Source organism: Salmo salar, chromosome ssa19 (genome assembly GCF_905237065.1).
Source record: "Salmo salar chromosome ssa19, Ssal_v3.1, whole genome shotgun sequence".
Taxonomy (NCBI): Eukaryota; Metazoa; Chordata; class Actinopteri; order Salmoniformes; family Salmonidae; genus Salmo; species Salmo salar.
In genome coordinates, this window is record NC_059460.1 from 13,854,527 (window position 1) to 13,926,231 (window position 71,705).

At 43.5% G+C, this 71,705-nt stretch overlaps 3 protein-coding genes and 1 long non-coding RNA gene across 10 annotated transcripts in view; 2 read left to right on the forward strand and 2 right to left on the reverse strand.

Annotated features, from left to right (window-relative positions):
- Positions 1 to 2,274: 2,274 nt before the first annotated feature.
- LOC106578491 (calponin-3) lies at positions 2,275 to 18,507 on the reverse strand. 2 transcript variants are annotated; one of them, XM_014157349.2, is made up of 7 exons: positions 18,235 to 18,507; positions 5,942 to 6,063; positions 5,463 to 5,529; positions 4,851 to 4,988; positions 4,516 to 4,632; positions 4,012 to 4,158; positions 2,275 to 3,647 (listed from the first exon to the last, which is right to left on the reverse strand). In XM_014157349.2, exons 1-7 carry the CDS (start codon positions 18,289 to 18,291, stop codon positions 3,276 to 3,278), a joined length of 1,020 nt encoding a protein of 339 aa, XP_014012824.1. In that variant the 5' UTR covers positions 18,292 to 18,507; the 3' UTR covers positions 2,275 to 3,275. The 2 variants fall into 2 exon arrangements, with proteins under 2 accessions (XP_014012824.1, XP_045558067.1); XM_045702111.1 differs by having other exon boundaries at positions 18,216 to 18,493.
- Positions 18,508 to 25,028: 6,521 nt separating this feature from the next.
- LOC106578493 (uncharacterized) lies at positions 25,029 to 39,600 on the reverse strand. Its single transcript, XR_001322465.2, has 3 exons — positions 38,788 to 39,600; positions 35,653 to 35,769; positions 25,029 to 26,317 (listed from the first exon to the last, which is right to left on the reverse strand). It is a non-coding gene; the product is annotated as an uncharacterized lncRNA (long non-coding RNA).
- On the forward strand, positions 37,350 to 56,445 carry LOC106570700 (TLC domain-containing protein 4-B). 4 transcript variants are annotated; one of them, XM_045702113.1, is made up of 7 exons: positions 37,350 to 37,618; positions 50,239 to 50,408; positions 51,310 to 51,399; positions 51,517 to 51,575; positions 51,802 to 51,896; positions 55,357 to 55,430; positions 56,120 to 56,445. In XM_045702113.1, the coding sequence occupies exons 2-7, from the start codon at positions 50,254 to 50,256 to the stop codon at positions 56,433 to 56,435; spliced, it is 789 nt and encodes a 262-aa protein (XP_045558069.1). In that variant the 5' UTR covers positions 37,350 to 37,618; positions 50,239 to 50,253; the 3' UTR covers positions 56,436 to 56,445. The 4 variants fall into 4 exon arrangements, with proteins under 4 accessions (XP_045558069.1, XP_045558072.1, XP_045558068.1 ...); XM_045702116.1 differs by having other exon boundaries at positions 37,380 to 37,614; XM_045702112.1 differs by lacking the exon at positions 37,350 to 37,618 and adding an exon at positions 39,682 to 39,976.
- Positions 56,446 to 68,839: 12,394 nt separating this feature from the next.
- The window catches only part of hccsb (holocytochrome c synthase b), a 6,869-nt gene continuing 4,003 nt past the window's right edge, over positions 68,840 to 71,705 (forward strand). Inside the window, exons 1-3 of one of the 3 annotated variants that reach the window (XM_014157357.2) lie at positions 68,840 to 69,146; positions 69,548 to 69,719; positions 70,209 to 70,390. In XM_014157357.2, the coding sequence (XP_014012832.1) occupies positions 69,581 to 69,719; positions 70,209 to 70,390 (321 nt within the window). In that variant the 5' untranslated portion in view covers positions 68,840 to 69,146; positions 69,548 to 69,580. Of the gene's footprint in view, positions 69,147 to 69,166; positions 69,322 to 69,547; positions 69,720 to 70,205; positions 70,391 to 71,705 lie in introns of those variants that run through there. The other 2 variants (XM_014157354.2, XM_014157356.2) reach the window with 2 other exon arrangements.

Below are 71,705 nucleotides of genomic sequence, written 5' to 3' on the forward strand. Positions count from 1 at the left end.
TGATAACCTGAGATGAAGCTAAAAGCCGTTTCAAACCACAGACCCTCCGTCTGAAGCCTGGTCCTCTCATAGATGTGTTGACTGGTTGGAAGATCTCTGGGCATTGAGAAACGATGAGGCTTCAATGTCAGCCACAATGCTAGATTCCCTCAGCTGCAATGTGAATACACACCACTGTACCTTCTCTGTTACCTATTAAAATCATTGGTAAACTTTCTCAAGTTACTGTAACTGACCAAAAGACACCGCAAATATGGAAATTAACCAAGACCGAATAGTAGTCTCTTAAACAGTAACAGTCCGTGGGTAATGGTTACCACACATCGTTTATCAAAGACCTTCAATACACAGGCTTCCTGACATGTTTTTGGCCCTGAGCTCTGTGTGTGTGTGTGTGTGTGTGTGTGTGTGTGTGTGTGTGTGTGTGTGTGTGTGTGTGTGTGTGTGTGTGTGTGTGTGTGTGTGTGTGTGTGTGTGTGTGTGTGTGTGTGTGTGTGTGTGTGTGTGTGTGTGTGTGTGTGTGTGTGTGTGTGTGGCGGGGTATCAACACGGTTTGTGTTTGCCTCCCGCCATGCTGCAGGACTGGTCGTTTCGAGTTCTGCCTTGCCTTTAAAGGCCTTCCTACTGCGGTTGCTGCGGTAACCACCTTATTTGGACTGCATTCTCTAAAATTGAGTCTTGCGTTTTCATCCTGGATTCCAAAGCTCACACACAAAGCACTGATTATTCCCAAGCAGCGAACTGACTGCGGCTAAAAAAAAGGAGACAGCTCTTGAATGAATGCCATAGTTTTCTCATGAAGCCCATTGGTTGAGTTGGCATGTCAGTACTTGGTGTTACGAAGCCCAGTATGGACACAGTCTGTTCGATTAGCTCATCACATGGCTGGACACACGAGAGGTCAACTACCAATAACTATGGCGCTGTTGACGCAGTGTATAAGTAGGCATGATTCATAAACTGTGATAGTGTGAATTTGACTATGGAAAGCAAACAAGTGGATTTCAAGAATTATAAGACCTTGAGCGATGTACTTAATATATAATTGTGGACTCACAAAAGGAGAAACACTTTGTACATGCATTCCCACTAAAAGTTAATGGTGTGGTGTGTAACACAATATGTTAGGTCTGCCTTTACAAAGCCAGTAAACCATATGCTGCAGCTCTTAACATTCCTTCCAGATTGAGGCCTTGAGTGAATTACCATACATCGCCTTTTTGCAGACCATGTCCAACACTAACGCTCCACACACACACACACACACCATGTCCAACACACAAACAGCCACCCTCAGAACTGACTCACTCAACCATCCCTTTCCCAGAACACAGGAATGCTAGTTCTCAAAACACACTCATCACATTGCTTTCAGTTCAGCCTTTCTTCTGCTTATTCCATTCAGGAGTGGGACAAAAAGAGAGAGCAGCAAAGCTTAGCTTAATTAAATTCTACTCTGTCTGATGTTTCCAAATATGTCTGTGGATGCTGGCTGAGCTGCTAGTCCTCTGTCATGGTTGTTTATCGGGTTGGATCTCTGGCCAAGCCATTGGAACAGTTAATCAAGCTCTACTTTACTGTCACAATTGAAAAACAATTCCTGAGAAGCAGCATAAATGCATGTATTTATTTTGGCCACACAAACAGACTGCAGTTAACATTTCAATGATTCATTTTCAACAGTATATGACTAAAAATGGTCAGTAATTGATGTATGGAGGGGCACATCAGTAATGGCAGTAATGGCATCCTATTCCCTACATAGTGCAATACTTTTGACCAGAACACTACGGGCCCAGACAAATCCTATGACTTTATTTTGCAGACTTCTTTTTTCGTTCCACTTTTGAGACAACCGCTCTGAGTGGAAAAGCAGTTTACAACAGTCTGTAGAAAACTGTGGACATCAATTCAGGCAGAGGGCTGCTTCCAAAAGCCGTCTCAGAGACATCCACTGTGGCTAAAGCCTCATAACAGAATATTTAGAGTTATTTTAGGTCTATATGAATAGTTTTAATATACAGCCAAGGCTCACTGACGTTCCAATTCGTCGTCATAAAATGTACAAGACTAGCGTGCCCTCCTAATGAAATCAAAAGTCCTGCAAACCAGTTAGTATTAAAGGGCAAATGCCAATCAGAATCACAATGTGGAAAAATTCTTCCTGCTTCAGGCATGTCATTTAATTCTGGTTAAATTACATTACCAATTTATATAGAGGAAATTTGATAAAAGATTGGAAGACAGTGCAAATAAAGTTGACAATGGACTATGAAAGCTTGGAGAACCAAGGAATAGGCTTTATTTGGAACATACATTTTTGCTTTATTTTCTTTTTATATAATTACATAACAGAGGACAGGCTGCGTCTGAAATACAACCCTATATAGTGCACTACTTTAGACCAGAGCCCTGGCTAAAAGTAGTGCACTATATAGGGAATAGGGTGCCTTTTCAGACACCACACTAGTTTATAATGAGAGACATGGCAATAAATACAGTGGGAATGGAGGGTGGCTATAAGAACATGAGACATGGCATGGCACAATAAGACTAGCCCTAGTGTATGCATCTGGTCTAATGGAATAGCCATTAGAAATTACTCTGCGCGATTTTAGGAAAAGAAATGGTGCAGTGACTTGTATTGAAACCTACCAAATGAGATGGACACTGGTTACTCTGAGGCTCACTCAATTGTATTGATATAAAAAAGGTAATAATTGGTCCTTTTAGGTTGGCAGAAAGCAAAGCAGTCGGTGAATTAATTCCTTTAAAAAGGATGATATGATCAGTAAAAGAAGTCTATGGGATAAAAAAAAGTGGAATGGTTGCAAATGCTACAAAGTTGGCTAAATTAATCTTTACTTCAGTGTCCCATACTTCATAATGTAATAGTATAAAAATATAGCATCTCCAACACTGTATCTCAGCACTTTATGCTTTAACTACAACAGCATGAACACTACTGCTCAAATGGAAGGAGAGTTGGGGAGGAGGTGGAGAAGGAACGCGCTCAAGACAATATTTATCTCTTATGCTTCAATAAAAAAAAATGTCAAAGATTAGCGAGGATAGCAAAAGACTTGCTCTGTTTGTCATCGATAAAATACACTGGTTTAATACTGCTCCGTCTAGCGGTCGTTGTGGTGTTAAGGTGGTGCCGGATTAACCTGGTCCCAGATCTGTTTGTGCGGTCTTGCCAACTCCTATGGTCTTTGGCAAGACAGCACAAACTAATCTGGGACCAGGCTAGTGCCGGATGGCCCCGGACAGCCCTAATAGTCGATTCCCTGGTCGATGTTGTTGTAGTGGGCCACGTCGCTGTAGTTGTCCTCTTCCTGATAAGCCACTGGGTACTCCTCCCCCTCTCCCTCCTGGAGGAATTCCTCTGCCTGATAGTCACTGTCGCTGATCTCAGAGCAGTTGGTGCCCGTGCCTTGGCTCCCGTTGGTATGTATGACTGGCTCGGTGGGTGAGCCGCAGTACTTGGGGTCGTACACCTGGCGTCCCAGGCCGTACGCACTCATGCCTTTCTGGGACGCCACCTTGTTGGTGCCCATCTGCAGGGAGATGGTGGAGTTGTCCACTGGATGCACCTGCTTATTGTCGAAGATGTCCCGACGCGTTCCCGGGCAGGACATACCGGCCTGGGGGGGGGAAGAGGAGAGGGAGAGAGGGCCAGGGAGGGGGTACACTTTAGGAGCTTTCCAGGAAAACAGTTATTGACTTGGATTGTCTTCAAGACAAACATACATATCATGTATCATCAACCATGTGATTATGACGATGTGCAATGAAAAGCCATGTGAAGTCTCCATCATATTGTACACTAGATCCCATTGCTCTCTGTTACATTCCCTTGGCTCTCTTGAAAGTAGCACTTGCTAGCTAGTTCCTTCCATTACATAGGTTGCATCGAGGTTTCAACAGGGGAAGTGGAGCCCTGTAAATGCATCAGTGTTCGTTCTACCCATAGACATTCACAGTGTTAATATACATAATTGATTATACCTGGCTGGCTCCTTTGTTGGTACCCATCTGCAGACTGATGGTGGTCTGGTCATAAGGCTTGTCTGTCTGGGACCTTGGGTCGTAAAGATGTCTTCTGGTCCCATATGCTGTCATACCAGCCTGGCTCGCACACTTGTTGGTCCCCATCTAAAATACACAGGAACATAGCTGAATAGACGTATTACACTTACATTTTAGTCATTTAGCACTTAGCACACACTCTTATCCAGGGCGACTTCACCTAGTTCGTTTGGGGATTAGAACCAGGTTACTGGCCCAATGCTCTTAACCGCTAGGCTACCTGCCGCCCCACATCTATTACCAGCGATTGAAGAATCAGATAAATAAGCTACATACAAAATCGTTAATTAAATCAGGATGATTTCCATTGGCGAGATATTGAAAAGGTATAATAATGAACACATTTTTTATTTTTTATTATATAGTCACATCCAGTAACAGAGCCCAACAACCTGTGGCTGTTTAAGCATCATCATGTCTTACCTGCAGTCCGATGACACATTGTCCAGCCTTGATCTTATCGTCATCAAAATGGCGTGTCTGTTTGTCTGCGTATTTCACACCAATGTCACACGATGTGTGCATGCCTTTGGTCTTTGCCTGTGGAAGAAGATAAGAATGTGGAAATATATTGATGCTACAAGTCCCTTGGAGAGAAGGAACCCTATCAGAATGTCTTGGTAACACTTTACAGTAGGTGTCAAAGTCTTTCTCCCAGGAGACACTAACTGTACCATAACATGTCTTGTATGTTTTAAAACATCTAAATAATATTCATAATTAAGGAAGTCTTTCTCCCCCCTGGGTATCACACTTACTATGCTAGCAAGGGAGAGCAATGTGCTCTGGACTTGGGTCATGTTGCCGTTCTCAAACAGGTCGTTGGCCTCGAAGATGTCATTGGGCTTCATGCCGTAGGCCAGGATGGCTTTGATGAAGTTGCCAAGGTTCTCCAGCTGGGGGAACATAACACAGGTTACAGATAGAAATAGATTGAATAGAGCTGGCACGATTCCCTATTATTGCTGACAAGACAATAGTATATTTTCTACATGCTACATTTCTATCAGAATGTTCTGTGACATTACATCCTCCTGATGGGCATAGCAGCGATTGGGGGGGGCTTTAGTATGAACATCAGGAAGTAATAACTCCATAAAGAAGGGTGTGTGTGTGTGTGTGTGTGTGTGTGTGTGTGTGTGTGTGTGTGTGTGTGTGTGAAAGAGCCAGAGTGAGGAGAGAGAGCTGAAGGCTTAATGAAGGAGTCCACTTATTCTCCATGCACGACATATGGCTTACAGGTCTTAAAACGGTATTAATGAGCTGAACAGCCACTCTTTTGTCTTTGTGCTTTTTTTTTTTAAGTGTTCATATTATTACGGGAGATTGTGTACTCTAAACTCCATACATTGAGGTTTAGGTTAGCCTACCTTGTGCCAGTTCAGTTGTGAGTGGTTAATTTTCTTTATCGAGCCAGGTTGCAGTTTGTTTATCAACCTAAGAAAGAGAGAAGGTCAGTCTATGAAATCAAATCTGATTGATCGCGTACATATTTTGCAGATGTTATTGCGGGTGTAGCGAAATGTTTATGCATCTTACACACACATTCAGTTTAAAGTGTTCAAGTTCAATGTAAAAAAAATATAGATATAATTCTTGGAGGAAATATGCTGAGGACAATATCTGCAGTATTCAACTGTAATATAAAACAGACAAAATGCAAATCACCACATCAATCTTTGGATAGTGACTGGAGTGTGATTGATTACTCATATGTAAAATCCTAATCAGTCTCCACTCGGCAAACATTAGCTTTAGATCACAGCATAGTGTGGAGGGCGCACACACACACACACACACCAATGTCAACTCTCTGTCACCGACAGCTCTGCAGTAAACAGACACTTACTCTCCCAGGATGACTCCATCCTTTAGGCCCTTCTGGAAGTTCTCGCCAATGGCCATCGCCGTCACCTCCTCGATCCAGAACCGAAGCTCCTCCTCCTTTTGCATGTCATATTTGCCTGCGATCTGAGAAGGTGAAAGCACAGTGGCTTAGTAAAAGTTATCTCAGAACCTAGACAAACATCTTCTATGTTCAAGTCTGTATCACTGATCAAGCTACAGGTTTGCATGGCGTGTTTCATAATGTCCTTTGACAATGTAATAAAAACCAAAAAGTTTTCCCCATCGAGAAGATTGTAAGAAGTTGTTAGCAAGCTGGGCTTTTACAGGTGTGCCCCAAATGGCACACAATTCCCTATTTAGTGCACTACTTTTGACTAGAGCCCTGGTGAAAAGTAGTGCACTATAAAAAGAATAGGGTGTCATTTCAGCAGAGTAAGTACTGAGCTGTGGGGTAAATCAACAGGCTGTGACTGGGGGGAGGGGGGGGGCTTAAAGCTCAAATGTTGACCTTCTGTCTGGAATAGCATAAAAGCCCAGACGTTTGGCTTTAAAATGTTGTGCCAACCAGACGTTTATTATTTTTATTTATTTAATGAGGCAAGTCAGTTAACCTCTACGGGATCGGTGTCCCCCCACACGGAATGGTTGAGCTAATGTAGGCTAATGTGATTAGCATGAGGTTGTAAATAACAAGAACATTTCCCAGGACAGACATATCTGATATGGGCTGAAAGCTTAGATTAACAAGAATTTAACTGCACTCTCCAATTTACAGTAGCTACTACAGTGCAAGAATACCATTACATTGTTTGAGGAGCGTGTACAGTTATGAAATTGAACATTTATTAATAAACCAAATTAGGCACATTTGGGCAGTCTTGATACAACATTTTGAACAGAAACGCAATGGTTCATTTTATCAGTCTCTGCACACTGCTGCCATCTAGTGGCCAAAATCGAAATTGCGCCTAACCTGGACTAGTACATTGTGACCTTTCGCTTGCATTTCAAAGATGAAAAAAACATGCACTTTTTTGTTCCTTTGTATTATCTTTTACCAGATCAAATGTGTTATGATCTCCTACATTCATTTCACATTTCCACAAACGTCAAAGTGTTTCCTTTCAAATGGTATCATGCATATCCTTGCTTCAGGTCCTGAGCTACAGGCAGTTAGATTTGGGTATGTTATTTTAGGCGAAAATTGAAAAAAAAAAAAAAAAGTTCCGATCCTTAAGGAGGTTTTAAGAACAAATTCTTATTTACAATGACGGCCTAACCCAGAAAACGCTGGGCCAATTGTGAGCCGCCCTATGGGACTCCCAATCACAGCCGGTTGTGAGACAGCCTGGAATTGAACTAGGGTCTGTAGTGACACCGCGAGCACTGAGATGCAGTGCCTTAGACCGCTGCGCCACTCAGGAGCAAAGTGATTTAGCTAAGTGATTCATGTAATATAGATTGTTGTTAGAACCTTATTGGGTCCAAACAAACAGTAAGGACATCAACCCTTCTAGTGAGTCCCAACGTTACGTCAGAAATGCTTTCAGATTCCCACGTCGGCTTCAAAGCCAGTGTGAGAAAAAAATATATACACAAATTCACCTGTTGTTCATAAGGGAGCCCATGATGCAACCCCGGTTTTCTGAGAACTAAAAGAGAATATATTTTTGAGACTGAAAGACACCAGCCCAAATGAAGTCACTTAAGGCCCTTAGTGTGGTCCGATGTAGTTTTTTCTAGAGCACATTAATCCTGGTCTATTGCCAGGAAAATAAATGACAATAATCTATTTATTGTGGTCTTGTATGTTAGGGACAGTCCGTTCTCCCAGGGTCAGCGCACTAAAATGCTGGGTAGCTAATGTGCACCAGGACACATCTCAGAGAGGAAGTGATGCTATGGGCATCATGGCATGGACAGTAGCCATCAGAGGAAGTGTGTGTGTGTGTGTGTGTGTGAATGTGAAGCCAATTACAATGGCATGCTCCTCTTCTTCTCCCACTGCTTCCTCTCCAATACACACACAAACACAACATGAGAAGTCAAGGGCTTGGAAACCTCCCCCGCTGGCTCTCTGGAGCATTTACCATGCTCAAGGTTTCAATTGCCAAACGCACACTACAGAACACATGCGGAAGCCAAAAGTCATTAAATGTAAACAGATTCACTGGATCTGCTAAAAATGGTAGGCCTACATTGAATGTGTTGTAATCTACTGTAAATGACTAAGTACTGTACTGTCAGTTACCCACAATTGAATTGAACAATGCCATGGAACTTTTCCAGGTCCTTTCTACAAATGTCAAACAACAGAGTATATTTAACTGTGCTTTGCAGCTACAGTCACCCATTAGTTCATATTCCATTGTAAACAAAAACATTGGCCTATGTCCTATAAACATGGGCTTTTCACAAGTGCATCTCACAGTTCACACGGAGTCAGTTAAACAAACAAACTCATCTCTATAATCTAGTCAAAGAGGAAGACCACAGGAGACAAAGCATCTTGCCTCCATTCCACTCCTCTCCCTTTCATTATAGTCCATTCTTTGGTTCACCTTTACTCTACAACTGTAGCTTATTCGCAGTGTGCTGATATTAGCTCTTTAGCACCACATGTTAATGCTGGGCTTCAAGAGGGATGCTATATGTAGGCTATGTAGCAATGTAAACCAGGCATATTGAAAGCTAATAAAGCCAATGGGGTTATGACAGCCTTTTAGCACTACTATGTGAGACGAAAGCTTGAAACCCATAAACTTGTAGCCAACTTCTTCCCCCCTATTCGGCAGAGAAAGGCTTGTTTTCGTTTAACTGCAGTTAATCACCACCCCCCCCCCCACACACACACTAAATCCTGTCAGCTGGAATGTGAAGGCCGTCACCAGAAAGACATGCCCTCTCTGAAGCGGTGTACGTGTGTGTGTGTGTGTGTGAGAGAGAGAGAGAGAGAGAGAGAAACGAGGCCCTGTTCTCACATAATAACAGTCAAAGGCAAATCTTCAAACATCCCTCCATCTTGTAAAAGGGCCAAAGTGGTGTTCTAGTTGCAAGACATGACTCAATGAGAGGACTGGGATGGAGTGGAAGGGTTATAGAGGAACTTGTCCATCCCTTCTGAACAGCTTGACAGCACACTGTCATTTACAAAAATTCATCAGAGGCTTTTTGTGCCACTGACTGACAGCAGCTGGAAGCCAAACCATCACCCGAGAACACACAGAGCCCTCAGAGAGAAATCAGGGAGGATTAGAGAGGAGAGATTTCTCTTTCTTCACTTCTCTCCCAGCACAGCAGTACTTCTCTAGGAACACTGCCAACTCCCCCCAGTTCTCTTATGTCTTGGAGTCGATAAAAGGAAAGCTTCTGAGAAGAAATCTGGAAAGCTACATGGGCTAAACCCCACTGGAATTGAACCCCAGACAAGCCCGTCTTCCACAATCCAACACTGTAGCCCAAAGCATTTCCTGATGACGTTGCAGAACCTAGAAAACATCTGGACGGAGAAGAAAGTTTAAAGGGACAAAATGCCCCAGAAGTCCAACACGATCAATTCAATTTTGGCTAAGATACACCACTGTTTCGAGGCAATTGTTGTTTAAATCAATAACGTGTATCATCCAGTCTGGTATTGTTTCTCTTTGAAACAATTTCTAGTCAAAGGGAATTATATAGTCATGAAGTTCCTTACAAATCAAGTTATCGGTCCCATTTATACAATATCTTATAGAATTGAGGGCATCTCTAACAGGGAACTGGACAGATTCTATGACCAGAATGACCCCCACTTGATTAATTATTTGTTCAATCACACACATGACCAAGTATTGAACAAACAGTCCAGCTGGTATTCATTCATATTTAACCACTATCCGTTAGCTCTGAAAACTCTCAGTAGACCACATAATGTGAAGTGATTGGCCGTGCAATAAAATGTGTAGTGAACTAGAAATGTTTACATATGGTTTGGAGCCTTAATAAAACCAATCACTGCACTAGGCCAAATCCTAACTTGAGCCTTAATAAAACCAAACTTGAGACGTGGAAAGAGCCTCTGATGTTAATTAAGCAAGAAACCAACAATAACAAAAAGTCCAACAGAGTCAACAATCGTCCATTAAGTCTTTCACATGTTGTTACAGACAATAGTGTTATCACAAACAAAATAGGTGCACTAGCTAACATTAGCCTTCATCAAAGTTGAACATGTCAAGGTTGGTGAAACACCCAGTATCGATCTTGGGGATGTGAAAGTTTAAAAAAAGCTGAACAATGGTTTCAGGAAAAGGGCTCAGTTTCTGTTCACCCCAAAACAGCATCTCAGGGGTTAACGAGACAAAACAAAGAATTTAGGAATCAGTCTCACTGTGAAAAGAAAATCCAGCCTGAACCATTGCAGGGAGGGAATTGTCTCCTGTCAGCAAATAGCAGGGGAACACTCCATCCCCCAACACTTGTCCCTGCAGCGCTCCCCCCACATTGGTAGTAATGGTATTGTGTTTTACTATTAAAAAAGGACGGGGGGGGGGTAAGACAACCCCACAATAACCAGTCCTCCACCACATATCTGGGTCATGTTCATTTGGCACCAAAGCATAGAAAACAGACAAACATGGAGGGACTACCTGGACTTTTGAGAAGGACTACCTAGACAAATTTTTCATGTACTGTTTCAAAGTGTTTTTCTATGTTGTGCCCTACAGAACATGATTATGGTGTATTAAGACCACCACCAGCCAGACTGCCCTGTTCTCCTAATTCCTCTCCCTAGCCAGGGAAGCCTGAGTTGGGCCTCATTCAGCCAACACCTGGCTCCTATCCAGGGCTCCCTGCCTGCTCCAGGGCCACTAGAGAAAACACACATTGAGGTAGAGGAGAGCAGAGGAGCTGGACAGAGCTTGCATTGTTGTGTGTCTTGTGGTTCCAAGACTGCACGTCTGCAATCTCTTTCCTGCCAAAGATTCAGCAGAGATATATAACCAAATTCTCTGTTTGCTTAAGGAACCAACAACTCGCCCACCCAAAGACTTCAATGGAGGGGAAAAACAAACAAGGCAGATTCAGACCTACATGAATGGCGAGGCTTTGCAGCCCCACTATCTACGATCAACTATTTTAGCAAGCATGTATTAGTGAGTAATCAGATAAATGTGATCTCCTATCAGACCCGGCTGGAGAAAATATCATATTTACTACTGAAACCCTTTGGGTGAGAAACAAACGGAACATTATGATGTTTTTTTCTGTATGGAAATCTTTACTTCTGAAACCGTCGGGCTGAAATGAAAACAAACTCAACATGAAATTCTCAGGAGGGCTATAGGCTACTTGGTGGCAACCCAATGTCTTCTGACCTCATTAACACGACTCCCTCTTTCACACAGCACCGGATTCAGCTAAAGCTCTACCCTAACAAGAGCAGTCAAACTCTAAGTTCACGACCCTCCAACTGCTGTAGGGAAGATATAACAGATGTGAGTTCATGTGCTCCCAGGCTCCAGAGGGAATTCCTGCTCTATTTTACAAACACTTGAGAAGTCCCAGCCAAAAAAAACACCAGTTAGTCAGTCAGTCAAACATTTGGTCAACACTTCAACCTGAGTGGCGGTGACCCCTTGGAAAGCACTGCTGGCTTGTTTGATTACAAATAACTAACATGGTGGTTTGACTTTCTAAACAATATGGGCTGAAGAAAGTAACTTTGGAACACACGGACTGTTCCAAACATTCAGCTTTAGCTTTTTCTTTTTGTCTAAAATAATTCAAGCGAGAAAGGACAACCTGTATCCTTAATTTAAAGTGCGTGTGTGTGTAGTTGAATGACAGTTGCTGCTCATCTTTCGACATTAGCAAGCATTTACATTGGAAACTAAGCTGCTTTCCATTTCCCCCCTTTCAGAATGCACTGAATATTTATCACAATTAACCCTCAAATAAAGCATGCGTGTTGACAGCCACCCTGGAAAATATCAGAAAGCACACACGCATTAGAAGAACGAGAGCGAACATCATTTTAATATTTTCCCGGCTGAGCCAGTGTTTGGCTGTACTAGTATCGCCCATCTGATCCTGTCAAGGTTCAAGAGATTACCTCACCTGAAAGCTTTTCATACCACCACAATGTGAATGAAAGTACAAACATAAACAGGGGCACTTAAGCAGTAGGTACAGCTAGGAGACATGACGCAGTAGCCTAAAACTGTAGCCTGTCTTGAACCACTTTATGGATCAGATGGACCACAACAGAGAGACAACAGAAACTGTGCTAATTAAGGAATGAGGTGGTCTGGTCTCATTAAGGCATGAGAAACAGATGGTTTGAGGCACAGGATTTTAACTCTGCTTGGAACCACAGCTTAATGAACTTACACTCGTAATAGCCCATCTTCAGGCAGAGAGAGACCTCTCAAAATGACAAAAATCATAGTCCAATAGGAGAGCGAGAGAGACACTAAAGCTCAGTGAATTAGAGATCTTTCAGATTGGGTTGTTTGTTGCCAGTTTCCAGGTTCCAGTTTCTCACGTTCAGGAAGTGTGGCAATGTGAGACTAGGGGATGTTGGTAATAGAGAGGGATCATTGAGGAATTCTAAGCATCTCTGACATGTGACTTCCAAAGAAGCCCGTACAATACGGGTGATTGCATGTATAGTTTTCTCCAGTTTCTGCAGTCTGTATTTAATCAGAGCTTGATAAATTTACAATCTGCTGGAGTGTTTGACAAATTCCTGACTTACTGTGCCAAAAGTTGACATAGAAATCTGTTACTTGAAAGCCAGCCAGTGCAAGGCTATGTATAAATGGACTGTGTAGGCTACACTAACACCACTGTGTATGTTTGTTGATGATCTCATCGTTCTGCAACACACTTAAATACAGTAGCCTAGATTCCACTGTGTTGTTCACAAGTTTTTGTGCTGCTGGTCAATTTCTCCTCAAGGTTTGTTTAAAAATATCCATTATCATCCCTCTCTAACTGGATTTTCACATCATTGGCCAACAATAGGCTATGACAGCCTGCTTATCTTTTATCAGGAGAGAGAGAAACCTTGGCTGGCTTCTGGCACCACTGCTATCAATTCAAACCGAGACAGGGCAGATAGAAACTGTACACGAGACACAGTTTCACATAAACATTACACACGGGCCTGAGTAGGCTATGCTCCTTCGGCCTTGACTGTCCTGTTTCCGATGGATAGGCTGATGGACGATGTCATGATTCAGTCATTTCCTACAGAGGGACAACTTCGGTAGCCTAGGCCAATGTGTTATAAACCAGTGGGACATCAAATCAAATTTATTGGTCACATACACATGGTTAGCAGATGTTAATGCAAGTGTAGCGAAATGCTTGTGCTTCTAGTTCCGACAGTGCAGTAATATTTAACAAGAAATCTAACAAATTCACAACGACTACCTTATACACACACACAAATGTAAAGGGATGAATAAGAATATGCACATATAAATATATGGATGAGCGATGGTCGTGCGGCATAGGCAAGATGCAGTCGATGGTATAGAATACAGTATATACATATGAGATGAATAATGTAGGATATGTAGACATTAAAGTGGCATTATTTAAAGTGACTAGTGATACATTTTAATAAAGATATTAAAGTGGCCAGAGATTTGAGTCTGTATGTTGGCAGCAGCCACTCTATGTTAGTGATGGCTGTTTAACAGTCTGATGGCCTTGAGATAGAATTTGTTTTTCAGTCTCTCGGTCCCCGCTTTCATGCACCTGTACTGACCTCGCCTTCTGGATGATAGCGGGGTGAACAGGCAGTGGCTCGGGTGGTTGTTATCCTTGATGATCTTTTTGGCCTTCCTGTGACATCGGGTGCTGTAGGTGTCCTGGAGGGCAGGTAGTTTGCCCCCGGTGATGTGTTGTGCAGACCGAACCACCCTCTGGAGAACCTTGAGGTTGAGGGCGGAGCAGTTGCCGTACCAGGCGGTGATACAGCCCGACAGGATGCTCTCGATTGTGCATCTGTAAAAGTTTGTGTTTTAGGTTATAAGTCAAACTTCAGTCTCGAGGTTGAAGAGGCGCTGTTGCGCCCTCTTCACCACGCTGTCTGTGTGGATGGACCATTTCAGTTTGTCCGTGATGTGTACGCCGAGGAACATAAAACTTTCCACCTTCTCCACTACTGTTCCGTCGATGTGGATGGGGGGGATGCTCCCTCTGCTGTTTCCTGAAGTCCACGATCATCTCCTTTGTTTTGTTGATGTTGAGTGAGATTTTCCTGACACCACACTCCGAGGGCCCTCACCTCCTCCCTGTAGGCCATCTCGTCATTGTTGGAAATCAAGCCTACCACTGTAGTGTCGTCTGCAAACTTGATGATTGAGTTGGAGGCGTGCATGGCCACACAGTCATGGGTGAACAGGGAGTACAGGAGAGGGCTGAGAACACACCCTTGTGGGACCCCAGTGTTGAGAATCAGCGGGGTGGAGATGTTGTTTCCTACAATCACCACCTGGGGGTGGCCCGCCAGAAAGTCCAGGACTGGACCCAGTTGCACAGGGCGGGGTCGAGACCCAGTTTGGAGGGTACTATGGTGTTAAATGCTGAGCTGTAGTCAATGAACAGCATTCTTACATAGGTATTCCTCTTGTCCAGATGGGATAGGGCAGTGTGCAGTGTGATGGTGATTGTGTTATCTGTGGACCTATTGGGGCGGTAATCAAATTGGAGTTGGTCTAGGGTATCAGGTAGGGTGGAGGTGATATGATCCTTGACTAGTCTCTCAAAGCACTTCATGATGACAGAAGTGAGTGCTACAGGGAAATCATCATTTAGTTCAGTTACCTTAGCTTTCTTGGGAACAGGAACAATGGTGGCCATCTTGAAGCATGTGGGCACAGCAGACTGGGATAGGGATTGATTGAATATGTCCATAAAACACACCAGCCAGCTAGTCTGCACATGCTCTGAAGATGCGGCTAGGGATGCCGTCTGGGCCGGCAGCCTTGCGAGGGTAAACACGTTTAAATGTTTTACTCACGTTGGACATGGTGAAGGAAAGCCCACAGGCTTTGGTAGCGGGCAATGTCAGTGGCACTGCATTGTCCTCAAAGCGAGCAAAGAAGTTGTTCAATTTGTCTGGGAGCAAGACGTTGATGTCTGCGACAGGGCTGGTTTTCTTTTTGTAAACCGTGATTGACTGTAGACCCTGCCACAGATGTCTTTGAGCCGTTGAATTGACTCTACTTTGTCTCTATACTGACACTTTGCTTGTTTGATTGTCTTGCGGAGGGAATAGCTACAATGTTTGTTTTCGGTCATGTTTCCAGTCGCTTCGCCATGATTAAAAGTGGTGGTTTGTGCGTTCAGTTTTGCGCGAATGCTGCCATCAAGCCACGGTTTCTGATTAAGGAAGGTTTTAATAGTCAGTGGGTACAACATCACCGATGCACTTGCTAATAAACACGCTCACCAAGTCAGCGTATATGTCAATGTTGTTGCCTGAGGCTATCCGGAACATATCCCAGTCCACGTGATTCCGATTGGTCAGACCAGCGTTGGATAGACCTGAGCACGGACGTTTCCTGTTTTAGTTTCTATCTATAAGCTGGGAAAAACAAAATGGAGTCATGGTCAGATTTGCCGAAGGGAGGGCGGGCTTTGTATGCATTATGGAAGTTAGAGTTGCAATGGTCCAGAATGCTACCAGCTCGTGTCGCGCATTCGATATGCTGATCGGATTTAGGAAGCCTTGTTCTCAGATTAGCTTTATAAAAATCCACAGCTACAATAAATGCAGCCTCAGGATATATGGTTTCCAGTTTACATAGAGTTCAGTGAAGTTCTTTCAGGGCCTGTTGAGGTATCTGCTTGGGGGGGGGGATATACACGGCTGTGAATATAGTCGAAGAGAATTCTCTTGGTAGATAATGCGGTCAGTATTTGATTGTAATGAATTCTAGGTCAGGTGAACAAATGGACTTGAGTTCCTGTATGTTGTTATGATTACACCATGAGTCGTTAATCATAAGGCATACACCCCCGCCCTTCTTCTTACCAGAGAGATCTTTGTTTCGGTCAGCGCGATGTGTGAAGAAACTGGGTGGCTGTACCGACTCTGACAACATATTCCGAGTAAGCCATGTTTCCATGAAACAGAAAATTTTACAATCTCTGATGTCTCTCTGGAAGGCAACTGGTGCCCTAATTTCGTCCACCTTGTTGTCTAATGCAGTGTCATCAACTGGGCGATCATGATCGACTGGTCGATCTTCAAGGCATTCCTAGTTGAGCAAACATTACTGTAGAAAAGCCAATGATAAAGACTTGCGCTCCTTTTTGTTTGAGCTGTTGGAGATAGGTGCACTTGATTCAGAAGCCCCGTGCACCGGGTAGTCAGTGCTCCCATTTTGAATCATTTAAATGTCTGAAAAGACAAACTCCGCCTACCAGGCAGACCGGGAGATATGTGGCCAATCGGATACCTGAAATCACTGTGCCTACAGTTTTCACAACCCCAGCCAAAACAAAACTTGATACTAGCTCGGCTCCCGAGTGGGGCAGCGGTCTAAGGCACTGCATCACAGTGTTGCGGTGTCACTATGACCTGGGGTTTGATCCCAGGCTGTGTCACAACTGGCCGTGACCGGGAGTCCCATAGGGCGGCACACAATTGGCAAAGGTCTGGGTTAGTGGAGGGTTTGGCCGGGAGGGGACTTTACTTGGCTCATCGCATTCTAGCAACTCTTTGTGGCAGGCCGAGCACCTGCAAGCTGACCTCGGTTGTCAGTTGAACAGTGTTTCCTCTGACACATTGGTGCAGCTGGCTTCCGGGTTAAGTGAGTGGTTTTTAAGAAGCGCAGCTTGGCGGGTCATGTTTCGGAGGATGCATGACACGATCTTGTCTCATCGCAGTAGCTGCGATGAGACAAGATCGTACTTGGATAACATGAAATTGGGGAGAAAAGGGGGGCAAAATTACACCATTGTTCTTTTTAAAATATCAAATAATTTGATGCTTTGCCTACGTAAGATTCATAACTTGTAATACATTGACCAAAGAGAGTGTCAAAGAATACAGCAGAGATTCAGTTTTTATGAGTGAGTTCATGTCTAAGTGATTTGAGGAAGTGACTTGCTGTTTGGGGCAAGTTTCTCAAAAATGTGAAATCACAAAAAAAGGTGTCTTTTACATCAAAAATTTAGATTTGGTGGTTACATTTCTCTCATTTATATGGGCTGCCATTTGGCTGAAACACAATTTCAGGATTGCGGCTTTAAACCAGGGCCCGACCCCGGTAATTCACCTCTCATTGCATTTGTTGTTCAAGTTACACTAAATAACCTGTTATAACATCTCTGACTGACTGAGACAGCTGTACAGTTACAGTGTAGCCCCCATTGCCACATTTAAATGTGGGGGCATAGCCTACCCATTGGCCCTATGCTGCAGACTCTAATGATGTCAGTTATCAGTGAGCTGGCTCATTTGGCTCAGGTCAGTTAAAACAGCAGTTTATTTGGCTCCTAAAATGGCTATTCGTTCAGTAATAACCAATCTCTAATGTAAAACCTACAAAGTTGCCTAGCATTATGTCAGATCTTGACATGGGAGTTCAAATAGCCTACAGCTTTACCGGACGAAATTATTAGGTGGCCTGAAGAAAAAAACGAGAAAAAAAAACAAAGCACTGCATAAATGTGTGGACCAGAAAAAGTCTCTAACCTTACTATTGTTCCTGCAGTGAGAAATTACAATATTCAGAGAATGTTTTTATAACTTTTCTGCAATTAATCGTTATCTGGAGATAAAAAAAGCAGTAGTAATAATATGGGAGCCAAATATATGGCTCTTTCACAGACGCGATTCGGTTCCTGACGTTAACTGTTTAAAAAATACATTAAAAAAAAAAAAACATTCGAACGAACCATCACTAGCGAACTCCTCCCTGTCCCACTGCTACAAACAATACATTGGGCTTAGTTGGCTTGCACTCATGCTACTTCCAGTGATTGTTTTTACTTAAGTGTTGTTTTCAAAAATAGTTGGTAAACTTTTAATTAATGTGTGAAACTTGTTTTTTTTTTTCGTCTAAATTTCTATAGGGGTCAGTCCCATATGAAAATGGCCCTTGTAGCCTATTAATCATAACCAAAGATGATCTGCCATACCAGTGCATCAAACTATTAACAAGGACGACTCACATGTTCAACTCTGTAGCTCATTTTAGTTGGTTCAGTTGGTCGGCAATAATTTACAAACCAAAATGTCGTTATAAAAAAACAAACAAATTATTTACTTTTTAGTTCTTTACTCACTTTGCTTTTCACCTCTGCTGATAACCCGTAGGCTGGTCCCTTATTGAATGAAGTCATATTTGTTTTAGATTTACAACCAAAGTCAATATCCACTGCTACAAAGTAGCAAAAACGATTCCTTTCGGTTACTTTGTATCACACAATGAACAGCGTAGTTCGGTGTCCCGTTCAGTCAGTCCAAAGGAGGAGTTTAAATCCGTGCAAATGTGTAGACTGTGAGTATCGCAGAGGCTGGTCGGACTAAAACTTCTCGCATCAATACCTCATTTTTGTTTGGAAAAAAATTCGCAAGACCATTGACGGAGCCTTCCGAGCCAATCAGAGGAGGGGATTCTACATACCTCTCTCCCCATTGTTGGAGGCTGCTACTGTAGCGCATTTCTACGGAAGAGAATGATGTTAGTGATTTTACCAGGCACAAGCTATCCTATGTTATCTGTTTTTACTGTCCATTTGGTTTGACATTTGATGTCTGATGATGTTGTTGTGGCTACAAACTTCACTGATTTACACTGAAAAATGACTGCACAGCATAGCCTATAATACATATTTAGGTAAGTAATAGGTTTCATTTAATTGTTTGATGATTTGTAGGCTACTAAAAGAATCCAAACACTGATTTATTTACTTACGTTCCCTATAATAAGCATATATTGATAAAACTGATCTTGGTGCCTCTTATTGATTGTATCACTGCAGCCTTACATGCTTGTAAAATATCAAATTAATTAAATCTTGGCTGGCTGCCATGCATTTTATTGGCGCAATAATTTGCCCCCTGAATAATAGCCAGATTGCTACACACTGAAAGTGTTGAGTCCGCAAATTGTCCTCCTTCCAAGCAACACACACACAGACACACACACACACACACACACACACACACACACACACACACACACACACACACACACACACACACACACACACACACACACACACACACACACACACACACACACACACACACACACACACACGCACCCACACAAACATCTATCTTCCTATTTCACTCAACCTTTGTGGTGTGTATAAAGGGACCCTGTTTGAAAGTATGCCATTTGTCAGTGTAAGGTTCTCAGGTAATCCTCCAGAACAGAATTGGTTTCACAAGCTTCAACACTCAACCTGTTCAACTGGTAAAGTAGCTGGGCAGAGTTATATCCTTCTGCTTCCATCCTGGTACAGTCACTTTTAAAGGCAGAGTGCAGTCAAAAACATGATTTTTCTGTGTTTTATATATTTCCACACTATGAGGCTAGAATAATACCTTGAAATTGTGAAAATGATGATAATGCCCTTTTAGTGTAAAAGCTGTTTGAAATTACGGCCTGAAATTACGGTGACATCACTATGCCGTAAATTAGTTAATAGACCAATAAAAAAGAGAGTGCCAAACCTCTCTGCCAATAACAGCAAATGTTCACCCTCTGATAGGCTCTAAATTCTAGCGACCTATGAAACCAGAAGTTGACCCCTCTCTGAGGATAGGGGTCACAATAAAACAGAATTTAGACAGCATTTAATGCCTTAAGTGACATTCATCAGGCTAAGGCCGATGGCTGTAAATCAGCTATAGGCACTTTAAAGTGATAGAGACGTCTAGTCCATGGTTCAATCTGGCCTTACAAGTTGTCTTATGTTTTGACCAGGGCCCAGGCACTTGGAGGCAGATGGAGAGAGAACAGAAAGAAGGATGAGCATACACTGAATGTACAAAACATTAAGAACACCTTCATAATATTGTGTTGAGTCCTTTCGGTGATGGTCCATACACACAGAAAACTGTTGAGTGTGAAAAACCCAGCTGCATTGCAGTTCTTGACACAAACCGTTGCACCTGGCACCTTCTACACTACCCCGTTCAATGACACTTAAATATTTTGTCTTGCCCATTCACCCTTTAAAAGACACACATACATAATTCATGTCTCAATTGTATCAATGCTTAAAAATCCTTCTTTAACCTGTCACCTTCCCCTTCATCTACACTGATTGAAGTGGATTTATCAAGTGACGTCAATAAGGGATCATAGCTTTCAACTGGATTTACCTGGTCAGTTTAGTGTCTTGTCTTTGGAATGGGACAGATTGCTACGAACCTCACAGAGGAACGTGTCTATGTCTGTCTATTGTTTGTCCATTGAACATTTAAATATAGAAGTCATTCGCCTTATCTTTGGGTTAAGCATTTTCCACACCTTGAGCGTATTCACAATTTTTGTTTATTTTTGCCCATTTCAACTGGAAACCATTACAGTAAGGTACTTAATTTTTGCCCAGCAATGATATTGAGATAAAAACAGCTGCATTGGACCTTTGATGTATTTTGATGATCTATTCTCAAGTCCTTTAGCATGTCACGGTCAAGCTTCTAAAAGGGTCAGCTATACAGTACCTTTCCACGTTGTAAGAGGCCAGAGTGGCATTTGTTACTGACCCACTTGTGTCATCCTCATAGAGGTCAACTTAAAAGAGCTCTGATTTCAAAAGATATGGTCTGTGTGTGTGCTGATTCAGTGACATACCTCAGACATTGCCTCTCTTCTGCTGGGTCTTTGAGGTTAGCAGTCCGTGTAGCCCATGCATGTTCCAAGACATATTTTCTATGTTGTCGAGATCCGTCTCATCATAACGTAAGGCCTGCATGTCTTTACCAGCCTATAGTGATTTATTTAACTCAGACAAGGCGCGCCCAGCCCTACCTTGTCTAATGTCTGGTATAACCTGATGATGACTTTGATAACATGAATGTGCAAATACAGACATGAATGCTCAGCTTTCAAATATATATATATATATTTTTTATCTAAATGAGACTAACCTGGTCAAATAAAATAAATACATGCTGCAAACATCTTAAAAAGCTCTCTAAGTTCGATCACTTCACCTTGTGTGTGTGTGTGTGTTACCAGGCCGAGTGTGTGTGTGTGTGTGTGTGTGTGTGTGTGTGTGTGTGTGTGTGTGTGTGTGTGTGTGTGTGTGTGTGTGTGTGTGTGTGTGTGTGTGTGTGTGTGTGTGTAGGGGCTCCTATTCCCATTGGTGTCTTGATGTGGGTTATGATGTGGTCTATGAGTTAATTTAATGGCAGATGCTGCATGCTGCAAGCCTTTAGGTTCATGTATAATTCATGGTTTGAGATGTATGGACTCGGGCTATGACAGTGGTTGTGCCCAGTGCGTTCTCAGCAGGAACAAGATGTCACACATCCATGACCATATTAGGTTGAATGAGTTTGTGCTCGTATCTGAACGTAGGGATGGACTAAACATACAGAGTTCTGAAAATGTGTCAACTTGCTTAGTCTCAATGTACACTGCTAAAAAAAATAAAGGGAACACTTAAACAACACAATGTAACTCCAAGTCAATCACACTTCTGTGAAATCAAACTGTCCACTTAGGAAGCAACACTGATTGACAATCAATTTCACATGCTGTTGTGCAAATGGAATAGACAACAGGTGGAAATTATAGGCAATTAGCAAGACACCCCCAATAAAGTAGTGGTTCTGCAGGTGGGGACCACAGACCACTTCTCAGTTCCTATGCTTCCTGGCTGATGTTTTGGTCACTTTTGAATGCTGGCGGTGCTTTCACTCTAGTGGTAGCATGAGACGGAGTCTACAACCCACACAAGTGGCTCAGGTAGTGCAGCTCATCCAGGATGGCACATCAATGCGAGCTGTGGCAAGAAGGTTTGCTGTGTCTGTCAGCGTAGTGTCCAGAGCATGGAGGCGCTACCAGGAGACAGGCCAGTACATCAGGAGACGTGGAGGAGGCCGTAGGAGGGCAACAACCCAGCAGCAGGACCGCTACCTCCACCTTTGTGCAAGGAGGAGCAGGAGGAGCACTGCAAGACCCCTGCAAAATGACCTCCAGCAGGCTGTGTCTGCTCAAACGGTCAGAAACAGACTCCATGAGGGTGGTATGAGGGCCCGACGTCCACAGGTGGGGGTTGTGCTTACAGCCCAACACCGTGCAGGACGTTTGGCATTTGCCAGAGAACACCAAGATTGGCAAATTCGCCACTGGCGCCCTGTGCTCTTCACAGATGAAAGCAGGTTCACACTGAGCACGTGACAGATGTGACAGAGTCTGGAGATGCCGTGGAGAACGTTCTGCTGCCTGCAACATCCTCCAGCATGACCGGTTTGGCGGTGGGTCGGTCATGGTGTGGGGTGGCATTCCATGTGCTCGCCAGAGGTAGCCTGACTGCCATTAGGTACCGAGATGAGATCCTCAGACCCCTTGTGAGACCATATGCTGGTGCGGTTGGCCCTGGGTTCCTCCTAATGCAAGACAATGCTCGACCTCATGTGGCTGGAGTGTGTCAGCAGTTCCTGCAAGAGGAAGGCATTGATGCTATGGACTGGCCCGCCCGTTCCCCAGACCTGAATCCAATTGAGCACATCTGGGACATCATGTCTCACTCCAGCCACCAACGCCACGTTGCACCACAGACTGTCCAGGAGTTGGCGGATGCTTTAGTCCAGGTCTGGGAGGAGATCCCTCAGGAGACCATCCGCCACCTCATCAGGAGCATGCCCAGGCGTTGTAGGGAGGTCATACAGGCACGTAGAGGCCACACACACTACTGAGCCTCATTTAGACTTGTTTTAAGGACATTACATCAAAGTTGGATCAGCCTGTAGTGTGGTTTTCCACTTTAATTTTGAGTGTGACTCCAAATCCAGACCTCCATGGGTTGATAAATTGGATTTCCATTGATTATTTTTGTGTGATTTTGTTGTCAGCACATTCAACTATGTAAAGAAAAAAGTGTTTAATAAGATTATTTCATTCATTCAGTTCTAGGATGTGTTATTTTAGTGTTCCCTTTATTTTTTGAGCAGTGTACATTATCCAATTTGAAAGACCATGTGTTGTTGTCAGGACATAAATAAGTACAATTTGGGGTTTGAGACCCTACCAACTGTCTTTTATTTAACCATGAAAAAAGTATTGGAAAGCCCTGTGCCAAGTCTCTACTGTTATCGACCGAGAGAGATTTAGCAACGTGTATATTTGTCACACTGACATTCTGAGATAAGACTTAGAAATAGCGGAAACTTCAACAGAATACAGCAACAGAATACAGACTTTTCCCTTTCTCTGGGCCAGTAAAACTCAACGTCTCCATTATAGTCTATGCCCATTCTAGTTGTCACGCCTGCTCCCGCTCTTCCCCCCTGGCTCTCAAACATTACGCACTCCTGCCACCATCATTACGCACACCTGCCTTCCCCCGTCACACGCATCAGCGATTATTGGACTCACCTGGACTCAATCAACTCTGTCGTTACCTCCCCTATATCTGTCTGTGCCCCCACTCTGTTCCCGGCTTCAGCATTGTTTGTCATATGTCCTTGTATTCCCGTGTGCTGACACTGTTCCTGTCTTGTTTCATGTCTGTTCCTGATTAAATGTTTTACTCCCCATACCTGCTTCTCTACTCCAGCGTCTATCCTTACAGAATGCTGAAGCCACCAAACAAAGCATTGGGGAGTGGCTTTCCGGTTGGTGGTGACGTCGGGTTCGGGGACCTCCACCGATGGAACCGGGGATGCCTAAGCCAGCTTGTCCGGCTGTCACAACCTATCTGGCTCGAGAGGTTTCTTACCCCAGTTGGCTCGGAAGGCGCCCTTTCCACGTCAGGCCTTAGCCGGCTCGTTAGGCTGCTCCACCTCCGCCGGATCATCGGGCTCCCACGCCTCAGCGGGATCGACAGGCCTTCATGCCTTAGCCAGATTGTCAGGCTCCTATGCCTCAGCCGGCTCGCAAGGCTCTCACGCCTCTGCCGGTTCGTCGGGATTTCACGCCTAGCCGGCTAGTCCAGCGCCCCTGCCAGCCCGTCAGGCTCACCCAGGTGGGACGCCGGGTCATGACCCTAGATGGGAGGGTACTGTCACGCCTGCTCCCACTTTTTCCCCCCTGGCGCTCGATGGCGCCAGGCTCCCCAGCACTCCTGCCACCATCATAACGCACACCTGCCTTCCCCCGTCACGCACATCAGCAATTATTGGACTCACCTGGACTCTGTCATTACCTCCCCTATATCTGTCTGTTCTCCCGCTCTGTTCCCCGCTTCAGCATTGATTGTCATATGTTCTTGTATACCCGTGTGCTGACGCTGTTCCTGTCTTGTTTCATGTCTGTTCCTGATTAAATGTTTGACTCCCTATACCTGCTTCTGTACTCCAGCGTTGGTCCTTACATGAACCAGAACAACCAGGAACAGGAAACACATCACAATGGATTTGCACAACTATTCATCTCAGACCCCAATTACATTATATACTGAACAAAAATATAAACGCAACATTTAAAGTGTTGGTCCCATGTTTCATGAGCTGAAATAAAAGATCCCAGAAATGTTCCATATGCACAAAAACATTAAATCTCTCATGTTTTATGCACAAATTAGTTTACATCCCTGTTAGTGAGCATTTCTCCTTTGCCAAGATAATCCAAGTCTGGCATATCAAGAAGCTGATTAAACAGCACGATCATTACACAGCCTTCTGCTGGGGACAATAAAAGGCCACTCTAAAGTGTGCAGTTTTGTCACACAACACAATTCCACGGATGTCTCAAGTTTTGAGGGAGTGTGCATTTGGCATGCTGACTGCAGGATTGTCCACCAGAACTGTTGCCAGAGAATTGAATGTTAATTTCTCTACCATAAACCCCCTCCAACGTTGTTTTAGAGAATTTGGTAGTACGTCCAACTGGCCTCACAACGGCAGACCACGTATAACCACGCCAGCCCAGGTCCTCCACATCCGGCTTCTTCATCTGCGGGATCATCTGAGACCAACCACCCGGACAACTGATGAAACAGTATTTCTGTCTGTAATAAAGCCTGTTTGATAGGCCGGTGCCTGACTCCCCAGTGTGCCCCTACCCAGACATGTGAAATCCATAGATTAGGGCCTATTAAATGTTTTTCAATTGACTGATTTCCGTATATTAACTGTAACACAAAAAAAATGAAATTGTTGCATGTTGCTTTTAGATTTTTGTTCAGTATAATTCAAATGCTCCAAAGACAACAGCAATCTTTGCTTTGAAGCGTTTGTTGTCTTAAAAAAACGGTCCCTATAATTAAATATCAATGACTATCATTCAAGGAAGTGTTTGGTTGTCCGTTTCAGTCACACTTGATGCAAGCACACAAATATGCTTTTAATTTGCTCTTCCTGCCGTGCAGGATGGAAAGGTGTTATTAGTGAGAGAGATGTACAAGTAAAACATAATGTCAAAGAGTACGGCTGAAATAAAACCTATCCTTCCACAACTCTGAAGACAGAGCTCGTCCTTTTCATTTTGGCAAGAGTATTAATTAAATGTGCATAAAACTTTTCAAAAATTTCCCTCATAATACCTGATGTTGTTCATTGATAGTACTACGTGGCATGGTTATAGGACCCTTGTTCAGAAATACTAATATGCTGTCTTGCATCTGTCTTTATACTGGGTTCCTCTCACAATGACAGCTGCTTTATCACTACACAGCAATACAAACAGCTGGTTCCACTGTTCTGTCTTTGACATAATGTTTTGGTGTGTTCTCTCTGTTCCTCTTCATCAGTTTTAATTCAAAACCAGAAAGCTGAGGTTGTGAAATAGCTTGATTAATTCAATGGTAGTTAGCTTACACCAACACCTCACTCAAGTCAGCTATAGCTACATATATTTTGTATTTCTTCACACTGTTCTCTGTACCATAAATGAAAGTGACATTACATAACACATTCCACTTATCCGAAGCATCTTTACATAGTAACTATGTATAGGGCTCTATGTTCCAAAGTCTTTCCATTGGAGTTGTAGAAAAATGTCCGTCACAGTATGTCATTCAAGCAAACTATTAAGCATTTTTTTTTCAGAGCAAAGTGTTCCCATTTGTAACATAATGAAAAAGTTGTATGAAGTCTGAGAGGGTAGAGGATCTTCCCACAGAGGGACAGGCTCTCAACTCTGCCGATGCTTTCGATGTAGACAATCAGGACCATCTTCAATCCCAGGATAACTCCTGCATCGCACAGGGGGACGCAGGTCCCTGAGCTGTTACACAGCACCTGAAACAACAAAGAGAGCGAGAGCGAGAGCGAGAGAGAAAGAGAGACAGATGTGAAATAGAATGGTAAACGCAGCAATCAGGCTGGTTCCATCAGGCTAGGTTATCAAGGTGAGAGTGAGTAAGTAAAACAGAGGGATGAGCACATGTTCAAACACCATGACACTCCAAACCACTCACAAGCCCGCAAAAATCACCAAGTCGCACCTCCACTCCTTCTCAGCTCACTCTTGAGAAACAGAATGTGCTGTACTCTGCTGGCTCTGGATATACAGTCAGGAGGGAGGGATGGAGGGAGATGGAGATTTCGAGAAAGAGTAGGGAGATGGAGTAAAACTGAGAAGAGCGAGAAAGAGGAGACATAGATCTGGGCCTATAGAGAGCACCTTCGTGCCTAAAGGAGTCTGAGAAGAAAAAGAAAAAGAAGAAAAGAAAAATAATAGGAGAGAGAGAGAGACAGAGAAAGAGAGGATATAGAACTATGGAGACTCCATGCCTTGTGGGCTGGAGGAGCGTGAAGGAGTATGGTCTGGGGAGTAGGGGAAGGAGGAGAAGAAGAGAGTGAAAGAGGGGGTAGGGCTAGGAGAGAGTGAGGGAGTAGTGTTTGGGGAGTAGGGGAATTACAGGAAAGTAGACAGACAGACGGCTGTGGAGACACAGGGCCGCAGGGTCTGGAATATACATCATACAGCTCTCTCTCTCATAACGTTGGCTCTCTCAGCACAGACTTAGTCTGGGCACACACACACCAACCAACACTGTAATATCCTCTCCTCTCCACACACACCGTCATGGAAATCAAGTCATACTGGCACTACAATCATACTGTCATTAACAGGGTTGGGGGGCTGATAATACTTGAATTATTACTACTGATACAATCAGATAACTACTGTTATTTACCAAAAATGGCATAATTTATACAGTAACAGTACTAGAAGTACAATATCTCATATTAATACAGGTATGATTGATAACCATGCCTGACATCAGCATATTTCATATGTCCTCACAGCTCCAGTTCCTAGCATTAAGTTCAGTGTCAGCCAGCAGTAAAGAGCTGAATAGCTGACTCTACACTCTAGCTCAAAAGGTTATATAGCTCAGAGCCATGAGATCTGAGAGTGTTTGCTCTCAGCTAGGCCCTAATTGGGAAAAACACTGTCTCCATCTGTCATCACACAGTTGCAAATTTGAGTGGAAGTAGAGTGAGCCTTCAACACAAAATAAATCAAAGGCTAGAGGACTCAGTGCCAAGTGCTCTGTGCCCCCTCCCTTCACCCTTCTGTACTGTACCTAAGATACTGGATTCACTGGTGGTGAATTGATTGAGAAACTGACCAATATTTGCTGGTGGTTGCAATGAAATTCTATGTTTAACTACTACTCCTGTACACTTGGATTATTGCTGCTTTGTAAGGGAAACCCTCAATGTAGGTCAGCGTTCCATTTGGAAGAAACCTATTGAGTGAAATATTCAGTCAAAAACTTCCCCTTCCCCCAAAAAACTTCCCCTACTGTTCTGTTCATACATCATGTATTCCTGAAAAAAATTCAGTGGCCTTTGCTGGGAAAGCTTCTTAGATTGGGCTATGTTTGGGCATTTCTAGAATTGGAATCACAGTACACCTCACATAAGAAGAGTGTTGGCTCTCTAAAGCCTTTCTTTTGTAGCGCTGCATTCATAAACCTGACTGGAACATTCCTAGCATGCTTTCCCTGGCACGGTGTGTGTGTTGGCACCGTGGGGTTTATACCATAGGCCCACTGACTATCCCTTCTTCTGTTGTGCTCTGTTCTGGGAACAGGAATGATTCAGCCCCGCTACACAACCTTGCTGAGGCCTAGAATGAGCAGAACCCGCACATGATGTCCATGACGATCAGCTGCATGACGTCAGACCACATCCACGCTAGGCACACCTGTTCATTTGTTCAAGGCCCATAATTTGTTCAGTCGACCGACAGACAGAGAGGTACTAATTGCACTTCACATCTGAGTGAGGTGTTCCTGATGCATCACAGGTTGAGGAAGAGTGTTCTAGAACGGGAGAGAAGTCGCATACCTGGTAACATCATCACAACAAACACTGCACCAGGCATAGGCCTATAGTCAACAATACATTGAGCAATAGAAGGTGAGGCCTCTGTCCGTCTGTCTATCATCAGTTGTAGTCATTTTCTGATTCACTGTCTGGGGTAGATGGGGTGAGTCACCAGACAGCAGACTAGACTGTCTACAGGTGTTAAAAACTGTTATAAGAACTACCAATTACTGTCTGACATAAGAAACTAGATCTGGACGTTACGCCCGCTATACTGACTGTACTAAGCTGTCTGTACGCAGTAGCTGAGTCTAGCTGGTGACAATTCAAACCAGAGTGAACATACAAGTAATTGCCAAAATAAAGGAAACACATGAGTGAATTAAGGAGACAAAGTATATTGAAAGCAGCTGCTTCCACACAGGTGTGGTTCCTGAGTTAATTAATGAATCAAAACATTAAAATCAAATCACACTAAATTGTATTATTCACATGCGCCGAATACACCTTATGATGAAATGCCGAATACACCTTATGATGAAATGCTTACTTACGAGCCCCTAACCAACAATGCAGTTAAAAAAAATATGGATAAGAATAAGAAATTAACAGTAACAAGTAATTAAAGAGCAGCAGTAAAATAACAATAGTGAGACTATATTCAAGGGGGGGTACCAGTACAGAGTCAATGTGTGGGGGCACCGGTTAGTTGAGGTAATATGTACATGTAGGTAGAGTTATTAAAGTGACTATGCATAGATGATAACAACTGAGAGTAGCAGCGGTGTAAAAGAGGTGGGGGGGCAATGCAAATAGTCTGGGTAGCCATTTGATTATATGTTCAGGAGTCTTATGGCTTGGGGGTAGAAGCTGTTTAGAAGCCTCTTGGACCTAGACTTGGCGCTCCGGTACCGCTTGCTGTACGGTAGCAGAGAGAAGTGTCTACGACTTGGGTGGCTGGAGTCTTTGACAATTTTTAGGGCCTTCCACTGACACCGCCTGGTATAGAGGTCCTGGTTGGCAGGAAGTTTGGCCCCAGTGATGGGCCTTATGCTCTGAGGCCGAGCAGTTGCCATACCAGGCAGTGATGCAACCAGTCAGGATGCTCTCGATGGTGCAGCTGTAGAACCTTTTGAGGATCTCTGGACCCACGCAAAATATTTTCAGTCTCCTGAGGGGGAATAGGTTTTGTCGTGCCCTCTTCACGACTGCCTTGGTGTGCTTGGACCATGTTAGTTTGTTGGTGATGTGGACACCAAGGAACTTGAAGCTCTCAACCTGCTCCACTACAGCCCCGTTGATGAGAAAGGGGACATGCTCAGCCCTCTTTATCCTGTAGTCCACAATCATCTCCTTTGTCTTGATCACGTTGAGGGAGAGGTTGTTGTCCTGGCACCACACGGCCAGGTCTCTGACCTCCTCCCTATAGATTGTCTCGTCATTGTCGGCGATCAGGCCTACCACTGTTGTATCATTGGCAAACTTAATGATGGTGTTGGAGTGAACAGGGAGTACAGGAGGGGACTGAGCATGCACCTCTGAGGGGCCCCTGTCTTGAGGATCAGTGTGGCGGATGTGTTGTTACCTACCCTTACCACCTGGGGGCAGCTCGCCAGGAAGTCCAGGATCCAGTTGCAGAGGGAGGTGTTTAGTGCCAGGGTCCTTAGCTTGTTGATGAGCTTTGAGGTCACTAGGGTGTTGAATGCTGAGCTGTAGTCAATGAATAGCATTCTCACATAGGTGTACTTTTTGTCCAGGTGGGAAAGGGCAGTGTGGAGTGCAATAGAGATTGCATCATCTGTGGATCTGTTGGGGCGGTATGCAATTTGGTGTGGGTCTAGGGTTTCTGGGATAATGGTGTTGATGTGAGCCATGACCAGCCTTTCAGTTGGTCAGCGCATGCTCGCAGTGCACGTCCTGGTAATCTGTCTGGCCCTGCGACCTTGTGAATGTTGACCTGTTTAAAGGTCTTACTCACATCGGCTGCGGAGAGCATGATCACACAGTCTCCCGGAACAGCTGGTGCTCTTATGCATGTTTTAGTGTTATTTGCCTCGAAGCGAGCATAGAAGTAGTTTAGCTCGTCTGGTAGGCTCGTGTCACTGGGCAGTTCTCGACTCTGCTTCCCTTTGTAGTTTCTAATGGTTTGCAAGCCCTGCCACATCTGACGAGTGTCAGAGCCGGTGTAGTACGATTCGATCTTAGTCCTGTATTGACACTTTGCCTGTTTGATGGTTCGTCTGAGGGCATAGCTGGATTTCTTATAAGCTTCCGGGTTAAAGTCTCGCTCCATAAAAGTGGCAGCTCTAGCCTTTAGCTCAGTGCGGATGTTGCCTGTAATCCATGGCTTCTGGTTGGGGTAAGTACGTATGGTCACTGTGGGGGTGACGTCATCGATGCACTTATTGATGAAGCCAATGACTGATGTGGTGTACTCCTCAATCCCGGGACATACTCCAGTCTGTGCTAGCAAAACAATCCTGTAGCTTAGCATTTGCTTCTTCTGACCACTTTTTTATTGATCTAGTCTCTGGTGCTTCCTGCTTACATTTTTGCTTGGAAGCAGGAATCAGGAGGATAGAATTATGATCAGATTTACCAAATGGAGGGCGAGGGAGAGCATGGTATGCATCTCTGTGTGTGGAGTAAAGGTGATCCAGAGTTTTTTTCCCTCTGGTTGCACATTTCACATGCTGATAGAAATTTGGTAAAATTGATTTAAGGTTCCCTGTAATAAAGTCCCCGGCTACTAGGAGCGCCACCTCTGGGTGAGCGTTTTCTTGTTTGCTTATGGCGGAATACAGCTCATTCAATGTTGTCTTAGTGCCAGCTCAGTTTGTGGTGGTATGTAACCAGTTACGAAAAATACAGATGAAAACGCTCTAGGTAGATAGTGTGGTCTACAGCTTATCATGAGATACTCTACCTCAGGCAAGCAATAGCTCGAGACTTCCTTAGATATCGTGCACCAGCTGTTATTTATAAAAATACATGGTCGGCCGCCCCTTGTCTTACCAGACGGCGCTGTTCTATCCTGCCCGGTGCAGCGTATAACCAGCCAGCTGTATGTTGATAGTGTCGTCGTTCAGCCATGACTCCGTGAAGCATAAGATATTATAGTTTTGAATGTCCCATTGGTTGTTTAATCTTGCGCGTAGGTCATCGATTTTATTCTTCAAAGATTGCACGTTTGTTAGCAGAATGGGAGGAAGTGAAGGTTTTTTTCGATCGCCTACGAATTCTCAGAAGGTAGCCCGCTGTAACGCCCTGGCCATAGAGAGGGGTTTTTGTTCTTTATTTTGGTTAGGCCAGGGTGTTACATTGGGTGGTCGTTCTATGTTCCTTTTTCTATGTTTTTGTATTTCTTTGTTTTGGGCCGAGTAGGGTTCCTAATCAGAGGCAGCTGTCTATCGTTGTCTCTGACTAGGAATCATACTTAGGCAGCCTTTTCCCACCTGTGCTTTGTGGGATCTTGTGTTTGTGTAGCTGCCTGTGAGCAGCCCAGAACGTCACGCTTTGTCTGTATTGTTTTGGTGAGTTTTCATATTTATTAAACATGTGGAACTCTAAGCACGCTGCGCCTTGGTCTACTCCTTTAGACGATCGTGACACCCGCTCTCTGACCCCTTTCTCTCCACCTCCTCTTCATGCAAATCACGGGGATCTGGGCCTGTTCCCGAGAAAGCAGTGTATAATTCGTGTTGGGCTCGTCAGACTCGTTAAAGGAAAAAAAGGATTCTGTCAGTCCGTGGTGAGTAATCGCAGTCCTGATGTCCAGAAGTTACTTTCGGTCATAAGAGACAGTAGCGGCAATATTATGTACAAAATAAGTAAAACAATAAGTTACAAACAACGCAAATAAACGAACAAAAAAAAACACAATCGATTGGGGACACGTAAAACGTAAAACCATAAAACCATTTTATCAAAAAAATTCCATCGTGCTTAGGGTCATGTATAAAAATGCCCAGTTGCCCATTACTTTGGTTATCATGGCTAGAAGAAGAGATCTCAGTGACTTTGAAAGAGGGGTCTTAAAGGAGCATAGGGGGTTTAAAGGATGTGTCTCAGTCACCAGATCTCAACCCAATTGAACACTTATGGGAGATCCTGTAGCGGTGCCTGAGACAGCATTTTCTACCACCATCAACACCAAATGATGGAATTTCTCATGGAAGATGTTGCATTCCTACAATAGATTTCCAGGAATTTGTAGAATCTATGCGAAGGCACATTGAAGCTGTTCTGGTGGTTCTGGTGGCTCGTGGCCCAATGCCCTATTAAGACACTTGATGTTGGTATTTCCTTTATTTTGGCAGTTACCTGTATATCTTTGGCCATTTTCGGTGTAGAAAGTTCTAAATAACCGTACCTCCTCCTTTCAATACTATCAGCCTCAACAAAGACAGTATTGTTCATAATTGAGTGTAGAGAGCGATAGATCTGTGGATGTAAGACCGGAACCGAAATTAAGCTCCAGAGAAAAATAGATTCATCAAAAGAGTTGGGTTGAGTCAGTGGGTTTATGAGTTGGCCCGCCACATGCCTTCTCCTCTCTTCCCCCCCACAGACAGACTAGATGCATTAGATCGCTGACTTGCTGACTGTCTCTCTGATAAATCGGCGGTTTCCACAGCTGTTTGACGTAAATGTCTGTGAATGCTACTTTTCTATTATTATTATTTTTGACAGCTGGAGTAGAGACGGGTTGGGTTACTGTGGAGATGGGGAGATGTCACAGAGGCTCTGTTTGAACAGATGGAACTGGTGGTTCCAGTGAAATACTGACCGACAGTGAATAGGGCCCACATTCAATCTATAGATGCCTGAAAGTTTTATATAAAGGAGATAAACAGCAGAGAATGTTGTTACTAGTAATTACAGTGTTACCACACAGGTATAAAAGCAACCTAATGTAAAGGGTTACCTTTTATTTTAGGCAGAGCACAAAGATCCCGAAAGAAATTGCTTATCCGGGGCTACCAGCAAAGTTTCAACAGTAACCATCTGAAACCAACTTATATGGATACATTTAACACAGACAGTGGCTCATTAATGTGTTGTGCAGTGTCTAGTATACATACATGAGCTAATATCCACACATTGAATTTCTGAGGTCCAGCTTCTTCTATATTCCAGCATGCTGGCCCTGACGTGTTTGGTTAACAATAAATCCAAAAGCCTGATTAGAGTCCATGTCAGTACCTTTAAATATAACATGAAAGCAGAGGAAAAGGGAGTGATGGTAGGATCGTATTCTTGGTCGGAATCTTTCAAGAAACAACCAAATAATCCATTCCATTCTCTAACCTTACAGTATTTCCTAATATGGTTAAGATGAACCATATGGTGTTCCAGCACTGGAGCGGAGTGGAGTGGAGTGGAGTGGAGTGGAGTGAACATTCAGGGGGAAATCAAATGTAGAAAAGCTAAGGCTGGCTTTAGCTTAGCCTTAGCAGAAGCTACTGTACCTAACAGCTCACACAGGAATGCCAAGTACTGGGAAGGTGGATCCTTGGTCATGGTCATTTGGTTTGGTTCAATGTTTGACCTTCAATCAAAGCCATTGCACTAGCCATTGCACTATATAAAATATATAGTCTTCCACTATTCTTGGTTCTCCCAATTGTTTTCCAGTCATGGAAAAGTTGAGTGTGTCGAGAGGATCTAATTGACATATGACCTAGTCTGTTGAGAGGTAGGACCTAGGCTATCTGTCACTGCTATACGTGATTAGGATTAACATTAGCCACCTATCCGAGTGTTACTACAGACTGAGCCATGGTTTGTTGGTATGTCATTTCACCTTTAGACCAGGTGAGGTCATTGTCATATGGGGAATTCAATAAGACACCTGATTGTAAGAAAGGTGTAAACCTGGCCTCTATAAGAACTGCTTCCAAATAAGAATACATTTCCTTGTCTGAAACCGGCCTTGGGAAAACACTACTTACATCAAAATACAGCCCAAATTTATTCTGGAATGCATTATGTAACCAAGTTTATTCTAGCAAAATAAAAGTATTAATACACCCCTTTGAGCACACTTCAAACCTCTCACTGTGAAGAAGCTGTCATCTTATTGGATTGTGCTGACACATCTGGGGAAGGAAACAGGGGGGGTGATGGGGTGTGTGTAGGAGTGTGATCTCAGAAAAATGCCCTTTTATGGCTAACACATGCTTAACAACCTTCCCCTCTCCTTACAGAGACCCCCACTCCCCCTCTCTTCCCACCTGCCCAGCACCCTGGCCTGACCCCACACTTCACTGTGATTCCTCCCCAGAATGTCTCCTGCCTCCACTGTGAAACCCCCCTGCTTCCTGCCACCACTCCCACACAGACATGCTCATGTTTTCAGCATTTTAGTTATTCTCAAGAATGGATCCTGTTAGTGCTGACACAAACACTATATGCTGGAAGGAGAGAGGGAGAGTGTTGAACAGAGTCGTAAAACTTTGTATGTACTGTACATCCCTACAGTATGAGGGTAATAAACTCACGCTCTGCACCACACCCCTTTTTTCCCTTCCTCCCTCTCTCCCACCATTCATCCCTGTTGTCCAGAGCAGAGCTGCAGTTAGGCTACAGTCAGCTGGCTGTGAGGAACCAGTCAGGTCCTGCCACATCCTGTGAACAAGGCCCTTCTCCCTCTGTCCGGCACCCAGCCCCCACCATTACACAACACACAGAGGGGGAGAGGAGACGGTAGAAGAGAGGAATGGAGGAGGGGTAGAGAGGGAGGAGAGAGAAAGTTGGAGGTCCCGGTTTTTCTGTTCAGTCCTGTAAAAACCTCCCACCCAACTCTATCTATTTTTCCCTTCCTCTTCTCCTCTCTCTCTTCTCTGTCACTCCCTCTTCCCCTTTCTGTCTCTTTCTCTCCCTCCCTCAATCTGAGAATGAGTCTGAGTTGAGTGAACTGGTTTCCTCTAAGAAATTGACCTAGACCACTGAAAGGCCCATGAATCATGAATATGTAATTAATCTTACAGTACAGGAAGAGATTTTACACACCAACTGGGAGGGACTTTTGACTGGAGAGAGGACTGAAAGCCAATAAAATGTTTAACATTGTAGATTAATGCTGGCAGACAAATGTTGATAGTGATGTGGTAGCAAAGGAATCTGAAAATTACAAGTTGGGAAAATGGTACTACAACCTGGTCCCAGATCTGGCGCGATTATATTCTATTATGAATAAAACTTCCATGTCTGATCTGAGAGTGAATACCTAGAGTACTATGTCAGACCTGATTAGGCTATATGATATATTATATTATGATTCAACCTACCATGTCTGGCCTGAATCGAAGAGAGAAGGAATACACCAGGGCGTTCAGAGTGGTGACCACAGAGGAACTCCAGGACTGACAGACCTCAAGGCTACGAGGGATCCTCTGGATGGTAAACTGATGGGGGAGGGAAGTGATGAAATGAGTAGGCTCAATTGATAGGACAAAGTAAGCTAAAATGATACAAGTTACAGCAGGGACAGGTACCACAAGCAATGCTGAATACACAGAGCTAAAGATACAGCCTCTCTATGGTAAGTATTGCTGGGAAATCTTTACACCGAATAAAGAAGGGGTCGTCTCCATCCGCTGGTGAGAATGGGAATTGCACTGAGATCTCATGTCAATGAGATCTAATTATTTATTATTTTTTATTGGTATACTTTTTTGTTTCTTTTTTGTTTCATTGGTTTTCAACCTTTTTTTAATTACTTTTTTTATTATGAACACAACAAATACAAAAATATATAAACAAGAGTACATAAACCTGTCAGGGGTATTACATATCGAGTACATTTTCAATTTGTCAAAAAGTTTTATGTTGCATATTGCTTTTTTGTTTTTACATTTACTGATCATTTCAAAAATAATATTTAAATTCTATCTTAAATAATGTGAAAAGGGGTTTGTTCTCTGCCCACTTAATTTTATGGATAAAGAATCTTCCATGAAAGATAAACAAATTAACAATGAAAGTTAAATCAGGGTCCATATCATTTGGTTCAAAATAAAACATAATATCAGAGTCTCAGATTAACATTAATAGTCGTTTCTTTTAAAATAAAATCTTCTAACCCACTCCAAAATCTTCTGACATAAGAACAGTCCCAAAATAAATGGTCAAGAGTTTCTAGGTCACAACCACAAAATACACATTTGTTATCAATAGCTATTTTAAATCTATGTATAATTCTATGAATGTAGATTCATAGAAGATTTTATGAATGAGTAGATTCTGTGAATGAATTTGTATGATACTTCTTTCACCTTATTAGATATGCAATATTTGCCAGCCAACAACAAGACTTTATTCCAGTTCACTTGTCCTAGGGCTGCATTCCAGTACATTTTAGCAGAGGGAATAGTAACATCTTGACACAGTGGTCTTATATGCACTTTATGACATTTACAGTTTAAAATGTCGATTCCTTCCAGTTGTATTGAGGCTACAAAATCCTCAACAGTTGCACTTGGAGAATTGTTATATTATCCTAAAAGAAGAATAGCACCTTTAGGGTCAGCTCAAACAACAATTTCATGTCAATGAGATTTAACAACATAGATGAGTGAATAGAACTGGATTTACAAAGATCACAGCAATGAACAACTTTGTTAGGTAAGCTATTGTAAAAATAAAGGCTTCATACTTCAATCAAAGTTTTGAGAAAACGCATCTTATTAAAGAAACTTTCCAAACACGGGTCTTTTGTAGACCCACTTTCTCTCTGCTTGAACCTCGTGTGAAAATAAAAGTTCTGCACATGCGCCATATGTGGACAAAAAAAGGAATAAATTGTGGGGGACCTATCGTGTGACTGTGTGAATCTCTACTGTAGCTGTAATTCGATACCCATAGGATAAAGCGCATTGGGAAGGTCGGCTCTTTTTACTGACTCGAATCTTTTCGACTCGTTCAGTCAAAATAAAGAATCTTTCGACTCATTTCGTTCATTTGAGTCAATAATGCCCAGAGCATGCAGGACCCCCTACCGGCGAACGATAGAATACAAACTCGAAAGAGTCATGATTCTACCAGCCTCTCGTTCACCACAGGGGTTAATGAACCTGTAATTTGTGACGGAGACTTGTAAACGTATGCTTTAAACGATGTTCATGTTTTAGACATACAAATAAGATAATTTCTTGATACATTTGAAACGAGGTCTAGTTGTGGCTGGAACCGGACAAGACTGTGAACGACTCTTGGCGGAATGCATTGCTTGACTGCGGTGAGGGTGATAAGTAGGTAAGACTCAATTCTTCCGCTGCTCTCTCCTTCGCCAAATACTTCTCACATTGCAGAGAAGAAACGTCCGTGGGCGTGGCGTAGCGTTTTATCGGAACAAGGAGTCTGGGTAACCAGGCAAGGTGATAACAAAGATTATGGAGATACTGACAAGATACCTGTCTCCGCCCTAACAATGGGAGTCGTTGTACACAAAGCGGTACGGTGGGCTGTCTAGCTCCCGTCTATACTTTCTTTATATTGGTGCATATATCTCATTGTTGAAACCCTTTTTTGAATATTCGATGAAGGTTGTTGACGTTAACCACCTGTATTCAATGGAGAGAGATGCTTTGCTACTAGCCTCGTTTCATGAATAGCCAGGGCCTGGGTTTAAACAAACATCTTCTCTTTTCAGGAAGAGAAAAGCTCAATTAATAGGGGCAGAATAGCAAAGTCAATTTTTTTTATCTCTTCGAATATTATAGGCTGCAGCTCAGCTTCAGGATGTCATAGAGAGGAATCAATATATCCCCATATGCATCGGAGTCACGTCTTTCGCAGGCATAGCTTGTTGCTACCATAAGGCATCACCGAGTTAAGCATTGTTATAGAACGCTTGATATCATTTGGATACGTTTCATTTATTTAAAGCAAACAGTAGATATCCTTTTTGCCATTTTCTTTAACAGCCAATTAGTCCAATACTGTCGCATGCACTGATTAAATACCTCCGTGTCTGGGAAGGGTTTGGTTTGTTTGGTTAAAACCAGGGCTCGATGGTTTTAACCAAACCCTTCCCAGACACGTATGTATTTAATCAGTGCATGCGACAGTATTGGACTATTTGGCTATACCGAAATCAACAACTGCCATAATTGTGTCTGTCAAACAGGTAGGCTTAACACGTATTTATTGGAATAGGAAGAAACAGGCTCAAATTATGTAATTCTATGATTATGCCAATAGACAATGTTGGTGCGTGCACATCTGCATCGGAGTTACAATCACTATGCAGCCAACTGCCTATAGTAGGAAACCGAGTTTCTTATGAACAATTTGTCACCTGTTATCACACATGGCATAATCCCACAATTGTTACTGTAACCTCGGGTGACGTCAACCGATTGAAACGCTATTAGCGCGCACCACCGCTAACTAACTAGCCATTTCACATTAGTTACACTCACCCCCCTTTTGACCTCCTCCTTTTCCCCAGCAACCAGTGATCCGGGTTAACAGCATCAATGTGGCGCATTGGCCGGGAATCGAACCCGGGCCTCCCGCGTGGCAGGCGAGAATTCTACCTCATTTCGTTGGAGCAGTGTAAAATAAGCTTTATGTCAATGATCCAGCCTTAACGATTTTCGTTTATTAACATATCGAATGTGAATTTTATTAACATATCGAATTTGTCCAACATCAGTTTCAGCATTTATTTATTTTGTCTCTAAAACGTGGCCTCTTTCCTCTTCTGTTTTTTCCCCCCAAAGTTACCGGGATGTCATGTGTCCTACTTATATCAATACACTTGTAACAACTTAAGTATTACGAAACTTATGTTCGATCAATTAAACCTCACGTAGCAAAAAAAGCCATTCATTTCTGTTGGCCAAATTCGACACTCATTGGACATCCATACAAAAACTCCTTGCTTGGTGGGAGAAACAACGAACAAACGCCACCTGCTGGCGGGAGACCCATTTTCCGCCAAATTGGGCCTCTCTCTTCCTCTTCCTCTCTGGTGATAAGAACAGTCGTTCGCGAAATGCAGCCCCTGGAACGATTCGTTCTAGAGTTTGAGTTTGTTGAGCAGAGGCTGTGTACGTTTTGGTTTTACAAAGCTTTGTCCATTGCAATATTCAATAATAAATTAATTGCAGTCATTCATGCGCCATGCGATCAATTGTCAATTCTAAACATGTATTTTTCCTGTCTAACTCATAGTCTATTTTTTTGCGCGCATATAACAGACAAGTGGTGGTCTTAGCACGTCTCTGCAATCGAACCAGTCACTTAGAAAAACGAATCATGACTCTCGAGTCAGTAAAAGAATCGTTAACAAAGAACGAATCATTCGCGAACTGAACATCACTACCCTACAGTAACCTCCCCCCTCACTTCCATAAACGACCATCAGTTATGCTACTCTGATGCATCCCACACCGCTGTCAATATGCGTGTTTTGTGGGGTGGATTTATCATCCATTGCATTGCAGTTTAGAATAATGGTCCGGCATCCTTTTGCTAGGTAGAAGCAGGCTATGAGTCAGAGAGCTATCCGTTTGAACAAAATGATTAAACATGGCATTCGACAGAATTTGCTATGCCTTAGCACCATCACAAACCAGTTGAGTGCTGAACATATCTGAATGAGAGGTAAGTCTCGAGGATTTGTGTCTATTTAGGCTATGTGCGTTTATAATTTAAGCATAGACTATATATATATATATTAGTTATTCTTTGACATTTAAAGGGAATGCTGCAGAAAGGCCAATGCGGCGTGAACTGGCCCATTCATGTTGTTGTTGGTTACATTGTTTCACATTAACAATATATTGCATCGATTGACTGCATGATCTTTGATTGTAATGCATCTGCCGTGTAATTGCAATATTACACGTTACGTCACAGCAGATGCTGCGATTAATAGCCTACATTTTGTTGGGTGATGATTTGCAAGTAAAGACCTTAACATCCAACGTATCGCCACATTTAGCAACATTGTAGAAAAAAAAATGGACTTGAGTTGACCGACGCAAAATAGGCTTGTGGGGCAGTTGTTACCGTAGGCGATTTGTTCATATCTAGAAAATATTGCAAAATAAGTAATAGTTTAATATATTTGCACCAATTAGCCTAAATATTGTGTTGGATTTATTTTTATATTTTGTGAACAAGAACCCCCCCAAAAAAACTGCTACCATGTGTTGTCTCATTGCTGAAAATGTTAACGTTTCCCTCATGACTGCCCTGCACCCCCAAACCCCCATTACTTCTTCGTGTGGCCACTCCCATGACTTATTTGAAAATACTTTTAAAAGTCATTACATGTACTTGAGGCAGTTTGTTTTAGTTTCCCCTACCTTGTTTAGGCAACTGCATGACCCTGGATGTATCTTGACCTAGGCTTATTCCAACGTTTGTTGGTTATTAGGCTGCTTGTATTACAATTACCTAGGCTACTAACTGCCCCCCTATTCAAACCCTCGTGTCATTCTCACGTTCAAATAATATGAATGCGTAGGCCTACTGTGGAAGGTGAGTTGAACAACTGTCATCAGCAGCGTTGACACACTGGGTGGTAGTTATATAGATTTCATAGTGAGGCAAAAACTGTTGCTGAATTGCACTATGGATACCATTATGCGTCAGCTGTCTCTATATGTTTACATTTGACCTCAGTGTCCTTGCCTGGCTCCTGCAAGGAATTGACATCTATCTGCCCTAGGAAGCACTGTGTGTGTCTCTGTCTCTGTGTCAAACCAAATCATATAACTGCCCCTGCATGTGTTTCATGTGCTGCATCCAGTGGTGTAAAGTAAATAAGTAAAATACTTTGAAGTAGGCTACTAAAGTAGTTTTCTTGGGTATCTTTACTTTACTATTTTACTCCACAACATTCCTAAATAAAATATGTACTTTTTACTCCCATACATTTTCCCTGACACCCAAAAGTAATCGATTGTATACAAGTTAAATCATTTATATAATAATGTATTTAAACCCACTCCCCCTATTGGTGTAATGTTAGCTAGAAACCGCATGTGTCTATCCAGATAATGAAAAGGCACCCGCAAAAGAAAGTTCAAGGAACTTGCGTTTGCGGTGTGCGTGATCATGAGCAAAGTCATTCTAGCCCATCATTTCACTTCCCCTGTGAGAACCATGAGCACAGGCTGACTTGGGTTTGCGTACCTACTAAAGGCTGCACCGTGTCCATACATGTAGAAAAAAACAATGACGTATATAAACCCTGGATTGCCAATGCTATGTATTGGCCAGTGGAAGGCTTTGAAGCCACCGGTCGGCCATATTGGTACTCCCCAGAAGGAGCAGTCCTCCATAGGAATGATTGTAATTCTACAGTATTTCAATGAAGTGTTTAAACAACAAAATTACATGTATGGGCCTTAGGATCTCATCACGGTATCTCTGTGCATTCAAATTGCATTCGATAAAATGCAATTGTGTTCGTTGTCCGTAGTTTATGCCAGCACAAACCATAACCCTAACGCCACCATGGGGCACTCTGTTCACAACGTTGACATCAGCAAACCCGATCGCCCACACGACGCCATACTGTCTTCCATCTGCCCGGTACAGTTGAAATTTGGATGAATCCGTGAAGAGCACACTTCTCTAGCATGCCAGTGCCATCGGAGGTGAGCATTTGCCCACTGAAGTCGGTTACTAAGCCAAACTACAGTCAGGTCAAGACCCTGGTGAGGACAACGAGAACGCAGATGAGCTTCCCTGAGAATTTCTGACAGTTTGTGCAGAAATCCTTCAGTTGTGCAAACCCACGGTCTCATCAGCTGTCCGGGTGGCTGGTCTCCGATGATCCCACAGGGGAAGAAGCCGGACGTGGATGTTCTAGGCTGGCGTGGTTACACGTGGTCTGCGGTTGTGAGGCCGTTTGGACATACTGCCAAATTCTCTAAAACGACATGGTTTATGGTAGAGAAATTAACATTAAATTCTCTGGCAACAGCTCTGGTAGACATTCCTGCAGTCAGCATGCCAATTGCGCGCTCCCTCAAAACTTGAGACGTGTGGCATTGTGTTGTCTGACACACCTGCATTTTATTGTCCCCAGCACAAGGTGCACCTGTGTAATGAACCTGCTTTTAATCAGCTTCTTGATATGCCACATGTTTTCGGTGGATGGATTATCTTGGCAAAGGATAAATGCTCACTAACAGAGATGTAAATACATTTGTACACAAAATTTGAGAGAAATAAGCTTTTTATGCGTATGGTAATTTATGGTATCTTTTATTTTTAAATGTTTTTTGGTCGAGTGGTTCGACCTCCTCACTATGGTAATAACATATAATAAAGCACTGGAGTCCTCTAAAATGGAACCCAGGCCAGAGAGAGAACTAGAGATGTAGTGTTTTTCAGGAAGATAAGGTATATGTCTACCCTAACTGTTTCAGAGATGTACATCTTTGGAGTTCGACATGGTTGACTTATCCAAAAGCCAATCTAATCAGCCCTTTATGCAAATGCTTCAAGTGTGACAGACAGGCAGAGAGTGCAGTGGGAGCCATGACTCCCACACCGACTGCAGTAGCCTGCTGTGCCTGACATGCACTTGTTAACATCAGCCATGACACTGCTTTGTTGGCTGGGACCTTTGTTGTGGTTGAGGAAGCTAGAATTAGAGAAAATCTAGGTGCACTGACTGACTAGGTATATTTGTGAAACTTTGTGTAGGCCCAACCATTTGAACCATTTGCATTCCAAGAAGTGTCCAAGTGTTCATAGCCTATATGATATGAATACACACACACACACACACACACACACCACTACTAGGGCTCCTTAGTGGCGCAGCGGTCTAAGCCACTGCATCTCAGTGCTTGAGGCGTCACTACAGACACCCTGGTTTGATTCCAGGCTGTATCACAACCGGCCGTGATTGGGAGTCCCATAGGGCGGCGCACAATTGGCCCAGCGTCGTCCGGGTTTGGCCTGTGTAGGCCGTCATTGTCAATAAGAATTTGCTCTTAACTGATTTGCTTAGTTAAATAAAGGTTCAATTAAAAATAATAATTTACTATTGCGCTTGATTGTAAACCACACTGATTGAACTGGCTCACTGGGAGAGTATTCAGAAGGTATCAGAAGGTATCATGTCGTGTGTGTGTGTGTGTGCTTTGCTTTGCTTTGCTTTCTGCAGTGCTGGTGAGTGTATCTCTGAGTGGCAGGATCGGGCTGGTTTACTGCCACACACCACTGCTAAGGCAGAGACGGGCTGTCTCCTGGGTCATAGCCCCAACCGACGCTCTGCTCTACTGCTGCTGGGATCTGAGCCCTTATGGTCATGGATTCACAGTGTACTAGCCCATTAGCCTATCGACTGGCATAGGCAATAATAATAATAAAGTACATACAGTTGAAGTCGAAAGTTTACATACACTTAGGTTGGAGTCATTAAAACTTGTTTTTCAACCACTCCACACATTTCTTGTTAACAAACTATAGTTTTGGCAAGTCGGTTAGGACATCTACTTTGTGCATGACACAAGTAATTTTTCCGACAATTGTTTACAGACAGATTATGTCACTTATAATTCACTGTATCACAATTCCAGTGGGTCAGATGTTTACATACACTAACTTGACTGTGCCTTTAAACAGCTTGAAAAATTCCAGAAAATGATGTCATGGCGTTAGAAGCTTCTGATAGGCTAATTGACATAATTTGAGTCAATTGGAGGTGTACCTGGGGATGAATTTCAAGGCCTACCTTCAAACTCAGTGCCTCTTTGCTTGACATCATGCGGAAATCAAAAGAAATCAGCCAATACCTCAGGAAAAAAAATTGTAGACCTCCACAAGTCTGGTTCATCCTTGGGAGCAATTTCCAAACGCCTGAAGGTACCACGTTCATCTGTACAAACAATAGTACGCAAGTATAAACACCATGGGACCACGCAGCCATCATACTGCTCAGGAAGGAGACGCGTTCTGTCTCCTAGAGATGAACGTACTTTGGTGCAAAAAGTGCAAATCAATCCCAGAACAACAGCAAATGACCTTGTAAAGATGCTGGAGGAAACGGGTACAACAGTATCTATATCCACAGTAAAACGAGTCCTATATTGACATAACCTGAAAGGCCCCTCAGCAAGGAAGAAGCCACTGCTCCAAAACCACCATAAAAAAGCCAGACTACGGTTTGCAACTGCACATCTGGGCAAAGATTGTACTTTTTGGAGAAATGTTCTCTGGTCTGATGAAACAATAATAGAACTGTTTGGCCATAATGACCATCGTTATGTTTGGAGGAAAAAGGGGGAGGCTTGCAAGCCAAAGAACATCATCCCAACCATGAAGCATGGGGTTGGCAGCATCATGTTGTGGGGGTGCTTTGCTGCAGGTGGGACTGGGTGCTCTTCACAAAATAGATGGCATCATGAGGGAGGTAAATTATGTGGATATATACACTGCTCAAAAAAATAAAGGGAACACTTAAACAACACAATGTAACTCCAAGTCAATCACACTTCTGTGAAATCAAACTGTCCACTTAGGAAGCAACACTGATTGACAATAAAATTCAACTGCTGTTGTGCAAATGGAATAGACAACAGGTGGAAATTATAGGCAATTAGCAAGACACCCCCAATAAAGGAGTGGTTCTGCAGGTGGGGACCACAGACCACTTCTCAGTTCCTATGCTTCCTGGCTGATGTTTTGGTCACTTTTGAATGCTGGCGGTGCTTTCACTCTAGTGGTAGCATGAGACGGAGTCTACAACCCACACAAGTGGCTCAGGTAGTGCAGCTCATCCAGGATGGCACATCAATGCGAGCTGTGGCAAGAAGGTTTGCTGTGTCTGTCAGCGTAGTGTCCAGAGCATGGAGGCGCTACCAGGAGACAGGCCAGTACATTAGGAGACGTGGAGGAGGCCGTAGGAGGGCAACAACCCAGCAGCAGGACCGCTACCTCCGCCTTTGTGCAAGGAGGAGCAGGAGAAGCACTGCCAGAGCCCTGCAAAATGACCTCCAGCAGGCCACAAATGTGCATGTGTCTGCTCAAACGGTCAGAAACAGACTCCATGAGGGCCCGACGTCCACAGGTGGGGGTTGTGCTTACAGCCCAACACCGTGCAGGACGTTTGGCATTTGCCAGAGAACACCAAGATTTGCAATTTCGCCACTGGCGCCCTGTGCTCTTCACAGATGAAAGCAGGTTCACACTGAGCACGTGACAGACGTGACAGAGTCTGGAGACGCCGTGGAGAACGTTCTGCTGCCTGCAACATCCTCCAGCATGACCGGTTCGGCGGTGGGTCAGTCATGGTGTGGGGTGGCATTTCTTTGGGGGGCCACACAGCCGTTCATGTGCTCGCCAGAGGTAGCCTAACTGCCATTAGGTACCGAGATGAGATCCTCAGACCCCTTGTGAGACCATATGCTGGTGCGGTTGGCCCTGGGTTCCTCCTAATGCAAGACAATGCTAGACCTCATGTGGCTGGAGTGTGTCAGCAGTTCCTGCAAGAGGAAGGCATTGATGCTATGGACTGGCCCGCCCGTTCCCCAGACCTGAATCCAATTGAGCACATCTGGGACATCATGTCTCACTCCAGCCACCAATGCCACGTTGCACCACAGACTGTCCAGGAGTTGGCGGATGCTTTAGTCCAGGTCTGGGAGGAGATCCCTCAGGAGACCATCCGTCACCTCACCAGGAGCATGGCAAGGCGTTGTAGGGAGGTCATACAGGCACGTGGAGGCCACACACACTACTGAGCCTCATTTTGAATAGTTTTAAGGACATTACATCAAAGTTGGATCAGCCTGTAGTGTGATTTTCCACTTTAATTTTGAGTGTGACTCCAAATCCAGACCTCCATGGGTTGATAAATTGGATTTCCATTGATTATTTTTGTGTGATTTTGTTGTCAGCACATTCAACTATGTAAAGAAAAAAGTATTTAATAAGATTATTTATTTCATTCAGATCTAGGATGTGTTGTTTAAGTGTTCCCTTTTATTTTTTTGAGCAGTATATTTAAGCAACATCTCAAGACATCAGTCAGGAAGTTAAAGCTTGGTCGCAAATGTGTCTTCCAAATGGACAATGACCCCAAGCATACTTCCAAAGGCTTAAGTACAACAAAGTCAAGGTATTGGAGTGGCCATCACAAAGCCCTGACCTCAATCCTATTGAAAATTTGTGGGCAGAACTGAAAAAGCGTGTGTGAGCAAGGAGGCTTACAAACCTGACTCAGTTACACCAGCTCTGTCAGGAGGAATGGGCCAAAATTCACCCAACTTATTGTGGGAAGCTTGTGGAAGGCTACCTGAAGCGTTTGACCCAAGTTAAACAATTTTAAAGGCAATGCTACCAAATACTAATTGAGTGTATGTAAACTTCTGACCCACTGGGAATGTGATGAAAGAAATAAAAGCTGAAATAAATCATTCTCTCCTATTATTCTGACATTTAACATTCTTAAAATAAAGTGGTGATCCTAACTGACCTAAGACAGGGAATTGTTACTAGGATTAAATGTCAGGAATTGTGAAACTGAGTTTAAATATATTTGGCTAAGGTGTATGTAAACTTCCGACTTCAACTGTAACTGTCATGTGCATACAGTAGAATCGTCTGGAGATGAAAACTAACATGCTGTGCTGCTGAGTTGAAAATGTAGGCCTAATTTTAGTGTCTGCATTTTACTGCATGAAAGGTACTGGCTGCATGCATTGGTATTCATAATGTGGCGACATGGTACAGTACGAAATAAGAGCCAGAACATCAGGATGTTCAAGGGTGTCCAATCGCAGCAGCAGCACCCAAGGCAGCATGACAATCTCCACAGCGCGCTGTGTGTGTGTGTGTGTGTGTGTGTGTGTGTGTGTGTGTGTAATGGCTTCTGCTGGTCTGAGCTGGTGCTTGGTTGGCTGGTGATGTTTTGAGCCAAAGGCTTATCTGTATGGATCAGTGCTTTCTATACTCTGCACGGGTCAGAAAGGAAGATTCTAGCAGAATGAGTCCATCTCTCTACTCTGGGGACTAACTGTAAAACTCCAGACATTACTGTTGTGTGCTAAAGTTTGCCTTCTAGAATCCTGACAATAGAGGATAGTAGTTTGTTTGATGCATCGGCCTATATGGTCAGATTTATGAACATTTTGCCCCAGTTGCACACACCATATCTACACTGAGTATTCAAAACATTAAGAACACCTGCTCTTTCCATGACCGACTGACCAGGTGAATCCAGGTGAAAGCTATGATCCCATATTGATGTCACTTGTTATATCCACCTCAATTAGTGTAGATGAAGGGAGACCGGTTAAAGAAGGATTTTTAAGCCTTGAGACAATTGAGACATGGATTGTGTATGTGTGCCATTTTTTAAAGGGTGAATGAGCAAGACAAAATATTTAAGTGCCTTTGAACGAGGTATGGTAGTAGGTGCCAGTCGCACTGGTTTGAGTGTGTCAAGAAATGCAAAACTGTTTTTTCAACCTCAACTTTTTCCCGTGTGTATCGAGTGGTCCACCGCACAAAGGACATCTAGCCAACTTGACACAACTGTGGGAAGCATTGGAGTCAACATGGGCCAGCATCCCTGTGGAGCGTTTTCAACAGCTTGTGTAGTCCATGCCCAGGCGTTCTGAGGGTAAAAAGGGGGTGCAACTCAATATTAGGATGGTGTTCCTAATGTTTGGCATGCACAGTGTATGCATGCCTTTGAACGAGGTATGGGGTGGCAGGTAGCCTAATGCTTAGAATGTTGGGCCGGTAACCAAAAGGTTGCTAGATCGAATCCCCGAGCTGACAAGGTAAAGATCTATCGTTCTGCTCCTGAACAAGGCAGTTAACCCACTGTTCCTAGGCTGTCATTGTAAATAAGAATTTGTCATTAGCTGACTTGCCTAGTTAAATAAAAGCCTTCACTTTTAATATTTAACCTACTCTGTGTTATAGTCTACTGTCAGTCCATATGTAATACCCATATTGATCTACTACAGTGTCTCTGGAACAATTCCTGGGGGACATTCTAGGTGAACTATTTAGTTTATGCTTTGCCTGTACCCTGTCCCTGGCCATAAAGTATGTCAGTATAGCCACAAACCATATATTCTCCACAGCACTTCCTCTGTTGGTGTCAGTATGTCGCTTTGGACCAGTATGTCGGTTCATTAGCCTAAAGCACCCATCTTCTCCACTCCCTTAGTTCAGCCAAACCAAAGGTGAGTTCTGTTAAACATTGACTGACTTGGTTTTCACTGACTGACACACATTTAACACCATCACACTGAGACAGTCACACCACAGTCATGCCATGGACTTGCAAGAAGTGAAATGTCTGGTGCAATTCAAATGGATAAACACAGGCTGCAGAAAATAACTTTTCTAGGATAAATTGGAGGTGAGTGAAGATCAACTCTGTTGATTTGGATTTATAAGTGATAAGCTTGAGGTTGGGCCAAAAATGTTTGTGTTCCTTACTGCCTGTAACCTAAAACTTAGTATACTGCCTGTCTACCTAGTTGTATCCACAGTTGTTCGTTGTTTTGCCTATACAGTGGGGAGAACAAGTATTTGATACACTGCCGATTTTGCAGGTTTTCCTACTTACAAAGCATGTAGAGGTCTGTAATTTTTATCATAGGTACACTTCAACTGTGAGAGACGGAATCTAAAACAAAAATCCAGAAAATCACATTGTATGATTTTTAAGTAATTAATTTGCATTTTATTGCATGACATAAGTATTTGATCACCTACCAACCAGTAAGAATTCCGGCTCTCACAGACCTGTTAGTTTTTCTTTAAGAAGCCCTCCTGTTCTCCACTCATTACCTGTATTAACTGCACCTGTTTGAACTCGTTACCTGTATAAAAGACACCTGTCCACACACTCAATCAAACAGACTCCAACCTCTCCACAATGGCCAAGACCAGAGAGCTGTGTAAGGACATCAGGGATAAAATTGTATACCTGCACAAGGCTGGGATGGGCTACAGGACAATAGGCAAGCAGCTTGGTGAGAAGGCAACAACTGTTGGAGCAATTATTAGAAAATGGAAGAAGTTCAAGATGACGGTCAATCACCCTCTGTCTGGGGCTCCATGCAAGATCTCACCTCGTGGGGCATCAATGATCATGAGGAAGGTGAGGGATCAGTGCAGAACTACACGGCAGGACCTGGTCAATGACCTGAAGAGAGCTGGGACCACAGTCTCAAAGAAAACCATTAGTAACACACTACGCCATCATGGATTAAAATCCTGCAGTGAACGCAAGGTCCCCCTGCTCAAGCCAGCGCATGTCCAGGCCCGTCTGAAGTTTGCCAATGACCATCTGGATGATCCAGAGGAGGAATGGGAGAAGGTCATGTGGTCTGATGAGACAAAAATAGATTTTTGGTCTAAACTCCACTCGTTGTGTTTGGAGGAAGAAGAAGGATGAGTACAACCCCAAGAACACCATCCCAACCGTGAAGCATGGAGGTGGAAACATCATTCTTTGGGGATGCTTTTCTGCAAAGGGGACAGGACGACTGCACCGTATTGAGGGGAGGATGGATGGGGCCATGTATCGCGAGATCTTGGCCAACAACCTCCTTCCTTCAGTAAGAGCATTGAAGATGGGTCGTGGCTGGGTCTTCCAGCATGACAACGACCTGAAACAAACAGCCAGGGCAACTAAGGAGTGTCTCCGTAAGAAGCATCTCAAGGTCCTGGAGTGGCCTAGCCAGTCTCCAGACCTGAACCCAATAGAAAATCTTTGGAGGGAGCTGAAAGTCCGTATTGCCCAGCAACTGCCGATTTTGCAGGTTAACAAATACTTGTTCTCCCCACTGTATGTTGTCTCAACGCAACCTATATGTGTTTTGTTGAATCTATCCAACTGACGGTTCACCTTTCTCCCTTCCTCTCTCCAGTGGGCTTAGGCGGCCATGGACCTGTTCAGCCAGCTCATTCTGGTCATCTCGGTCACCAGTTTCCTATCCTTCCAGTGGCTCTTCCACCGGGTCAGTCCCTGGGTCTCCACCCGTGTCAGCCCTGGCTTCTTACGCCTTGCAGACAAGCAGAAGGTGGAGTGGAACTCAAGGTATAGAACACTGGCTACTGGCTGCAACACACACTGATAATATGCTTCATGTGTCAGCACATTAATGCATACATTTTAGTGGATGTAGAATAGAGTCATCTTCATTATTTCCATAATGGGCACGTTCACACTTGGTTAATGTTTTCGAACGTATCCACAATTGTGGGTCAGAATATTTACAGTAAAGTGTCGACAGCCTGCTAAGTTGTTAATTTGTCAACTCCTCAAGTCATCCAGTGGTTTTACACAGTTCATGACTTAATGTGGCTCCATATCTCACCAGATTTACTAATCAAAATATCTGACAAAAATACACTTATCACACCATATGGTACACTGTGTACCATGCACAGTTATGATATAAAATCCTTATGGTGTCAGTTATTATTATTATTACAACTGTCCCTTTTATTGACTTGTCTGTCCATAGCAGAGTGTACTGTATACTGCAGTACAGCTGTCTTGAAGATTACAGATTACCCTCAGATGACCCTGTCTGTGAAGGTTCTGTAGTGGTCTGGTCTTTCTCTGGCAGACTGGCAGGGAGATGTTGATGTGGGTAGTTACAGGAGGAGCGCAGACCTGGCTTACAGTAGATACAGCCTAACTGAGTCTGCCTGAGCACCTGATTTACTTGACAACCTGTCTAACCTGCTTGACTGACTGGCTTTCTGCCTGTCTGACTGCCGCTTGCCTGTCTGACTGCCTAATAGCCTGCCTGTCTGAGTGACCCCTGAACGGTGTTTAATCTCCTGTTCTAATTGGTCTGAATCTGTCTGCCGGTGGCCGTACAACCAATCAATTAATTCCACCTGCACTGTGCACAGGAACGCTTAATCTGCATCACTTATTAAAGTGTTTTATCACAGATTTGACAAGGGGTGTGTGTGTGTTCTTTTAGGACAGTGTCCACGCTTCATGCCCTGCTGGTGGGACTCTTCTGCCTCTACATCCTGCTCTTTGATGACGCCATCAATGAAGACCCCGTCTGGTGAGGACTCTGTCGCTTTGTTGAAGTGCATGATGGAGCCACTGTGTTCTGTACATACTATTACTGTGTGTTGAAAGTTACCCATTTGTGTCTTTTCCTGTCTTTTTCTGCCAACAGGGGAGATCCAACACTTGTGAAGATAAATGTTGGCGTGACAACAGGCTACCTCATATCTGGTGAGAACAACAAAGACACTTTAGTCTCATACACACTTCTAAAGGTCTTCGTTCACTACCTGACCTCTTGGCAATCCCTAGCCACTCTTCGGCGACATTGGCAAAATCGGTTTTGTTTTACCTTTTTTGGCTGTACCAGAATTTTGTTGTTGCATTTCTTAACACTTTTGTTCACCTTGATGTAATATGTTCTGTTTAATACTGTGTTCTTTTCGTCTGTTTCCAGATCTGCTGCTAATATTTTACTATTGGAAGGCGATAGGCGACAAGTTTTTTGTAGTGCACCACCTGGCAGCGTTGTATGCTTACTACTATGTACTGGTGAGTTCCCTATTGTCCAATAGCAGAACGTGCAGGCAAGATGGGAAAGAGACAACTAAAGGTGAACAGCTGTGCCATGTCATGCTGGGTGATTGTGATGACAGGGCCAGGAGATTGGGTGTAAGGAGAGTGCTAACATGTTAACATAGTTCTGTTCCTATTAGCTCTGCTAGGACTCTGCTAGTGAGAACATGTGGCGCTCGCCTGCTGGCACTATTTTCACATGTTCTTCTAATGCATCTCATTAGCTAATCCTCAGCTGTTGAATCTATGTGTATAGGAATCATTAGAAGAGTATAGGGCCATACTGTTGGCTTGACAGTATCATTCACCCAGGAGCAGCACTCTTATGTCAGCCTATGTGTTGGAAGTTATTGGGAATTGCTTTCGTTGGTTACGTTTTGTCTCATGTTAGGGATTGTGATTCACTGTGAAAATGATTGCGGTTCTGATACAAGAAGTATGCATACGTTTTGGTCAGGATGATCATTAGGGATAGTTTGGATTGAAAGAATGACTGATATGTTTGTTGATTTTTCGGGTATTACCATGCTTAATCGGCACTGTCTAGTCAAGGAACGTGCTTGTTTGTCTGGACAGTGACAATGGACCTGGTTATAACCACTGGTTATAATGGTGGAACAGGTTGTACGCCCAGCCATCCAGGACACTGCTGTTCACCCTTGGTCTGTAGCCATCCAGATCACCAGGTTCTGTAGCTCATAACAATGTTGGTATTTTTTGCATGGAATGCTTAATGATGGTAATGGCCGACACCCTCCTTCCCTTCCTCCTCACCTTGCCCTTAAGACCTGCATTTATTTCACTGATCCCTCAGCCTTTTATTGAGCTGGACTGAGCTGTGCTGAGCTGTGCATGCCTCCATTTGTCCGGGCTTTCCCAATGTTGGTGGAGGGGTCTCCAACAGTACTGTATGTGCATGCCAAAACAACGTTACTGCCTCTTACTGTTTTGTGCCAAAGATGAGTTCTGCCTCCTTTCTCTCAAACTCTCGTCCTCTGCCCCACTATTTCCAAAGCTGCTTCTTCCTAGACTGTTATGGCAGAGGACCCTTGAGAATAACTGAAATGTTGATGATGATGATAATAACACGTTTGCCATGAATGATGCTTAAATGTGTCTCGTCTATGAATGTGTCCTCACTGTAATGCTTTAGCTCTGTGAGGGCTTGCCCACTTAACTTCAAGCCTCTAGTGTCTCTGTTTTTAAGAGTGGACTTGGTTCAAACCATCCCATAACCTTAAATCTTTCTACAATAAGCTTAGTTGAGTTTATCCCTTAGCGTTGTATGCAAATTGTATTCATATCTAACTTGGAAGGACAATAATGTACAGTGTATGCATTGCAAAACTGCTCTGAGGTACAATGCATTTCAATGTACATTTGAGAGAAAATGTGAAAGCGTTATTATTTTAAAGGCCATACTGTCACTGGACACTCATGACTGCTTAGTACAGTCATGCTTGTTATTACAAAAACCAAGTAACTTTGGGACATACTATTCACATTTGCTGCAATCCGTTCAACTAAAAAGCCCTTTATAACTTACTAATTGATTGATTTTACTTTTTTGTGTGGCATTGTATCAAAGCTGTTATGTCAGTATGTTGTTAATTCGGTGACTATTATTAATTGAACCAGCTGTTTTATGTAGATTATGGCATATTAGATCATTGTAAAAACAATAAGTCTATACCCAGAACAAGCAAACTAATTCATAGGCTAATATTTGATTGCTGTTTGATTTCGAAAGCCCATGTTATCAATGTTGTTGCTTCGTTATGCTTCTAACTATAGTTGCACCTTTCTCTCTAATCTGTCTGTCTCATAGAGATCGATAAGAGGACTCTAGTGCCCAAAAGCCAGTTTAAGAATGGGCAACGCCATTAAGGACATTCAACATTTTGAATTAATCAACTGGGTGGGACTTCCTATGGGTTAGGGGATCAGCCAATGAATTATACTTGTGAGCAAACATTCCATACCTGCAGGTGGCAGGAAATCGCCAACCTTGGGTTTATACCTGTTCAAACAACACACTCCAGGTGGCAGTATGCACCCTTTCCATTTGTTTACCAACTCATAGAAGTAGTAGAAGAGGAATATTGACTACTTCAAAATGGAGATGGCCTCAATGGCGCTGCCCATACTCTCACATACGCCATAATGGGACAGATACAATGTTGCGACCTCTAACTTTCTCTACGGTCTGTCTCTCTATCCTTTGCTAATACGGTTTCTTAAAATAATATAGTCCCACAATTACCAGCGAAACATTCATGCAAAAACTACCCAATTCAAATTAGGTTGTGTAAAAGCTTAAGACCAGGCCTGACTCCTCTAGACTGAATCCTTCCTGTCTTGTCTGCTGTTATTGCTGTTGTGATACACTGAGCAGATATGACCTATCTGTCCAGTAACAGTATGGATTTACCAGTACCTAGAGGTCCTAGCATGGAGATGCTGGGAAAGTTCATATCCTCTCTGGTATAACTTGAACCATGTCCATATCTTGAGAGTAAGTATATGCCACATATGAACTTTTGTTTCAGTCTTATAAGGTAAGTTTCCACTTTCGGTGTGTGCTATTTGGATAATCTTGCCCTGTGTTAAGCCTGCCCAGTGTTAGCAATAGGATATGGAAATGAGACTTGTTTTATGAGCAGATTTGTATACCACCAGGCAGAGAGCGAGCTGATGCCAGCCCTTAGATCAGCATCGCTCTTATATGCATGGCTAATCATTGCTCATTTGGCTAGTAGCTGAATGTCTACACGTCAAACCCTGGCTGTACGTGCACACTATGTTGAGCTTTACTTAACACTATGCTATTAGAAATGTTGCTAACCCATTCATGTTGTGTGTTTGTGAAGGGACTGTAATTTAGCTTTTTCACCGACACTGTTTTTTTTTACTGAGTCACTAACTTCGTGTGTTTCTTTAGTCCTGGAACCTCATTGCTGTCATCGAGGCTGTCATCGTAAATATACCCTCAATGATATGAATGAGCTCTCCGTATATTGGGGTCTACTGAAGATGAAATAAGAACACAGACTAAATGTGGACCCTTAAAAAGCCTGAAGACATTAGCTGAGTCTCCTGAAAAATAGCCATGGAGCAGACCTATAATCAGAAAGTCATTTAAATGATTGAATTTTAGATCCAACCCCCTCTAAAATGTCTCCTTAATTAATTTGAAAAGTTACGCATGGTAAAAGCGAGATCTTAAATCGTTTCCCCCCGCCATTTTTTTTTTTTTACCATTATCATGTGTTCTTTTGTTAATGATGTTGGATTAATCTTTCTGTACACACATGGTGTGAAGGCTTCCCTTTAACTATACTGATGTGATGTTTGATCAAATGAAAGCATTTTGAGTCCCTTTCTTTCCTGTTTCATTGTTTCTCTCCATTTTCCTGTTTTTACCCTGTTCTTCCAGGGACACGGAATGTTGCCTTATTTTGCTAACTTCCGTCTGCTTGCAGAGTTCTCCACGCCGTGTGTCAACCAGCGGTAGGTAGCAGATGTATATAAACACATTGAATATGTCTATGGTAGGTACCAACCACACTAAGGCCTGAGTTTAGACAGGACAGTGACACTCGTGACCAATTGGCTCAGAAGCCCTGCAAAGCAGCTGCTGAAAAAATAAACCCTATTCATTTGTTAAGTAACTGTCCAGTGAAAATCTCACTTTTAATATTCTGCTAACTCGCACCCAAATAATGTTGTTGACTCATCCTATACTCGTATGTGGCCAAAGCATAAATTGGAGGGAAAAAAAAAAAAAATCCACAAACTTGTATCTCAAACAGACTGTTTAAATGCTTTCTTTTTACTCATAGAGGATGATGTGAACTGGTCGACCAGCGGTTGTCTCGCGTGAATATTTTTACTGACCGCTATACGCCCACACCATTCTGTTGTTGGGGTACGCCCACACCATTCCAACACAAAGAAGCTGCTTTTTAACATTTTTGGAAGGAGAAATTATTTCACTCATACTATAATTATAGGTCATGTTTCATACAAATCTGGAAACACTGGACAATTACTTTCATATATTGATTTCACTGGATGTTTTTATGTCCACCTGTGAGAGATTACCCTTTTATATTGTTTGAATCCCATTAGGCCCAGAGTTGTGTTAACTTCAGTTTTTCTCCTCCTCTACATCATTGTACTGACTGTCTTTCTTCCAGCTGGTTCTTTGAAGTGTTAGGTTACCCCAAGTCCTCCAGGCCCAACATCGCTAATGGGATGGCCATGGCCGTTGTCTTCTTCCTGGTTCGCATTGCCGTCATGCCCCTCTACTACAGCCGCATGTGGTCCGTGTATGGCACCGAAGCCTTCTACCAGGTCCCACGGGGAGGCTGCGCTGCCTGGATCATCTCCAGCATCTGTCTGGATGTCATGAACGTCATGTGGATGCACAAGATCGCCCGCGGCTGCTACAAGGTCATGCGCTCGGCCCGACAACACAAAGTGGGGACACAGGGGAACGGAAAGACTGACTAAAAAGCAAGAGGATGGTTGATGTTATGGGTAGGGAGAGACCATTGAACCGCTGTCCCCTTTTAGTGCACAATTGGATTAGTAACTTTACCTGACTGGGACTACTATTTCAGTGTCAACTAACTCCCAAAAAGCCAAGTCTTGCACTGACTGAACTATATGGTAGTGGACGCAGGACATTGATGTGGACAAAGGGGCAATATCTTGGGCAGTGATGTGTATAACTGCCTCTTAGCAATACTTCCTGTGCATGGCAAATTCATTTTTCTGTTGCATTTTATCACAAAACAGCATGTCTGGGATGACGTCCGTTTTTCCCCAAACGCTTCACCAAGTCAAACGTTTACTGCTTGTTCTGGACCATAGACTCAATGTGTGAATGGTCCTGTGCTCCCCAAAACAACTTGAAGCACCTCCATTTCATTTGGCTTTCATATACATTTGAAGTCGGAAGTTTACATACACCTTAGCCAAATACATTTAAACTCAGTTTTTCACAATTCCTGACATTTAATCCTAGTAAAAATTCCCTGTCTTAGATCAGTTAGAATCACCACTTTATTTTAAGAATGTGAAATGTCAGAATAATAGTAGAGAGAATGATTTATTTCAGCTTTTATTTCTTTCATCACATTCCCAGTGGGTCAGAAGTTGACATACACTCAATTAGTATTTGGTAGCATTGCCTTTAAATTGTTTAACTTGGGTCAAACGTTTTCGGGTAGCTTTCCACAAGCTTCCCACAATAAGTTGGGTGAATTTTGGCTCGTTCCTCCTGACAGAGCTGGTGTAACTGAGTCAGGTTTGTAGGCCTCATTGCTTGCACATGCTTTTTCAGTTCTGGCCACAAATATTCTATAGGATTGAGGTCAGGGCCTTGTGATGGCCACTCCAATACCTTGACTTTGTTGTCCTTAAGCCATTTTGCCACAACTTTGGAAGTATGCTTGGGGTCATTGTCCATTTGGAAGACAAACCAAGCTTTAACTTCCTGACTGATGTCTTGAGATGCTGCTTCAATATATCCACATAATTGTCCTTCCTAATGAAGCTATCTATTTTGTGAAGTGCACCCAGTCCCTCCTGCAGCAAAGCACCCCCACAACACGATGCTGCCACCCCAGTGCTTCACGGTTGGGATGGTGTTTTTCGGCTTGCAAGCTTCCCCCTTTTTCCTCCAAACATAATGATGGTCATTATGGCCAAACGGTTCTATTTTTGTTTCATCAGACCAGAGGACATTTATTCAAAAAGTACAATCTTTCTCCCCATTTGTAGTTGCAAACCATAGTCTGGCTTTTTTATGGCGGTTTTGGAGCAGTGGCTTCTTCCTTGCTGAGCGGCCTTTCATTTTATGTCGATATAGGACTCGTTTTTACTGTGGATATAGATACTTTTGTACCTGTTTCCTCCAGCATCTTCACAAGGTCCTTTGCTGTTGTTCTGGGATTGATTTGCACTTTTTGCACCAAAGTACGTTAATCTCTAGGAGAATAAACGCGTCTCCTTCCTGAGCGGTATGATGGCTGCGTGGTCCCATGGTGTTTATACTTGCGCACTATTGTTTGTACAGATGAACGTGGTACCTTCAAGCGTTTAGAATTTGCTCCCAAGGATGAACCAGACTTGTGGAGGTCTGCAATTTTTTTCTGAGATATTGGCTGATTTCTTTTGGTTTTCCCATGATGTCAAGCAAAGAGGCACAGAGTTTGAAGGTAGGCCTTGAAATACATCCACAGGTACACTTTCAATTGACTCAAATGTTGTCAATTAGCCTATCAGAAGCTTCTAATGCCATTACATCATTTTCGGGAATTTTCCAAGCTGTTTAAAGGCAGTCAACTTAGTGTATGTAAACTTCTGACCCACTGGAATTGTGATTACTGTGAAATCATCTGTCTGTAAACAATTGTTGGAAAAATTACTTGTGTCATGCACAAAGTAGATGTCCTAACCGACTTGCCAAAACTATAGTTTGTTAACAAGAAATTTGTGGAGTGGTTGAAAAACGAGGTTTAATGACTACGAACTAAGTGTATGTAAACTTTCGACTTCAACTGTATATATATTCTGATTGCCTGAATCACAGAGGTTGAATATTAACGTTTTGAACACAGAGGAACCAATGCAGGAAGTATTTCAGTAATGGTTTGTGTCATTAAAAAGCCCATGCTGCTGTCTGTCTGCTGAGGGAGGACAGGGTGTAGCAACTTCCCCTTTAAACCCAAACAGTGTCTGTCAGAACTGGATGGACATCTAGTGCAATTAAACCTTGATTCCTTTCAGCTCAGCTCTCTCATTCACTCTCAAGGAGTCACTCTGAAACTGAGTCAATGCTGAATTAGACTGATATATCCCCGGCTCAAATGGAGTAAGGCCTCTCACTCCATGGGAAAAAGGGAAAGTTAAAGAGGAAATGCATGAATCCATTCCTTATATTTGCCCAGCTGGGTTACTGATTTTGGGGGATTTTGAGTTTAAATATATTTTTTAAATATTTTGTTTTAATCGAAAAGAGGACGGCGGGCGGCGCATTTTGCTGGTATTGCCATAGGATATGCCGTGCTGCTTGCCTGTGAAAGAGGATGTTGAAAGAGAACTTGAGAACGTGTCAGTTGAAGCGATAGGGAAATGCATCGTGAGCGGTGTTAGCTGGATTCTGACATTCTTCTCAGATTTTATTTGCTCAGATATAATACATGAGCTTTTTGTCCTCAATATTTTGTCCCTTGTTCTAGGATCTTGGGGTAAGAAACTTCTTCTGAACTGTATCAAATGTTATATATTTTTTACCAGTTATGTAATGGGGCAGCACGCCAATGTTTGTACCTACATATATTATTTAAGGAGATGAATGGCATATTAGAGGTATTATTGATGTACATTTATGAGGAAAAGCTTTCAAGATACAGTGACATGCATTTTATAATCAATGTTATACCTGCTTTCTCACTGAGCAGTTAAGTATAGTGCACACACACACACACGACTTACGTGTACAGTCTTTGGAAAAGAGGGTGTGTCGTACTACATTAGTATTTTACTGACTGAATGGCTATTTAACACAAAGTAGAATGATGACAAATGTTTGTGTGAGGATAAGGAACTACTAGCATTGTCCTCATCCAAATGAAAAGTTTACTTTTCAAAAACTTGTGTACTTGAATTTTGACTGTACTTTCATTTCTATGGTGGACACACATAAGCATATTTTTAATGGTCTGTGAAACAAAATAGGGAACTCAAGTCATCATATTTGGCCTTGTCATGTTCTCCAGTCTTCTTTTGTGATGGTTGCCTTTTTAAAATCAGATTTTAATTGCACAGTGAGCTTTTGTTACCGCTTTTCCAATGGAATGTCCAAAATATGTTCTTTCTACAGTGTTTGTTTTGATAAGCCCACCTCAATGTGATTTCAACACATGTTCATTCTGAAAAGGATGGCATAATTATATACAATTGTGTGGAGTGGATTATGGCAATGAATGTACAGTAATAAACTATTTCTCAGTGAAACGTGTGCCAGTATAGAGCAGTGTTAACTGAAGCGCTATACATTTCCGTTGAACAAAACTGTACAAACCCTGAACATGTTCTACTATCGTCTCCCCTCCTTATCAACTCTCCTCGATGTTCACTGATCTGAAAGGATGAAGGGGGGAAATATGGTGACGGAGGGAGGGATTATGGAAAGGAAGCTATGGTAGAGTTTTGGTATATAGTCATAATGAGAACATCAGCCCTCAGTACTGTGTGTTGTGGCCATACAGTCAGTCTATGGTTGTGACAGTATGCTCATGCATGATCATGTTCCTCTCTTCACACACCCTCTATAAATGCATGTGGTACTGCATGGAGATCACTGTAAACGAATAGCAATTTTATTGCAAGCTGTATTTTGTTTCTTTAAAAAAAATCCTGGACATGTACATGATGTCTAACCCCATTAGTATTCTTCTGTACTTGTTGTTCATTATGTTATCCAGCGTTGATGATTGTGAACATGTGAAACAACTGTGGCTAACACCCAGCACAGAAATATCCAGTTAGGAAAATTATAGTTGATATTAATCAGCACAGTTGCAATATGGGCAGTGCAAATAAACATGAATACCTTATGTCTCGCATTTCATTGTAATTGTGTATTTTTTTCAAGTAATGTTTATTAGTAAAAACCAATAGAAAGTACACACCACTGGTTATTGTACAAGATAGGCTTTCAAAATTTAAGTCCAGCTTTCAAAATACTAGTTCTCTCATTTTGCAAGTTTTTACTGAATGAAAGATGGGGAAATACAGCCTACAGAGATGATTTCAGCCTACAGAGATGAGCCCTGAATCCTATAAATGTATTCAAGTTGTTCAAATTAATGTTTGGGTGATGGTTATTGTTTACTTTTGTTGTTGATCTTTTACAATACATGTCAAATCTGTGAAGATATGTGTTGCTTTTTATGATTTGAATGTTTTTCTTTTTATTAAAATGTTCCAAATGTAATGAAGATATGGGGTCCAATGTTCACTCAAAGAGAGAAACATTCAGCACCACCCCTGACCTGTTTGTGGAAAGTGAAAGTTTACATGTTGGCAAAAACATGAACGTTTTTAAATTGAATTCACACTTGTTGTTCTTAATTTTACACCTGATGCCATTTGCCTGAGTAAAGCAATATGCAGCATTTTAAGTGTCAATAAATATTCAGAATAAAATAATTTGCTTACTGTCTGTTTGTGTGTTCTACTTTATGAAGGGGATTTGGGACATCAAATATTACAAATGAACATATGAGGCTATTGCCAAAACTTTTCTAAACCCAGAGGCCCAACATCGCATGACTTCCAGGAACGCTTGTAAAGCAGACTCGGCAGACCAGACCGGGTTTGGGGTTAGAGAAGGCAATAAGAGAAGTGGAAAATTCATCCTTAGTAATTATGATAATAATTATTATGATATTAGAGGGTGTGACCCTGGTGATGCAGCAGCAATCTGGTCATGACCCATAGAGATGATTGCCATATACACTTCCAATGTAGATGGGGACTTCACTGCAGCAAAAATCTCCTGGAGGAAAGTCCAAATGTATATTAATGTGAGCCATTGTCCATGCTGCTGACCATACACCATGGACCCCTGACTGGTTCAAGAATTCTCCGCATCCCTGTAGGGAGGCATCTGCTGTAAAAGTCACCTGGTTATGACCTGCGCCTAGGAGAACTCCACTGGGAGTTTGAAGTGCTAAGCGCCACCATTGTATTGCTCTCCATCAACTCAGTTTTTTGTATTTGTCCCTTCTGGGACATACTGTAGATTGTGTCTGTTGTACCAGCACTGTATTGGTCGCATGTTGAGCACGCCAAGTGTTACAACATGGACTGCAGCAGCTAGGAGGCCCAGGTGCCTCTGACTAATGCAGTCACCTGTTTTCTCAGTTTTAATGTTGAAAGACAATTTGTCAGAGATACAACTCTTTCTGGAGAGTGTTGTTCGCATGAAGCCCAGGAAGTGCAGACACTGAGTGGGGATCGGAGAACTCTTTTCACAATTCGTTGTTAGTCCCAATTTGGAGAGGTGATGTGAGACCATGGATGCGTGTGCCAAAGTGTGTGCTTCTAAATTTTTTACTTTTTTTCCCCGATTGCATGCTTTCGATTGCATGCTTTTCCAGGAGCAAGGAGATTTCTGAGCAGTGTCTGCTTTTGAGCAGGGTTGCGAGCATTTGTTTTCAAGACACCCCTGAAGCGTGGGGATCACTGATATAATTGTAGTATGTAGTGCTGGAGTGCGTAATACCCATTTGTTGGCCGTTGACCTTTTCCAACTGGAAAGGTGGTACTTGAGGAAACGGTGTTGCGCTAGAGTCGGTCCCATCAGGACCGAGGCTCTGCGAACTGTGGTGCAGAGGGGATGCGGTCTGCATATGGTGCACCTCTGCCCCTTGTGCGATGCTGCTCTCAACCTCTTCGGTAGGGCTGAGAGTGTCTGTCCCTCCACTCCTGAGCAGGTGCAGTGTGATTCTCAGCCTGGTTTCTTGGTATCCCAGTTGGGGCCCTGGGACAGGAGTAATGGCTTGCATTCTAGGCTTTGGAATGAGGCGCTGAAGCTCCATTTGTGCTTCTCTGTCCTCCTTAGACACTTGGAGGAGTTGGGCCGCTGCTGGGTCAAATGTCTGGCCAGGTGATATGAGTACACCTAGGAGTGGAAACTTCTCTTTGTCAGGGAGCTTGGACTGCTTTAACCATAGGTGGCGTCGTGCAACACAGAGTGTTGACAAATATTTCCCAACCATCTGAGCATTGCCCTGAAGGCACTGGATGAGCAGGTCTGTAACTGTAGACAGTTCTTTCATAATCTCAGCATCATAGTTTGCTGAGACGCATTCCTGAAGCCCCTTCTGATAGAAGGCCGGTATTGCTGCTGAATTGCTAAGCCTAGCAGCTGAAGCAGTGCTGTCATGTGTCCTGCGTAGGAAGCATTCAGATGTCCTGCAAAGTTTGTTAGGTAGCTCTTGGTCCGAACTGTGACAGAGAGAAACAGGCATAACAAGTGAAGCAAATTATTTGTCCATACGGGGGAAATGGCCAAAACCATTCTCATCTGCACCATGCTTGGCATGGCATGGGTTCTGTCATTTGGCAAGTGCATTGGAGCTCATGCACAAAGTCTTTGAACAACGGGATGGATGTCGGTCTTTGACGAACTGAATTAATCAAACGTGGATGTGGACGCCATGGCAGTAGGTGCATGTTCCACGATGAGGTTCCTGCTTGCCCTCTCAAAGATTTCAGACATGGATATTTTCTGTTCGATCATCCCTGCCAGGCCAGTAGGCTGAGACTGGATAATGCTAAAGCTGTGGTACATAGCATCCTCATCAGAGTGATCATAGTCTGTGTCATCAGATTCAACAACCACGCTTCGTTCAGAGGTAGGGTTGGGTTTGTTACTGGCGGGGAAGACTGGTCAGGATGTGCTCGAGGGCAGACTCAATGGTTGACATATGACTGTCCAGTGACTTAAGCTCCTTATGCATCTCACCGCGTTGAGATTTGTGCCCAGGTGATGGCGTTTATTGAGCAGTGGATCACAAGGGAAGTGAGACCCGTCATTACATTTACATTTACATTTAAGTCATTTAGCAGACGCTCTTATCCAGAACGACTTACAAAATGGTGCATTCACCTTATGATATCCAGTGGAACAACCACTTTACAATAGTGCATCTAAATCTTTTAAGGGGGGGGTTAGAAGGATTACTTTATCCTATCCTAGGTATTCCTTAAAGAGGTGGGGTTTCAGGTGTCTCCGGAAGGTGGTGATTGACTCCGCTGTCCTGGCGTCGTGAGGGAGCTTGTTCCACCATTGGGGTGCCAGAGCAGCGAACAGTTTTGACTGGGCTGAGTGGGAACTGTGCTTCCTCAGAGGTAGGGGGGCCAGCAGGCCAGTGGTGGATGAACGCAGTGCCCTTGTTTGGGTGTAGGGCCTGATCAGAGCCTGAAGGTATGGAGGTGCCGTTCCCTTCACAGCTCCGTAGGCAATCACCATGGTCTTGTAGCGGATGCGAGCTTCAACTGGAAGCCAGTGGAGAGAGCGGAGGAACGGGGTGACGTGAGAGAACTTGGGAAGGTTGAACACCAGACGGGCTGCGGCGTTCTGGATGAGTTGTAGGGGTTTAATGGCACAGGCAGGGAGCCCAGCCAACAGCGAGTTGCAGTAATCCAGACAGGAGATGACAAGTGCCTGGATTAGGACCTGCGCCGCTTCCTGTGTGAGGCAGGGTCGTACTCTGCGAATGTTGTAGAGCATGAACCTACAGGATCGGGTCACCGCCTTGATGTTAGTGGAGAACGACAGGGTGTTGTCCAGGATCACGCCAAGGTTCTTAGCACTCTGGGAGGAGGACACAAGGGAGTTGTCAACCGTGATGGCGAGATCATGGAACGGGCAGTCCTTCCCCGGGAGGAAGAGCAGCTCCGTCTTGCCGAGGTTCAGCTTGAGCTGGTGATCCGTCATCCACACTGATATGTCTGACAGACATGCAGAGATGCGATTCGCCGCCTGGTTATCAGAAGGGGGAAAGGAGAAGATTAATTGTGTGTCGTCTGCATAGCAATGATAGGAGAGACCATGTGAGGATATGACAGAGCCAAGTGACTTGGTGTATAGCGAGAATAGGAGAGGGCCTAGAACAGAGCCCTGGGGGACACCAGTGGTGAGAGCGCATGGTGCGGAGACAGATTCTCGCCACGCCACCTGGTAGGAGCGACCTGTCAGGTAGGACGCAATCCAAGCGTGAGCCGCGCCGGAGATGCCCAACTCGGAGAGGGTGGAGAGGAGGATCTGATGGTTCACAGTATCAAAGACAGCAGATAGGTCTAGAAGGATGAGAGCAGAGGAGAGAGAGTTAGCTTTAGCAGTGCGGAGAGCCTCCGTGACACAGAGAAGAGCAGTCTCAGTTGAATGCCCAGTCTTGAAACCTGACTGATTAGGATCAAGAAGGTCATTCTGAGAGAGATAGCAGGAGAGCTGGCCAAGGACGGCACGTTCAAGAGTTTTGGAGAGAAAAGAAAGAAGGGATACTGGTCTGTAGTTGTTGACATCGGAGGGATCGAGTGTAGGTTTTTTTCAGAAGGGGTGCAACTCTCGCTCTCTTGAAGACGGAAGGGACGTAGCCAGCGGTCAAGGATGAGTTGATGAGCGAGGTGAGGAAGGGGAGAAGGTCTCCGGAAATGGTCTGGAGAAGAGAGGAGGGGATAGGGTCAAGTGGGCAGGTTGCTGGGCGGCCGGCCGTCACAAGACGCGAGATTTCATCTGGAGAGAGAGGGGAGAAAGAGGTCAAAGCACAGGGTAGGGCAGTGTGAGCAGGACCAGCGGTGTCGTTTGACTTAGCAAACGAGGATCGGATATCGTCAACCTTCTTTTCAAAATGGTTGACGAAGTCATCCGCAGAGAGGGAGGAGGGGGGGGAGGGGGAGGAGGATTCAGGAGGGAGGACCTGGAGCTTTCTGAATAATCATTGATCTGTGTGGGAGACTCATCTGCTGAGAATCCAGAGGCTTCACCCTCAAAACGTGCAAGTTGAGATGTCAATGCTCTTGGTTTCAGCATTGAGTTCTAAAGTTGCTACCCTGTGTAGCCGGTTGAGCATGTTCAGCTCCCAAGCAAAGAATGCAACATGTGTGCTCATCTAAGGCTGGGAGTTGTGCTGCTGCCATGTTGTGTTGCTACCATGTTGTTGTCATGTTGTGTTGCTACCATGCTGTGTTTCCATGTGTTGCTGCCATGCTATGTTGTTGTCTTAGGTCTCTCTTTATGTAGTGTTATGGTGTCTCACTTGTTGTGATCTGTGTTTTGTCCTATATTTGTATTTTATTTTGTATTTTTAATCCCTGCCCCCGTCCCCGCAGGAGGCCTTTTGCGTTCTGGTAGGCCTTCATTGTAAATAAGAATTTGTTCTTAACTGACTTGCCAAGTTAAATTATTTTAAGTGTTCAAAGAATTAATTTTTACATAAGGGAAGTGTGTTCCAAGAAAAGGTAACAACAAATGCCTTGTTTGTTTTGTTGTGTCTTGTGTTCTTTGATTGTCTCGGTTTTGGCTTCAGATGCTTCAAAATAAAGTTACAGTTACCATTGGTTCCAACCCGTCGTGCTTCGGGGTCGAGACTCCCGCCTAAATATGTATCAAGGTCCAGGCTCGAAACTCCCACCAAGATGAAGCTATTTGACTGGCACAGTCAACATTGTACTGTCAGTCTCAGCTCTGGTGGAATTGGTCAAGTGAGGACCAGTAGCCACAGGAGGTTGGTGGCACCTTAATTGAGGAGAATGGGCTTGTGATAATGGCGGAATCAGTGGAATGGTATCAAATACATAAAACACGCCTTTTATAGTGACAGGTCGCTGTGACTGTAAACATCTTGGACATTAATAAACAACTCAATCACATTGGGTGAAGAGGAAGGAGTTCCCATAGGTCATTTGGCGATCCATTACGAAAACGAAAGAGAACAATGGATTTTATTACAAACCAGGTAGTTTGGGTACTGGATGCTGATTGGCTGAAAGCAGTGGTATATCAGTCAATACCACAGGGTATGAGTAAAATTACATGTTTACTGTTCTTATTATGTTGGTAACCAGTTTATAATAGCAATAAGGACCCTTATTAATAATTAAAGCCTGAAGAGGTGTGGTAAATGGCCAATATACCTCCAGTAAGGGCTGTATCCAGGCACTCCTCGTTGCGTTGTGCAGAGAATAGCCCTTAGCTGTTGTATGTTAGCCATACACCACACCTCCTCTGGCTTTAATTATAATCTATAGTAGGAAGGGACCACATACTAAACCATCGTTTGTAGGACTACTGTTTCGCAAACAAATCCCCTTGCATCCTAAATAACTAATAACTCAATATTATTTATCGATTAGTCAGTCAGTCACAATTTACCCATGATACACCACGGTTTTGACGCTCATGAACACGGGCTATGACTTTGTGGCTGGACATCCTGAGGGGTTCGTGCTGATTGTACAGAGATTGTGACAGCCAGATAAATGGCGTCCGTTGAGGAGGCAAGAACAAGATGTTTGTAAGGAGAAGTGCAGTATTATTGTAAGGAGACGAATACTTGGAATACGAAGGAAGAGGCAGAGGAAATCTAAGAGAGAGAGGGAGGAAGAGGGTGAGCTTGAGTCAGTAAAAAATTGAGGAAAAAAAGGGAGATGGTTTGTTAAAGAAGAATGGTAGAAAGTGTAAGCGGAGTGAGCTGAAGACAGGAGGAGAAATGGAAGTGAATGAGGTTGAAGTATCGGAGGTGGTAGTTGTGGTGAAGTTCTCTGACCCCGAGGCTTGCACCCAGGGTCAGGATGAAGATGAGTCTGTGACAGTAGGAGTGAAGTTTTTGGAAAAAGTGGGCCCTTGCCTTTAGGCTCATCTCTTTGTGGTTTCAGGGTGGGTGAAAACAGAGTTGGGTGCTGTGGAATCGGTGAGAGTAACAAGAAGTGGTCTTGTGATAATTGTTTGTGTTTCTGCTGATCAGAGGGAGAAGGTGCCCTGCGTTAAACGAATGGGGGCAAGAGGTTATGTCGGTTAGGACTCGTTTTACTGTGGATAAAGATACTTTGTACATGTTTCCTCCAGCATCTTCACAAGGTCCTTTGCTATTGTTCTGGGATTGATCTGCACTTTTTGCACCAAAGTACATTAATCTCTAGGAGACAGAACGCATCTCCTTCCTGAGCGGTATGACGGCTGCGTGGGTCCATGGTGTTTATACTTGCGTACTATTCTTTGTACAGATGAGCGTGGTACCTTCAGGCATTTGGAAATTGCTCCCAAGGATGAATCAGACTTGTGGAGGTCTACAATTTTTTTTCTGAGATCTTTGCTGATTTCTTTAGGTTTTCCCATGATGTCAAGCAAAGAGGCACAGAGTTTGAAGGTAGGCCTTGAAATACATCCACAGGTACACCTCCAATTGACTCAAATAAATGATGTTTATCAGCCTATCAGAAGCTTCTAACGCCATGACATCATTTTCTGGAATTTTCCAAGCTGTTTAAAGGCAGTCAACTTAGTGTATGTTAACTTCTGACACACTGGAATTGTGATACAGTGAATTTTAAGTGAAATAATCTGTCTGTAAACAATTGTTGGAAAAATTACTTGTGTCAATGTAATGTATTCAGCACAAAAGCTCATACATGAAGCTCTTACATTTGAAGTCGGAAGTTTACATACACTTATGTTGGAGTCATTAAAACTCCTTTTTTTCAACCACTTCACAAATTTCTTGTTAACAAACTATAGTTTTGGCAAGTCGGTTAGGACATCTACTTTGTGCATGTTGTTACAGGTGTCAAGCTTATAGGCATGTGGCAGCAGAGTGTAGGAGGGAGGTTCCTTGGTGTGAGAAGTGTGCAGAAGGGCATGAGACAAAGGAATGTGTAGCTTTGGGGAAGTAGTGGTATGTGTTAATTGTAGGGGTGCCCATGGGGCGGGGAATCAGAAATGTCCTGTGCGAGAGAGGCAGGTTGAGGTTTCCAGGGTTAGAGTAGTGCAGAAAATGCTGATGCAGTGAAGAAAGTAGAGGAAGATGGGTCAAGGGGGAGGGATCCTGAGAGGATATGGTGTGAGTAGTAGATCTGTACCAGTACATAGGGATAGGCCAACAACAGATATATGTTTCAGTAAGTTTGGATTTTTTACATTTTCAGCAATGGTTATCAACTCTATTGCAAGGATGGAACATAAGTCGCGGAAAATTGAGGTTGTGGTCGCAGCTGCAGAGAGGTATTTGGGTGTTCAAGACTTGACTTCAGAAGAGTTACAAGGTGTGTAAAGTGGTGGTGTCCCATCCTTTCAGGTTGTTGACCTGAGGTAGGACTAAATATATTTATATAGTGGAGTAGGGTGCTGTTCATTTGTTTTTATTTTTTTGTGAATGTAGTGTTAGATGGTAGGGTATTTAAAAAAAGAATAATTCAAGCAACGTATGAGGGAGTTGTACTCCAGTCTAGTAGGTGGCAGTAATGCAACATTTATTGGATGCCAACCGCCGTTAAACCTCATCGAGGAAGAAGACGAACTGTTTCACAACTGCGGAGCGTCACAGCGACCTATCGAACAACTAATGTGCCGAGTACATTGCATTGTGGGAAACGTGTCCGCACGTTGACATTGGTGATAAAGCGCCAGTGATTTCAAGGACCCAGGTAGGTGATTTGATGTTGGAAATTGTGCTTATGATCCTTTATGTTGATCAGATTAGTAAACTATACAGTGAGGACATATCCGATGGTGTGATACGCTTTGTTTTCAGTAACGTTACATCTATTTCTAGACATATCATTGAAAAAGTGCTAGCTAGCAGCTAATGCTAGCTTATAGGTAATATGTAACTGAATTATACAACTTATTTTGTAACAAGTTCGGCTTTTTCTAGCTAGCGACATAACTGCATTTGCTGGCGTAACTAGTTAGATCTTTTCTCCAGACTAGCTATCATTTATCAGACAGAAAAATAGCTGCCAGTAAACTACTGTACTATCAAGAAGCTAAGTAGTATTTTGGCTGACGAGTGTTAACTTAACGTCTGACCACTTCCGTCCTCTAGCCCATCTTTCTGGACAAGGACAGGTCAGTCAGGATGGGTGCCACTATGTCCAGTCCTGCTCCACCCACAGTCAAGGCCGAATCTATGATGGCCTCTCCCCCTCCTGCGTTTGTTGGCGGCGTGGCCCCACCACAGGGCTGTCCTATGCACCAGGCACAGGCACCAGTCAAAGGTAGGCTCCATCTCTGCTTCATCACCAGAACCGATAGCTCGCCGGTCTATATCGCTTTTTCTTGAGTTTTTCCTGAGCTTTGCTTACCATGTACTATTGTTAGTAGGGTAAATTCATTTTAATTCAAACACTTTTTTTCATAGCACCTCTTTTGATTTGATTGAAACTTTCCATATAATATTAGCCCATTGTAGAAGTGCTCAGAGGTGACCATTTGGACCCGAATGCCAAAACCTTCAAGAGATAAAGGTTCTCAAAGTATATAGTGCACAATTTGTAATCTGTGTAGTGATTGATGTGTTGGATGATCTTTGTTGTGTCTGGCAGGTTGTGGTAACAATTTCCCTCTGAGGATGTATCACGTGGAGCTTTTCTCTTTTGGGAAGGAGTTATTCCTGACTGTGTCACCTACTTGACAAGGAAAAACTCCTGTTCCTATTCCCTGGATCTGTGTTCTAACTTTTGTTTCGCCATAAATGCCCTCAGCAGTTGCCCCTCCATCAGAGTGCCCCATGCACCAGGCTACTGCTGCTGCCCCTGCCCCTACAGAAGAGAAGCTTGCTGCTGCAGCAGGGCCAGTGCACCAGGACCGGGCCTATGAGTTTGTGGAGTGTCCTATGAAGGCAGCAGCAGCTGGACAAAGCCAGACTGACATTGACCCCACTAACATGGTCAGTATGATGATAATGCATGTACATGTTAACTGTTCACTGCTACCAGTGGAACTGTAGAGCAGGGGTACTCAACTTCTAGTTCAGAATGTACGCTCAGGCAAATGTCCTAGGTGGCAAAGGTCAGGAGGATATCGGAGTAGTAACAAACCCCCACCTCATAACCCCAAATGGTTCAAAATGATACACCCCTCTTGTTCGCGGAGAGAAAATGTTGCAGTTTTAAAGCTTATTTCCTGCAATTCTACACATTTTGCCATGTCTTATATGATCCCAGAGTGACTCAACAAAAAAATCTATGGGGGTCGAGGCCCCTGGGAATGTAATCTGGCCATGATAACTACAAGATTTAGATAGCTGGTTAGCCTAACATGGGCTTGTTGATCAGCTGGACATTTCGGACAGGTTATAGATACTTTTGTGTATGTGAACACCTGCTTGTCGAACATCTCATTCCAAAATCATGTGCATTAATATGGAGTTGGTCCCCCCCCCCTTTGCTCCTATAACAGCCTCCACTCTTCTTGGAGGGCTTTCCACTAGATGTTGCAACATTGCTGCCGGGACTTGCTTCCATTCAGCCATAAGTGCATTAATGAGGTCGGGCACTGATTTGGGCAATTACGCCTGGCTCGCAGTTGGGGTTCCAATTCATCCCAAAGGTGTTTGATGGGTTGAGGTCAGGGCTCTGTGCAGGGAGTCAAGTTCTTTCAGACCGATCTCGACAAACCATTTCTGTATGGACCTCTTTGTGCACGGGGGCATTGTCATGCTGAAACAGGAAAGAGTCTTCCCCTAACTGTTGCCACAAAGTTGGAAGCACAGAATTGTCATTATATGCTGTAGCGTTAAGATTTTCCTTCACTGGAACTAAGGGGCCTTCTGGCATTCACTAAACCCAGATTTGTCTTTTGGACTGCCAGATGGTGAAGTGTGATTCATAACTCCAGAGAATGCGTTTCCACTGCTCCAGAGTCCAATGGCGGCAAGCTTTACACCACTCCAGCCAACAATTGGCATTGCGCGTGGTGATCTTAGGCTTGTGTGTGTCTGCTCGGCCATGGAAACCCATTTCATGACTCTCCCGACGAAGTTGTTGTGCTGACGTTGCTTCCAGAGGCAGTTTGGAACTCGGTAGTGAGTGTAGCCACTGAGGACAGACCATTTTTATGCACTACGCACTTCAGCACTTGGCGGTCCCGTTTTGTGAGCTTGTGAGGCCTACCACTTCGAGGCTGAGCCGTTGTTGCTCCTAGACGTTTCCACTTCACAATAACAGCACTTACAGTTGACCAGGGCAGAAATTTGATGAACT

Bases quoted from the DNA above. Each gene is read 5' to 3' on its own strand.
- LOC106578491 (XM_014157349.2), bottom strand. From the start codon at position 18,291: ATGACTTCATTCAATAAGGGACCAGCCTACGGGTTATCAGCAGAGGTG. The intron at 6,064-18,234 runs GTGAGTAAAGAA...TCACCTTCTCAG, and splicing joins CAGCAGAGGTGAAAAGCAAA to ATCGCAGGCAAATATGACAT. The intron at 3,648-4,011 runs GTATAATCAATT...TCCCCCCCCCAG, and splicing joins CCAACAAAGGAGCCAGCCAG to GCCGGTATGTCCTGCCCGGG.
- LOC106570700 (XM_045702113.1), top strand. From the start codon at position 50,254: ATGGACCTGTTCAGCCAGCTCATTCTGGTCATCTCGGTCACCAGTTTC. The intron at 51,400-51,516 runs GTGAGGACTCTG...TTCTGCCAACAG, and splicing joins ATCAATGAAGACCCCGTCTG to GGGAGATCCAACACTTGTGA. The intron at 51,897-55,356 runs GTGAGTTCCCTA...CTGTTCTTCCAG, and splicing joins ATGCTTACTACTATGTACTG to GGACACGGAATGTTGCCTTA.